Raw genomic sequence first — 63,973 nt, 5'->3', positions numbered from 1 at the left:
ATTTAATCAAGCATGTCCTCACCATTTTTAAACATTAACTACATTAACAACTCAATACGATGTCATAAGGCCCAATGAAATCAATGGGCTTAGAAGCACCAAACTGTACAGGATGAAACTGCCAAAACAGAAAATTGGGTGGGAAAGTGCACAGACTTCTGCCAGCCGTTTAGAATTTAAATATAAATCTATGCTGTGACCACATTTGGAATACTGAAGACAGATTTGGTCACTTCACCTTAAAAACGATATGGGAGACTAGGAAAAGGTGCAGAAAAGGGCAACCAATATGATCGAGAGGAGAAATTTCCCCAAAGCAAGGTTACAGCAACTATGGCTTTTTAGTTTACAAAAAAAGGAAAGTATGAGGCAACATGACAGAAGTTTTTTAAAATCATGCATGGCATAGAAAAGGTTTTCTTCATGCTCTGATAACACTAGAATCCACAGGCGTTCAATGAAACTGAATGGTGGAAGATTCAGGACAGGCAGAAGAAAGCATTTCTTCATCCAGCGCATTAGACAAAGAAGATAAGGCTATCAATGGCTGAACTATGCCTCTGAATATGCACCCAGGTCCTGCCTGTGGGTTTCCCATGTGAGACCAGGATGCTGAACCAGATGGGTCACTGGACTGATCTACCAGGGTTAGATCCTATCAGCTATTTTGCTACTTACCTTTTTCAAGTGACTTCACATTGCGACTTGTCAAAGTGATTCTGATTCGATGAATTGCTACCTCCTGTTCTACAGGTGCTTTCCCAGTATCTTTAAATGCCTGAAAGAAATGGGTTGTAATGATAAGTTCTGGCATTCGTTTGATGCTAGTTTTGAAACCTCAAAAACTAATTCAAATCAATCTTTAAAATCATAAATAAGATCTACCACACATATTGGACTCTTTCCCTCCACCATTACAGTACTAAGCAGAAATGTAGCATTTAGCACTCTGCACATCATAAAACAGTAAACACACATAGGAAGGCATTTTCTGCATCATCTTTACAACAGCAACAACTTGCTCAAGCTCAAGCATTAATTGATATATCTTAGCCTTTTGTGACTAGGAATAAGTATAATTATTTACACTTTCAATGCCAAAGAACAAAACCCCCAGGATACTCAGTAAAGAGTAACTTTGTAGGCGTACTAGTATTTGTCATGAAAGGTGTCCCATGACAGACTTCTCAATATAGGACTGCACAAAAAGCTTTTACTGACCACTTGGGCTCTGTTAAAAGACCCAGGCAATACACCATGTGTCCCTTGAATTTGAAATTAGGATCTAGCAAACCTTATTCACTGACTACAAAACTGCAAGTTTGGTGACTGAGATGAAGAGCTATTTATTTTCATAATGCATATCCTGCTCTTTTAACAAAATGTTCCATGTAGTAAGAAACAATAAAAGTAAAACAGAAGCAAAAACATATATAACAAGAGCCCCAGTGGACAACGAAATCGAAAGTGTTCAAAGTTAAGAATCTTTGTAGTTCTTAAGGGCCTACGAAAACATCTCTCCACCACGCGAGTTAACAGCGAAGAAAGAGGCCTTTTCTCTGCAGCACGTGGACACAGCCGTCCTACTTGGTTATAAACCTCGGTATAACCAAGCAGCCGCAAATCGGTATTTTGCGCAGCCCGATCCTACCTGTGCATATTTATTCGTAAATCCGACTTTGTTCTACGGGGTTTACTTCCCGAGAGCTGCAGCTAAAACGGCATTAAAGCTTGATCTGGTGAACATACCGAGGAACATCAAAACGGGATCTTACGCGTGCCTCTTAACAGCAGAAGCCCCATCTTTCTTGAGACGCGGGAATGGAAACGTATCCTCCCCGCCTATTACCATTATTTATTAAAGTTGTATACCGCCCTTCTTCGTAAGATCGCAGGGCGGTTCACAACATAAAAACTACAAAACGGGGACAGAAAAACACGTAATAAAAACAAGAACGAACCAATAACCCCCTCCCCGAAAGAAGGCATGTCTCTACCCACGGTGGGCTTTTAATGAGGCATAAAGGAAAGAAGAACCGAGAGCCACGACCTCGGAGCAGCTAGCGAGAGCGCACGCGCGAGAAGGTGGCTTGGGTTGGGGGCCTTAGGCGAAACCGTTAAATTCGAACGCCTCCAACATCCATGGCAACCCGTCGGCGCGAGGGCTCTTTCCCGCGCGCCTCCTGAGGCCCAGTCTCCCTCACCATGGCCGCCGCGGAGCCTTCCTGACCGACTTATTCCTGGCCGAAGCGCGCGAGGCCCGGGGAACAGCGGTGAGTCAGGAAACGATCGCCTCGCCGAGACACGGACGCAAAGAGGGCGGCTGGCGAGGCGGCGCGGGCTTTATAGGCTCGCCGAGGCACACACGCCCCGCCCCTTTCTCCCCCCCCCTTCGCCCCGGAACCGATTCGGGTGGGTGGATGGGGAGGAGAAGCAGCGACAGCGAGGGCTGGGCCTGCGAAGCGGGGCAGGGGCGGAAGTTGTTCCTCAGGGCGGCGGATCGGCGGAGGGAGGGTAGCCGCCATGGCTGTGCGATGGGTTTTAGGCTTATGCCGGTAGCAGAGTCCTTTTCCCTGCGAGGGAAAGCGTAGGATCTCCCTGAAACCTCCCTTCTGTCATTTCCCCCTTTATTCCGGCAGGGAGGAAAGGAAACTCTAAAACCTTCCTTCTGAAATGTGGAATTTCCGATTGATCCAGAATAAGACACTCCCCCCCCCCTCCATCGAAGGGTAAACATATAGTGTACTCACAAGGCGTCTTCTGCTGTAGCCTTTGCTGCTCGGAGGCAGTTTATCCAGGATGCCAAGCCTCGTCTGTCAAGTTAGAATTTGGCCCCGGAAGCTCCCTCGCCCCTTTTAAAACTATTTATCTATATCTCTAGCTCTAGGCTGCCTTCCATTTCAGCAGTGATTGACTCCGATCAGCCCCTCGCCCATAGAATCAATATAATTGTACAGATGGAAGGTACCTGTGTTAACCACGTTGCTGGAGTTAGGGGGAAGGAAGCCCCACTGAAGCCGACGAGGGTTAACGCCCAAACAAGCATGCGTGGGATTACTCTATTGAGCGCTGGTTTTACTCCCATAAATGCTCAGAGACCAAAGCTTTGTTTCAGAGATACTCTGGGTCAACCAATCTGTTTTAGAGTGATGGAACCCACAGCATTCTTAGACTTGCAGTCTTAAGACTTCCACTTACTTAGATGTAATCTGCATAGAACTCAAGGGTACTTATTTCTGAGCAACTATGCACATTTGGGTGCAAAGCATGGGGAGGCAATCTACAGTGGCAAAATGGTGCTGGGAGGAGGGGGGGAGAAATAGGATCACTCCCCACTTGCTGCAAACTGACTTCTATTTCCAGACAAAGACAAACATGGGATAGATCGTGATGCAGTCAACGTTTAGTCCTGTTTAGTCCTTAGGGAGACCTATTATGAAGTATTGGAAAGAATAAATCACTTTTCAGTCTTATAATTGACTGGTGCAGCAGTATATGAATATTTACATTTTAAATAGGATGGTTCAAAGGCAGGACACAACCAAGAACACCAATGTTCTGAACATATGCAACTAGGGCAGAATAATTTATCTTTGCAGTATTCCTTGTGTTAAAGATCTGCAAACTTTTAACTTTATTCTTCCTCACAATCAGACACATTTGGGAATTAAATTATACTTTATTTGGAACAACTTCACCCTTACATGTATTAACCCCTTAGTCCTCACCCAAGTTCATTCATGGTGAGCCTGTTTTTAAGGAACAGGCTTAATGGAACATTTTCCATAATAATGAACTGAATGCCTTTAATAAGGTACTATAAAATCCTAGTGGGGACCCAGGTGGCGCTGTGGGTAAAAGCCTCAGCGCCTAGGGCTTGCCGATCGAAAGGTCGGAGGTTCGAATCCCTGCGGCGGGGTGTGCTCCCGTCGTTCGGTCCCAGCGCCTGCCAACCTAGCAGTTCGAAAGCACCCTTGGGTGCAAGTAGATAAATAGGGACCGCTTACTGGCGGGAAGGTAAACGGCGTTTCCGTGTGCTGCGCTGGCTCGCCAGATGCAGCTTTGTCACGCTGGCCACGTGACCCGGAAGTGTCTCCGGATAACGCTGGCCCTTGGCCTCTTAAGTGAGATGGGCGCACAACCCTAGAGTCTGTCAAGACTGGCCCGTACGGGCAGGGGTACCTTTACCTTTATAAAATCCTAGTATGAACACATGTTCTAACAACAAATAAAAGTACCGTAGTAGGTAACTATACGACTGTCTAATCATGTTGTTCTCCAATAGAACCATTCAGATGACCATTTTACCACAATTTTGTACCTGTTGGACAGCAAAAACCCTCTCTTCTGCTTTGTACAATGATATATCCAACCAACAGTGCAATCCTAACTTTACTCCCAGGTAAATGGGAATGAGATGTTGGGGTGTAGGGAGGTGACAACTCACCCTGGAACAATTTGGTCATTATTTTGAACAAAAGTCAGAATGCCTTCAGGAATACAAATGCAAAATAGGCATATCTTACATCGCAGCAATATAGGATTTACCAGTAATTCCTTGCTTCCATTAGCAGGGCTTCAGTAATCATGTTACTACTCTTACCCATCTAGTAGGATAAAACAGCAATGTAACCATTTTTATCAGGCATTTGTTTTTATCTCTTATATAAAAGGTTTTGCCTTATTTTAAAAGACGAAGGTTGTAGATAAATTGAAATGGATAAGTCTATTTCATTTCCACACTCACATTTTTGTTAAGTAGGTTGGGTAAGTGGCTGAAGCTAATATGGATACAAAACAGCTTTGATGGATGACAAAGGAGATTAAATATCATTGGTGGTAGTTTTGCAGTAAGACATGTGGAGAATAGGGAGGAAGAAAAGATGCCATCCATATTGAGCTTGAGAAAACAATTCCTTTTTAGTAGGATCTTAGTATAATAATTATAAAGCATTATTTATGCACAGCAGTGTCAACAGTTGTTATTGGCAATATACATTAGCCTAGCAAACCTAGGAAAACAATGCTGGCAGTGGGAGATAAATCCTTGACCTAAATTTAAAATCTAAATAAATAGAATCAAAATTGCTGGAGTTAAATTCTAGTTCAGTGATGTAACACTTTGAAGCAGATTTGAGATGGGAGTCCTATGCAACTTTGTAATGTGGTGGCAAAAAAAGTGAAATAAAAGTCTGTTGGTGGAATATTTCCCCAAACATGATTTAGGTCTTAAACAAGAAAAGGGCATTCTGTCTCACTACAGGTGTAAAAAGCAACTCAGCAAAGCTAACATGATAACATTGATTCCTGCTGTTGTAAATAATCATTGTGCTTCTATTGTATTGTACTATTGTATTGAAATGTTATGTATCTCTTCCATTCTACAACTCACCACCACCACCACTTTTCTCACACTGTAACCATACATCTGTTTACTGAATAACACTCGATGCGTGAAACCTTTTGTCACAGTAATTTTCTTGGCGTTTAGAGTTCTGCAGCACTCATTTTTTATCCTTTCTTTCTCAACAGAAGGGGATTATCATATATACCTATTCACTTCTTCTCCATTGTAGATAAGAATTTTCTATCTTTTCCCATCTAGAGAGATGCTAAGGAGTTCACATTATGGCAAAAAGGAATAACTTTTTATTGACATTGATTCTGTTAGGAACCAGGTATAGCCCTCCTCTAGCATCTCTTATAAAGTATACTAACTGAACATGTGAACTTCAATTCAGATCAAAGTTCAGTTACATTCTTAAAACAAAACAAAACTGAAACATAAAACTAAGTCTGTAAGATAAGATACACCCAACTGTTACATCAGCAACACAGATGTTTAGGACTAAATCCAGAGGTCTAAGATGCAATAGGAGAGTTGACAAAAGGCAAATATACAACAGATTTTTATATATACATTTATATTAATGTGAGCATCTAATGTGAAGGTTAGTTCTTATTGTTTAAAAAAAATGATAGATAGCAACCCATTTATGTTGACACACAAGCTACTTCTTTGTAAATAATACATTAAAGTATGTTATGTGTGGACTACCTAGCGTATTTCTGTTCCATGATGGTTTCTCATAGTGCAATAATGCATTTGAATACATTCTTAAAAATCCATGGGGTTCTACTAAAATAAAAGTAATGCATTTATAAAGTGGTCTGAGGACTGCTTATGGAAGCAGCTATCTTTTTCTCTGGACAATTCCCCATGAAGGGACCACATGCTTTGTTCCCTAGCTGCATTAAACTTTTTTTTTTTTTTTACTTGCATGACTACAGTGGAGTTATTAGCTGTTCTAAGCTAGCTAGTTTTTACCAGCTTCAGCTAGAACAAGGATACCTAAAATATAATATCACCCCTTTATATGCCTAACCAACAATTACAGTATGCAACATAGAGCATTTTGCAGATATCATATTGCCAGGAAGTCTGTCTGCATGATACTACAATGGGCCCTCTAGTGTGTCAGCACCTGTCTGTTAGACAGGTGCTATATATCCTCTTTTTAGCAAAAAAATCATTTCCTCTTTCAACAAGCCTTCTAAATGGTTATGTATTGTGAAATTGCTTTGAAATACTTCACAGAAAGCAGTTCATAAATTAACTAATAATTAGTATTGTATTGGTGCACATATTGGTTCACAAATTGTGGAGACTAATACACATACCTATGTCCTGATTTGCACATTGTTGCAGGGGACATGGTAAAATAATTTGGCTCATCCCAAAATGTGGAGAGAATAATATTTCTCACGCATCCCTATTGCAGTCTTAGCTCTTAAAAGTGAGTTTGTGTGGACAGGTAGCTCGATCTCCTAATTAGCGCTCATTTAAAGTCTCAAGGCAGCAATCTGCATATGAAAGGGAAATTTCATCTAATAACAGCTATGAATCCTTGTGTTTTGATACCTTCTGGAATTTTTGTTTTATTATAATTGATAGACACTATTCTGGAAAAGCTGTTTCTGGGGTCCAGTAGCTACATACCATGTTTTACAATTTTGGAAACTAGTTTCACAGTGGCAACACAACTGCATAGAGAAATTCTCAGGCCCATGTTTTTGTGCACATACATAGGTTGTAATGAGTGAAGCTGAAGGAAACATGTTAATGTGGGAGATAGAACTTCTTACTTCTGCAACTTGTAGCCATATCCAAGTAAGAGTATTTCTGGACCCCATGATATTTCTTCCATACAAATACAAGCAGGTCTGATCCCAATAATGTTCACTTTCACAGTGGTGAACACAGTGGTGAGCATTCAGTTATACTATATTAAGAACACCACTTCTGTATATTTGTAGTGTATGACACATATCCAGTTGTCAAGTTATAGATGCCTCAGACTTTGCCATATATATATAGTTTTAGATGTCGTAACAGAGTGTCATTCTGTCAGCCAAACAAGAAAGCTAGAGAGTTCTAGGCACGAAGTCAGGAAGCATCAGCAGCTATTCTGTGTTTTTAAAAATACTCTGCTTATTTTGGATTATTGTTTAAATAGATACAATTGAGAGTGCTATTTTAAACTTCCTTATATCTTAATCAAAACAGACTAACTTGGCAAAACTTGATTCTGCTGGAAACAAGATTTTCTTATTGTGAGAACGGGAATTGCATTTGCTCCCAGCTGTGTTCCTAAAACAACCTATCCTCTAAGCTTATGTAACTTAAGCCACAGTCTATTCATATCAACAAATACTGCCATAGTCATAATACAGAAATCAATATGATTTACCCCCCACAAACAGCAGCATATTGTAGCACAGGGTAAGTCTCTTGGAAGTTTGAATGACTGTTTGAAGCAGTTTGAAATACTTGAGGGGAGGAGAAGAGGACGTCCCCACCACCATCATAAGCCAAAGTCCATAGTAAATATGTGACCTAAAAGAGCTCTCTGAACTGTGACCAGAGTATTGGGATGGTAGGGAAACTGTTTTCAGAAGTAGCTTTGATTATTATTATTTTATAATAAACTTAAACTTGCACTTCTTAACATAAAAGAAAATTGAAGGTTTTGTGTGTTTGTGTGTGTGTGTGTGTGTGTGTGTGTGTGTGTTATAAAGAAAATGTGGATATGAGAGCAAGGCTTAAATGTTAAACACAAACATTTAAGAACAAGGTAGCAGAAGACTTGCAACAACCAAAATGGGAACATTGACATTTGCATGGAAGTAAAATTAAACAAATCATTATCCATAATTCAAAGGTCATCTGAGAGGGTGTTGCAATAAAATAGCAAGGATTTCACCATATCTTTTGATTTAGTTAGAAAACTATCGCAGTCCTCCAGTCTCCTGCTTCATTATCAATGGGGCATCTGAAAGCAGTCCTGTTTAGGGAAGCTTTTAATGTTTGATGCATTACTGGAATTTAATATTTTGTTGGAAGTCGCCCAGAGTGGCTGGGGAAGCCTAGCCAGATGGGCGGGGTATAAACAATAAATTGTTGTTGTTGTTGTTAATTAATATACCACGCTTCACCCAAAGATCAGATGATGGCTTGCAGCATAACTCACACACCACATATTAAAAGTACATTGTTATGAATATGTATCCAAATTTTTTTGCAGTACCATTGTTAGAAGTTAACTATTTTGTGTTGTTCTTGGTTTCCCCAAGACCGCAAGTAAGGTTTTATCATTTTCAGAATGCTTGTAATTCACATAGGGGCACAAAGCATGGAAACAATTTAAGATCATTCTTTTTCCTTTCCAAACAATACTAATCTGGGAGAATAATGCTTGAGTATTCATTCTAGGGTGGCTAGATTCAGGACAAGCTACACCTGCTGAAATTCCGACTTCTACATTACTATTAAAGGTGCAGAGTCCTGTTCTCTATTGTGTCTGGACACACTTTAAAAGCAATCACTAGATAGTTAAACTTAACATACTCTTACATTTATGACCTATAAATGACTGCTTGTGAACTGCAGTTGTATTTGCCCATCAAGGATCAGTCTCTGTTTTGTCAACCCTTTTGTTATCTAGGTACAGTTAAGAAAGTATCTTCATAAACTGTACCACCTGGTAATGAACAGCTGGATGGTTTATCTGAACTGGAGACAAAATAGCGAGCCAATCTATTATTCATCATTCTGATCAGTTCCCCCAAAAATGCATGGATATGTTACACATACTGATACCTTGTTTGTGAGCCTATTTTGACCATTGAAATCATGTCACTGTGGCTTAGTAATATTTAAAACAAGGAAAGAAATTATATAACTTATTTGTAGCTCAATCCACACAGATATATCACCATTTTCAAAGAGAATAAAATAACAATCACACTGTTACCCCCCCCCCTTTGTTCAATACTAGTTTGATATATGACACTGGGAGTATGACAATTGTTACATTTTTCTTGGTATGCATTCCTATTAGGAAGCTCCATTATCTTCAATGGACCCAATTCCCACCAAAGTGTGCCTAGGATAGCAACCAAGTCTCAGATCTTGAGCATATTTAACCTATGCAGATGCTTAGGACAAAATAATAAACTGAATACAGTTAATAGCAGTCTCTGAGAACCATCAAATACAGCTAATAGCATTCTCTGAACACCATCAAACCTACTACTAATTTCCTGTAATGAACTTTATTTATAGAAAATTGACCACCAGCAACATATATATTTTTAAACTTCTTTTGCATGCAGAGAAGAATCAGAGCAATAAGATACACAAACTTAGCAAGAGATGATCAACAATAAAAACGAAGGGGGACAAGACAAGGTCTTTTATACTATTAGAGACAGGGACTGAAGATTGTGAAGGAGAAGTTCTGCACTAGGACGCTGTGCTACATCAGCTCTCCAACAGCTTCCAATTATATTTTCAAGCCTTTGGCCAGTGGTTGATTCTCTAAACACAGCTGCAGTCAGAGAAGGGCGCAGGTTATAAGCTACAACAGAGTAGAGTACATACTGGCGCTCACCCGAATAAGGCTCTTGCTGTGTAACCATTTGCCAGAGGGTGATGGCAAAAGAGTAGATGTCTGCCTTGGGGTTGACTCGCTCACCTTTAAGGAGTTCAGGAGCACGGTGGGTGTATGTTCCCCCTTGTTGACAAAGTTGTGGGTCGGATGCAGCATTCTGTAGCTTTTGGGAACATCCAAAGTCTCCAATCTTGCAAACATTGTGTTCAGTGATGAATATGTTGGCAGGTTTCAAATCCAGATGCACAATCAAATGTGAATGGAGAAACACTAAGCCTGCCATAATGTCACAGGAGTAGCCCAGACACTGAGCTATACTCAGCTGATCATCTTTCTTTTTAGCTGTTATACAGCCAGTCCCATAGATAACATGGTCCAGAGTCCGATTTCCTACATACTCCATTATTATGGTGCCCAAACTATCCTCATTGCCAGGGGCACATGTGCTAGCAGCCACTATACGCACCACATTTTTGTGATCAAGGCGTGCTGCATTTAGTTCTGCCCAGAAGCTCTGCCGTGATGCCAAACGGTTCTTACTGCATTTTTTTACCTGCTTTACAGCCACTGTAGCTCCATGGTACGTAGCCTTGTAGACAGAACCAAAGCCACCAGAACCTAGAGGGTGCAGCAGGCACAACTGATCCCAGTCTATGGAACACCAAGCTACACGAGAGGGTAGCCGACGAGCCCTAGGCAAGGGACCTTCCCCCAACAAGAGTTTTTCACGTTTGGCAGGAAACACCAAGGGACTACTACAGGGTCGTGTTTCCACAGATGGAGAAAATTCCAGATGGAGAAGACGACTATGTGGAAGAGGGGATGGCATAATTGTTTCAAAAGAAGGTTAGGCAACACAGTTTCTTCCAAGACAAAGGATTAAGTAGGTTTTCTTGACTTTGTTCTCCTTTTGCCTCCAAGTTCATGTTTCCTTCTCATAAATAGCTGCATTTAATCTCACATGACAAACTCCAGTCAGCTTCAGATGATTCCAATTTTAATAATTACTCTAGTAACTTTAGCCTGTAAAGGGAATTGATATTGCAGTCCTAATCCTAAACATACTTACAGCACAATGCTAAACATCCTAAACACGTTTACTTAGCAGTAAGTCTCACTGAGTTCAGTACAAATTATCCCTACTAAGTTATTTTAGTGACAAGACTTCCATTCATGGAAATCATGAAAGGCTTATTCCTAAGTACACTTGCTAGAAATATTTAATTTGGATCTTATGTTAGGTTCTTATGCTGTTTTGGTCCTGTGTATTGCATTTGAAGGCTGTAGCTAAATAAAGCGACTTCTAGTGGACTTTAACAACTGAATGATAGGTAGAAATTCAATAGGCAGTGTACTCTTGATGCTAGGAAGAGTCATAACTTAAATTTCTGCCTGTTGTTCAGCTCATTAAAGACAGAAGGGCTTTCTCAGAGAAAAGTTGCAACCTTGCGAAGCTATATGGCTCTGAGCATAAAAACCTAAGAGCCTGCTGAATCAGCTAATGGCCCCTCTAATCTAGCATCCTGTTCTCGCAGTGGCCAGCCAGATGCCTGCAAGTCAAAATGAGTGCAACAGCACTCTGCTTACCTGTGGTTTCCAGCAACTGGTATCCAGTAGCAATCAAGGTTGATTCAGTCCCAAAATTGTGCCTGAAATCAGATTGAGGTGGATCTAAATAATCTGTACCCCCCAGGAACTTCTGCAACTGCTCAGCCATTACTTTCTTCACCACCTTGTCCCCAAAAGGGGTACAGTGGTCCCTCTGGTTACATACTTAATTCGTTCCGGAGGTCCGTTCTTAACCTGAAACTGTTCTTAACCTGAAGCACCACTTTAGCTAATGGGGCCTCCCACTGCTGCCGCGCTGCCGTAGCACGATTTCTGTTCTCAACCTGAAGCAAAGTTCTTAACCCGAGGTACTATTTCTGGGTTAGCAGAGTCTGTAACCTGAAGCGTATGTAACCTGAAGCATCTGTACAACTGTACTTACAACTGGGTGGTTCTATAATTATAAATTATAGAAACCGGAATGGGCTTCTTCAGGAGTGAACACACTGCCACTTGTTTAAGAGAAGCAGGCATCATTCCATCACATAAAGATGCACTCACCACAGCCTGGTTGTGCACATGGTTCATGAGAGCAAGAAGCACATCTTTGTAAGAGTCTTGCCCAAATCATTGGGCCATGCAAATTGAATCTGATCCCGCAGAGCATGGGAAGGCATTATATATGACACCTCAGGTGGAACTGCAATGACGGTGACACCCAAGGCACTATGGAGCTGAGTTACTTTATCCTCAAAGTGCTGTGAAAACTGATCACAGCATGCTGCTGAGGGCTCCAGAGGTCCGTCTACCACTTCTGGTAATGAGCAGCCTTTGGACTATCCAAAACAACTCTGCCAGACAGCTCTTTGAGGATGCAACAGAGGCGGCAAAGTAATTCTCTTTTGTCACCTTCACTGCTGCTTGACAGGTAGCCTTCTGTGACTTAATAAGCATTCAGTCAGCTTAGGGTCTTCAGCATGAAGATGGGACTTCGGCATGATCCAATAGGGCTGATATTATGTTTGTAAGTGTATTTAGGATTAGGTTAAGTCATTTGCCCTAGAAAGAGGCTTCTTAAATTAGCTTTTTAAACTTGCCATAGTATTACTATGAACTTGTTAAGATTCATTCCTACAAGGAGCCCTCATTTTTCAACCCCCCCCCGTCTTAAAAAAATTCTTTTCCTTAAGCTGCTTCACTGAAAGTATTTCCCTGCTTTTCAGCAATTGCTTGCAATTATATCAGAATGAGAGAATGCCACATAGAATTCATTATCAATCAGAAATTTTACCTTGCTATCACACTGCAGCCAAGGAAGTGCATTCATATTGGGCTCTTTCACAAAGTGATGTTCCATGCAGATTTCACCACACCATGAGCAACAAATATAATTGTGGGATGATGACACAATTTAGGTGTCATTTTGTGATTTTCTAGATCAGCTGCTACAAAGCTGTGTATATTCAAAATGCTTACTTGGGACTTTTAGATGAGCATGAGCACAAGTTAAACTTGTGTATGATATGACACAGGCATAAGTAAATGCCTGGTCTCTATAGATGAATATAAGTTTCAGTTTCTGATGTTAGTTTTGAAATGACAAGAGATTGTTTGTACAGTACTTTTCAAATTGCTTTCAGCTTTGCTAAGTAACAATTTGTTTTGCTTTATTTTTTCTTAATCACACGAGGCTTCTCTAAGGCCAAAGCAGAATTAGAGCTAGAGAAATGTGTGGCAAAAATTAGTCAAAAAATTGCAGCATTTTAAAGACAATATGCAATTTCAGTAGATCTCCCAGAGTGTTGTACAGCATTCCGTTGTTCTGTTACCAGAGCTGATCTGTGTAGTAGCTAAGCGTGTGAGCTGTGTGCTGTGAAGTCTTTAGGTCATTCTCACTTCTGCAATATGTGGTCTTGGGTGAGTCACATTTCCTCAGTGTCACCCTTCTCCCCTTACACCTGTCATTATAGGATAACAGGGCTGACCTATCTTACAGGGTTCTTGTAAGGATGCTGCAGTCCTGTGCGCACTTACTTGTGAGTTCCTTTGAAATAAGCGGAGTAAACTAAAATCCAACCTGCACCTGAATCTCTTCACCCACCATATATACATATGGTAAGCAAAATGCATGCAATATTAGAAATGTACACATAAATTAGTATTTTGCTGCTTCAAAACCTGCCTTGTTGAATTGTATAAAGGAGGCTGCCTTACCTGGGAATGACACCACGCACCTGATCAGGTCCTTTTGCTGTGCGTTGCCCCATCTTTCTCTTTTTCTCTGCCAATCTTTCTCTATGGGCATATGAAATTAAGGCTAATGGGCTTAATACTGAAAGTACTGGGGTTTGGGTGCCACTATGCTGCTGAAACCCACCTCTCCCCATTCCAGCTAATGTCAAGAAGGCAGTGAAGGTTCCAAAGTTTATGTCTAGGTACAACAATTGACTAGATATGGCAATACAGAGGTGTTATTAGGCATTAGGAAAGCTAATCTGGGATGAGATGTACACTGTACTCTCTTTGAGACATCCTTTTGCCAGTTCAAAGGTACCCCTGGATAAAGTAAAATTGGTTACTATCCTGTATGGTCGAGTTTATCAATAAGTTCTCAAGCCAACCTCACCTCTTTTTATTTTTTGAGAGTTACTAGTTGCCCAGATCATGGCAATGCCATAAACCAGGATTAGCCAATTTGTTGCCCTCCAGAAGTTCTTGGACTAAAACTCCAAAAACATTTGCCAGTAGTTGATAAAGTTATGATTTCCTCATTGACAAGCTGGTAAAATATGGACTGGACACAACTACTGTTGGGTGGATCTGCAGCTGGTTGAAAAACTGACTGCCCCTTAAATTCTGTAGCAGTCTGGTGTTCCACAGGGCTTTCTTAGGTTCTGTGCTATTCAGTATTTTTTATAGACATATAAAATACTTCAACGGTGTTGAGGAGATGCTTTTAAAATGTGTAGATGACACAAAGCTGGGAGGGGTGGCCAACACCATAAAAACCAGAATCAAGATTTAATAATATGTTGACAAGTAGGAACACTGTGCCAAAACCAGCAAGATGAAATTCAACAGAAAGAAAAGCCCTGCATTTAAAGCATCAAGAATTTATGACACATATGTAAGTTGGGGGACAATCTGCTTTAACAATATGTGTGTCTTCACCTTAAGTTTTCAATATTACTTTAAAAACTCTGAATGCTTTTTTTGAGCGCTGTATTTGAGGATTGCCTCTTACCATGTGAACATGCTTGTCTAGTACGTTCATAATCTGAGGCCTTACAACACATCCTGTTACCTTCAGAAGTTTGGCTGGGTGGGTTGCAGCAGAAGGTCTTTACCGTTAAGTCATGGAGGTTGCAGAACTCCCTTTATGAAGAGGTTTGGTTGGTCTCTTGTGTTTTTTTAGGCAGGCTGAAAAAAATTATTCCAATGTATATTGATAGCTTAAAAAAAATTTCTATTTTTGATGTATTTGTAAATATATATTATAGCCAGGGGCACTTTTTATGGATAAAAGGAGAAATATGAATATACACACAATGCTGGTGTTAACCTTTAAAGCTTTAAATGGCTTGTGGTCAGGTTCCTAGAACCCAATCTCCTCACATATGTATCTGCCCTGAGATTATTTTCTGAGGCTGAGGCCCTCCTGTGTGTACCCCACCCCCATATAAGGCAAAATGAGTGGCTGGTAAGCAGCAGATACATTTGAAGGGATACCTCAGTTGTGGAATGTTCTCCCCAGAAAGACTCACCAGACCCTTTCAGTGCCAGGTTTTATTTTCCAGGCTTCCCAGTTAAAACAAGCATGTCCTATTTGTTTCTGGTGCTTTTATACTTATATATGCTTTTTCTGTGCACCAGAGAACTTATTTAATGGGTAGTATTAAAATGTTGTTCATAATATATAAATGTATATAATGAGACTGGATATTTGCTTCCTGAGTCTTCTGAGATCTTGCTGTCATAGTCAAAAGTTAGCTAGGAGAAATTATATAGTTACATTTAATTTCACTTATTAGTGGCAGAAAATGTGTTAGAAAGTAGCTATGAGTTCAGATGTCAAAGATGGCTAATAAAGAACTGGGACTTCAGTTATGGGAACGGATAAAAAAATTAGGAAGTAACACTTCATACAAAAAGTGACATTAACTAATTTGGACTTATTATAAATAAGCTTAAGTTACTGAAAAAAATGTGGCCTATACAGGTAATATGTAGCATGCTGAAAGCATTGTTAGTTAAAAAATGGTATTGAGCAAGTCACTGTAAGACTTCTTATTGCGTGCTTAGTAATGTTAACAAAAAAGACTGATACAATGTATCTACACAAGGGGGCAACCTTGTATTTTGTCTGGCTTGAATTTTTGATGAAACCGATTGATGAAATCAACAATTTAAAAGAACTATATGATTCCCCAGTATTTTAGTACTCTTTTCATCAGACTTGAAAAAATCATGTATAAATTTGTATTCTAGGAACGATAGAATACAACCCCACCCCATCTCAATATGGTTACATCCAAGCATTGGATAATTTTGAGGTTTTATTCAGAAATATTTTAAATGGACTGCTCTGTAGAACTGGTGATGTGAGAACCTCCAAAACAAAAACAAAAGAGAACAAAGTTTATAAGTACGATATTAAACACTTGCTATGGTGAAATACAAGAGAGTTTACTCTGTCTATTAAAATGAAGACATGTTTTAAGTCATTTGCAAACAGCAAAAGGGCTTTGAAACTGCTGCAGATTCCCAAACATCTGACCACTAGCAGCTTGCTGAGCACTTCGAAACCCCTTGCAAGGGCTTTTGATTGGTGGGCAGTGGTACCCACCTGCCAATCATCTGGTGTCATGTGATTAACAGGTGGACAGCCTCACTCACCTTTCCAGCCTGACCTGCGAAACTGATCTTTTAAGGATTGTTATATCCATTTGTTAACATAAATTGCTATATACCATGTCAGATCATTGGTCCATCTGGCAGCAGCTCTCTTTCACTCCAAAAGATGCCACGACTGAATATGGGACCTTCTGCATACGAAGTATGTGTTGTACTACTAAGCTCCGATCTTTCCTGTATCTTCTGCATGTAGCTTCTACAGACATTAACAGATTAGGGCAAATGGTTTTCAGGCTGTGTCCTGGGGAACTGTTTCTTAAAATGAGATGATCAGTTCCTGAAGTAGTCTACCACTACTTCTCTTCCTGTATAATGCATGGCTATATGAGTGTAGAAAGTAAGTTACACAGCAAGCCTCAGCAGACCTGACTTAGTACCACATTATGTACGGAGTGGGTGTTCTACCATAATCTTTGCAAAGAGGAAGTCAATCTGATTTCAATTCAAAAAGTCCATGCTACAAGCCAACATGAACAGTATCTGTGATGGTTAGTTGGAGAAATGCAGTACCGCAAATGGTGGCTACTGGTGTTTCTGCTAGGAGGCAGTGGCATATATATTCCAGTGATAAGGAAAGAAAGTTGAGAAATGGTACCAAGCATGACAAGGAACTTTGTAATGAACTTTGCTGGGTTTCCTCATTCAGCATACCAGATGGATGTTGCTATTAGCAGAAAGAAGACAGACAGGCCTAAATGTTAACTGTTGTCCCATGCTTACTAACTGCAAGAGCAGGTATCTGTAAGCACTATATAGAAAACCTGTGTTTAGGAAGCATTTCTGGCAATGCACTCAGGAAAGAGAGGAAGGCAGCTGTGACTTTGTCACCCAAGGAAACCTATGAGCTACACTGCTGTTATGGCTTTGAAGATTACTATGCACAGCCTAGTTCCATTGCTATAAAATGATTCATAATCTATATTTAAAAGGGTAATGTTTTGTAGCATAATTCTAATGCTGTAAAGTATGTGGGTGACTAATTTGCAACCCTCCAGATTTTTTGGACTCAATTCTCATCAACCTCAGTCATCAAGGCCAATGGTCAGGGATTATGGAAGTTGTAGTATAACAACATCTGAGAGGGCCACAGTTTAGTTACTCATACTATAAAGAATTACTTAAAGCAACAGTAATTTTAACCAATGACTTATGATGAATTAAAAAATGGTGAAAATGGTTCAGATAAACCTGTCAGCTCCAGACACAAAATCTTGATACTGCCTAAATTTGGAATGATGTCACTACTTTGCCAGAGACATTTTTGAGACTTGTAATATAACCACATTTTGAACTGAGGGTACCCATAATCTTCCATTAGCTGTCAATTTACTATCTGCAAATAAGAAAGGTTGTTGGAATATGTTAAGTTCACAGCCTTTTGCATAATCACGCACACAAACACACCATCATACTTAATTCCAGGCATATTTTGTACATAACTAAAACCATTCTGTTTTATTGATATTTTGTGGAGTTCACATATTTTTGTACAGCAAACATAACACTGTAGGCCACAAGAAGCTGCAGCACTATTGTTTAATAGCAGCAAGTTATATTTTTATCAGGGTATGTGGACAATAAATAGTCTGTTTCTTTGGATATGAATGTCTAAAATGAATTTCTGCTGCAGCTTCATAATGTGATAGCTATTTTACAGAGCTTATACACAAAAATATATATGCAATCTTTTGTCTATATTTTATACAAATACAACAGTAGTTTGTGAATACATTTTAAAGTACATATACATGATAAGCAACTCAATTTCCCATATCACAGGATAGTAATTTTAAATGAAATACACAAATTCAGTCTGGAATGCATTTTTCTATTTTGACTCAAAATCTGTATCATTAAACATTTTAGCACACAAGTCCAAACATTTCTCACTATCTAAAAATATAAGTTTCAGCAATCCAAGTCAGGTTCAGGTGTCATTCTTTTTATATTTCCCCCCAGTTTGTTAATATTCAAAGGGCTCTTAAAAACAAGTATGTTCTTCACTTCACACCATATCAAAAGCCCCCCATTTCATCTATCATCTTCTAGTTTTGAGAATAGGTTCATTTGGGTACAAATTTACATGTCCAAGTTTCTCCTTTTGCAAGTGCATATGAATACATGGTGGTGTACAAAATTCATTAATGACAAATTAAGTCACAGTATAAAAATATATCATACATCTATAAATCTAGTATAGGCCTTTCTCTATGGATAAAAATACATCAGTCTGAATGAGACAGGGAGGTCTGTAGCACCATGAGAGGAGTTGTATCCCAAGTTATATTAGCAGCATGATCCACTATAATATATTTGCATGAGTGTTTCTGAGAAAATAAACATTCATTCTGGTTCAACTGTACCACTGAAGCTTATACTGAAAAGTGTTTGCATGCAGTTAGCAATAGTTCTGTGTCAATTTTAGGGTTAAATACATACAAAAAAAACCATGGCCTTCCAGCACATGACCACCCCTTTAAGAGTTAGGGGACTATAAACACTCTTTTTTTATTACTGTGACATCACTTTAAATTGTCTTCCTCTATAGTATCAAATAAGTGGCTGTTTTCATTGTAATATGACAGAATGCAGATAGGCAGCTGAACCTACATGGCATACTTCATAGCAAACAATGTATAGACTTTATTACTAAGAGGCACGTTATTTTAAGCTGCTAAACCAGTGTATGAGACAAATAATTAAGAGCTTAAGTCTTCTCTTTATACTAAAAGGCACAGGATCAACCCTATGTTGAATTCCAGCAGCAGCGTAGCTATGGTAGGACATATCTTTCCAATACTGCATCTTAAATGTTCTGAAGGTTACAATCCTACACGCACTTACTTGGAAGTAAATTCCATTGAATTCAGTGGGTCTTCTGAGTAAAATACACATAGGATTGAGCTATAAGGCTGTGCTCCTGTGCCTAATTTCACACATGTAATTCCCACTGAAATGTATGGGACTTACTTAGCATTAGTGGGCACATGACTGCAACCTCTAAGATTTCAGAGTATACACTTAACTATTGTTGACTATTCAATTTTTGGACTGGTATGAAATGGCAGTAGAAGACTGCAGTAGAAATATGTAAACCTAGGAATCCACTGTAAAACCCTTTAAAAAGACACACTGGTTTTGTGCAATATAGCAAATTGATACAAAAACACTTTTAAGATGTACCTGTTAAAAGTTACAATGTTTACCATTCTGTACCCAAGCATTATACCAAAAGGCCCACGTATGTCATCTAATGGCACTTGAAAAATTATAATAAAAGTTTTTTTTAATAATAGAAAGCATAACCTGTAAGAAATTCTCTTTTATAAGATTTAGGTTTTCTTTTTGAAAGTGCTATATCTTGTATTATGTGTAACACAGAAGTTGATCGAGCTTTAGTTAAAAAACAACAACAAAAACAGCCTACAATACATAGAGCTCACTAGGCAAAAATCCTGAAAATATGTACTCTTAACATTCATTATTAGCTTAATAAAGCAATCAGGTCTGGCTCATGTTTTTAGTCAGTATATGGTTTTTGAAAACCTCTACTGCCAAATGAATAAATCACTCTATTCCACAATTCACTACTAATAAACACAAGCAAATTATATATATAATATTTTTTAAAAATCCATAGCAGAAGTTTAGGAGTTGCACAAAGTGTGGTGCATGATCAGCCAGCACACACCACACTCCACTCTTAAGAATTAACCTGGTAACTACAAAATAGGCTTTAACATTGACAGTTTTAAGTTGCCAATAATGACTTTGCCTAAATGATAGTCATAAAGCACTAACGTGTAAATATTGCCTACGCTGTCATTCTGCTTCCATATACTCCCACACCTTACTTCAGTGACAGAAACACAAGGTGTAGCCATCTGCTGAAGTACTAACTGAATGAGGTTCAATATCTTGTCAGAGGTCCCTACTACTATAATTTGAAGTGCACCTGTGTCTCTAATTAAAACCATCTTACAACCTGAGGGAACTGCCGTAACAACATGGAGCCTTCATATGTATTAAGGAGTACTGGAAAAACTAGTTTTTTATTTTTTAAAAAAACCAAGTTAACCAGCAACTAACACTGAAAACAGATAATATTGTCGTGACATGCTTTGTACATACCATCCCTGTCAAACACCATAAGCAATGTAGTGGTAAGCCTCTATTAGAAAATGAAAGGTTAAAACTAGTTCAACTCACTTCTGAAATGGGCGAACAGCTTTTTCAAATAGTCACCTGCTGGTGTGTCCCCAGTAACACACAAAACTACTGAGTGTGTGAAAAAAATGGGACAGAGAAGGCCAGTCCCTCAGGTACCGATTCTGAAAGGTGTTGAATTCCTTCAACATCTACCAAAACAGCATGGAAGGAGGTATACTTTTCTCATAGGACATGACTCCTTTCAAGAGATAGTATTTCCGTCTTTTCTACTACTACTACTAATCATAATCACAATTAAACAATTTTCTATTTGCTTTGTCATTTGGACATAAAGTAAGTTTGTAATATTTCCAATTTTCTTCTGATGTGTTCCTCTCCCCTCCCTTAAAATGATGGTGCTAAAAGGCTGGAAAGCAATATTGAACAAGTCATTCCACTAAAGCTGTATTTAAGCAACCTGTTTCATAGAAACTAAAGGAAGCAATCATGCAGCAGAGCTAAAGTCTACTTTGAGAAAGTCTTCTCCCAGCATATTGGAGCAGCTTGCAGAATTTTGAAACTGTATTTTCCTTATTAATACACCCCTTTTTAATGCCTTTGGAACATAAACATTTATAAAAAGTTACCGTTCAGTAATAAAATTTAAATACATCAGTATAAAATAGTAAAATCACACCTGCATATTGTTCCTACGATAAAAAAGTAGGAACTAATGATACAAATATTGGGAGCCAAAGCTCCTTAATGGGAGCAACTTTTGTTTCTGTGAAGTATATTTAGGTCAACCACTTAAAACCTTGTATTCGTTTACACAAATGATTGGAGATAATTATGCCAAGGAATATAATGTTACCAAGTTACAGCAAAACTACATTTTGCATTTATATATCACAGTTTTTCCCTCTTTTGGTTATTGGGGTAGGGAATATAAGAGGGCATTTTGAAAAGCAACAGCACTTTGACATACAGAATGAGTAGCCATTTTGTTGTTAGTTTTCCCAAACACCCTTTTATATTAGGTAAAAGTGGCATAAGCAATATGCTTTTACTTCACTCCTAAGAGTCCTGTTATTAATTATTGGCAGTGAGAAAAATCACTAGCCAAATACCCAGGCGTGGTAAGTGTGATTACCATCTGCGTTGTTACTTAGGGTGACATTACACACCATGAAATATAACTCAAGAGATCCGCTCCAATGATAATATGGAAAAATGCATTTGCCAGTTTACATTCATTTTTTGACTGCAAACTAAACATCAAATTGACATCATATAAAAAACTTTCTGTCTTGACTTCACCCCATCTTTCTGATGAGACTGCTAAAAAAGATTATGGAAAAGGTAACGTTAAAATGGATTTTATTTGATGCTTTCTGCTTACTTACTGAAGGAATTAGTAAGCAGAACTGGAAGAAGGCACTTGTTAGCAATTCCTCGTTCCAGTGCAGCTTCCCTGCCCCACAATGGTTGCTGTAAATCTGGTCCGGAGGGTCTGGCACAGATGGTGGGAGGTGCAGGGGAGTTCAGGGGAGAAGGGAAACTGCCACAGATGCCTCCCTCCTCCATTCTGCTGATGGATTTCTTTCATCAGTGAGTGAGCACAAATCATTGGATACTTAGGATACTCACTGGATACCCAGTGAGCAGTATTCAACCATGTTTGACTCAGAATAGTCCTACTGAAATTAATAGACCTAACTTAATCATGTTCTATAATTCCAAAGAGTCTACCCTGAGTAAAAACTTAGTTGAATTCCACCCAATATTTTTATTTGAAGGTCAGCTCTTACATTTTGTCTCTTAAAACTTCCCAATCAGGCATACCTTTCTTACCAAATTATAATACTTTGTAATTGCACTTAAGTGAGAGGTTTCTTCCTCTCTATTCTTGTGAAGTTAAGCGTAAGTGGTAGGTCCTTCAGACCTTTGAAGAAGACTACACATAAAAACTTTCTCATACAAGAGTAACACATTTCCTTATTTATAAATCATGATTTTTAGTTCATGAACAAGGCAAAAATATTCTGAATTTTTCACAGACATCTGTATTAACAGTAATGTTTTGTTCCTAGTCTTGAAAGTATCAAAATAGCCACAATTCCATTGACAAAGTGAATTATCAGATCTTAATGAAATTTTAAACAAGGGATACATAACTTTTAGTGGGAATGGTTTCCTTTTCCTTTTTTAAGTGTGGGTCTATTGGCAGTGAGAATACAGAGACTTAAAAAAACACACAGAGTAAACAACTGTGAATGAACACATTCAAAATATTTTAAAAGTTAATTTGAATTTCATACTGGCTTAATGAGATTGGTACTGTACAAAAGTAGATTTACAAATGACATAGTAGGCACTACATTAATAAAAGTAATCTAAGGCATTTCTACAAATAAACCTGTCACAAGGCAATTTTTCACCCTATTGGAAAGCTTGATGAAAACGTGGTAAGGTTGTGGTTGTGTTTAAACTGCTTGTGAAAGCTGCTGATAATGAATGCAAAGACCCAAGACCTATACCATTACCAGGGTCATGTGGATCTTGTGCCTGTGGAGGAAGCTGCGTCATAGATGAATGTGCTTCCTCTTGCGTGTAACCCATTCCAAGATTTCCTACAGAAACAGAAGGATTAAAAGGAGGTCCATTTACAGGTATAAAATTGAATAACTGAGAGAAGTCCAGTGATGGGGTGCTTAGAGGTTCACTAATAGAAACTGAACTTTTCGAAAGGGAAACATCCCCAGATCCATCATCTAGTGGCCCTACTTGAGGATCCAACCCTAATTTAGATGAAGATGCTTGAGAATCTTGGGATGAAGAAGGCATACCACTTTGCAGTTCCATTAAGTAACTTTCAATTTCCCCTTTCAATGGCTGCTCTTTATCAGTCATAGAAACTGTATATGAGGTAGAACTGAGTGGATATTTTAGAGAGAGCTGGTGAGAAGGATGGACAGATTCCATATCTATTGGACAAGGCATTCCTAAAGGTAATGATGTGGCAACCATTTGGTGTGCAGATGTTGAGCTCTGCATGGACTGAATCTGAGTATTGTAGAGATTTAATTGCAAAGTGTTTGTAAATGGCTTTGATGTCAGTTCACTGGAAGATAAAGACATCACTGGAAGTAACTCGTCCTTTATAGGCACAGAAACATTGCAAGGAAATGGGTCTAGTAGATCCATTGGCTCCGTTTTGACCTTCAGAAGTTCTTGGTTGTGACTTTTCTTCATATGTCGTGTTAGGTGATCCTTCCGGCCAAATCTCTGTGCGCAATACTGACAGAGGAAGTCCTTTCTTCCAGTGTGCACTACCATGTGTCTTCGGACATCCTTTCGGGTGTAAAACCGACGATCACAATGTTCACACTGGTGCTTTTTCTCCTTCACTCCACCTGATGATTTGCCTGCATGAGTTTTTAGGTGCTCCAGCAACACCCCTGTGCTTTCAAATGTCTGCAAACATACTTTACAGGTGAGGTCACCACTTGTTGCAGCATGCAAAGCCAGGTGACGCTTAAACCCAAGCTTCGTGTTGTAGTTCTTTCCACATTCTTCACACTTAAAGGCCTCTTTATTGGGATTATGTGTATGTAGGTGATTCTTTAGGTGATCTTTTCGATGAAACATTTTCTCACAATAATTACACTTGTGGGTTTTCTCAGGAGAATGAGTAGCCATATGCCTTGAAACACAGATATATTCTGTAAGTAATTATTTTGATCAAAAAGTACACGTGTTCATTTAATGGCAGCTAAATACTAAACTATTTTTTTCAAAAAAATATTTTGCAGAAGACATGTCACTATAGACATTAAATGTCATACTTAAATATACCAAATCACACATTACAAGCAATTTCATTTCAATTGACATTTTAGTTTGATGTTTAAGTTATTTTAATAAAATATTTCATTATATATGAATATTTCAATTATGCCCATAGCAAAAACGCTCAATTCATACACTTCTTTGCAACATGTTTATACAACTGAAAAAAGCTTTAAACTCCTCTTTGAAAACACACACAAAGACTGAAAGATATTAGCTTGTAAAACTATGCACTATAGTTTATACTTCTACAATCTGATGTCTAAATTAACTAACATTTCCTCCCTGCAAATCAGCTGAAGTGTACACAGATATATACGTTTACAAAGCTTAAAATGGCCAACAAATGATAATATAATCTGAAAAATAAATAGAGTTTAATACCTTAGTAATTTGTACTTAGAAACAAAGGCCTTGGTGCAGTCTTGTTGTGTGCACTTGTAGGGCCTCTCTCCTGTGTGAGAGTATGAGTGAACCTTTAATTTCTCAACACTGTTAAAGGCCTTGTCACACAGTTGGCAAGGAAAGTTTTTTCTTGGTTTGGATTCACCACGCTTACGTTTCCCTGAAGGGACTTTCTGGGTATCTCTTACTTCTGACAAATCACCAGGAATGACAGTGGCCATCGCAGCCTAAACCAGGCCTTCTTGTTGGACACTTGGGAATTGCCCAACTCCACTAAATGATTTAGCTTTAGATGGCTTCTCAAGTTTCATGTGGTCGTTAAAGAAAGCAAAAGGGGACTGGAAAAAAAAATAAGAAACAACTATTTGTAACTACACTTAATTTTGAAGTTTACTTGCTATGTGATGTTTTTGAATAAAGCTTATATAAAATTAGGTTCAGCTGGTCTAATGTAATATATGTAGGCTCATTTAAGCTATTTATCACAGCTCATAATTCACTGCTCAGGATGGACAGAACCACATATGTGCTGAAACTACATCTTGCCATTCTTTTGAGGCTCTTGAGGCAATGTTGTAGCCTTAAATAAAAGCAACTGTTCCTATATTTCTGCAGAAAACAGTTTCTTATCTTGTATCAAATCAAAGTGATATGGCTAAGTGAGTGCACCTACTGAAGAAAAAATAGCACAATTCAAAAGTCTTAAGTAAACTGGACTAAAAATAATGGTACATGATACAGCACTCTCATGACTATACTACTACATAACTTTGGGGGAAATGCAAGTTTGAATAGCCTTACATATTTTTTTTTATTGCCTGTGAAATACAAAATGCCAAGGAAAAGTCCCTGTGAATAGATAACTATAATGTCTAATCTAACTCAGCATCTTCTGACCTTATAGTTATTTATGCACAGAGACTTCAAAATATGATGATGAAGAAGAAGATGATAATAAATAATAATAAGTGTATTCAATCATGCAAATCCTCAAATTGCATTCCAAAGTGCTATAGTCCTGAATGGTGTGTACCATGGAATTGTTCATCATGTGTAGAAGACCCTAATATTAGCTACATAAGGATCTGACTGACAGCCAAGCTGTGGTGATTTAGTGCTCAGGAATTATATGGGCACAAGTATGTCAACATCTACAAGAGTTATCTAATCCTTGCTTTTAGTAACCATGAGCACTCTGCAATCCTCTATTCCTAACAGTACTGTTTTTCAAATATTAAAACTAAGCTGAGATCATAGATAGCAAGGCCCAAGAAGCTATTAAGGAAACAGATTGGAGGCTAGATATGCAACTGACAGATACTAAAGGTTTATGAGGAAAGACAAGCACAAGCATAGAAGGTACCGTAATAAGATTCACTCAGTGGTGTAGTTTGCATGTCATGGTAAAGCAAACTATGGCTTACTGAAACCAAGTGAATGTGACGGCTCCTGGAGAGAAGCTCACACCTGCTTTGATCTTCCCCAGGCCTTTTAGCAGTATGGAGTGGCATCCCAACCCAAGATCATGATGTCTCCTCAACCACGATCTGTAACCAAAGGACAAATCCCAGGTTCAGAAGACACACTAAGCCGAACCTTGACTTAGCTGTTGCACTGCTCTGTGCTAAAAGGTTGGGGGAAGAGCCAGGCTCTCTTCTGCAGCCAACATGTTCATGCAGTTGCAATAAGCCACAGCTTGGCTTACAGTGATATGCAAACTAGGCCAATTCCGCCTAACTGAACGATTGTCCGTAAAATCTTTGGTGCTTTCAAACAAACCATGTATTCTAATGAGCACCTAGTTACCATCCAAATATTTTATCTGTATATCAACTTTTGAAAAACCTGACGTTGTTTTAAAAACATCCATCAGTGGATAAAAAACTAAGCCTACTTCTTGGGGGACAGGGAATGGCAAAATGTATAGATTAGCCTAGCATGTTTTTTATTGTTTTATTGATTTCTGCACTTCACATTGTAAAAAGAAAAAGATTTTGCTATTCATAACTTGTGCCAATTTCTTTCTAAATGAACTAGATAAATGATATAAGAAAAAAATACCTCCCTTTGGGAAAAGTAATAATTATCTCCAGGATGCTAAAACCTGGTAGTAGCAGATTCAGCTGGTTATTTGGGAAGCAACCCTCTACAGACATTAAATTCTAGATTTTTAGGCTTGGCTACCACTACACTTTAACATAAGGAAGTTTGCAGACAGCAAGTTTCCTGTCCCTTCCACCCCCTTGCAGCCACCTGTCCTTCATGAAAAGCCTTTCTGGAAGTCATAGAAGTGGTGGTGTTCATTTGAATGCCCCTATTGTACAGCAGCCTCATCATGGCTGTATAGTCAGGACCAGAATAAAAATTTGTGTGCCCCTGTCCTTCCGAGTGAGCATCCCTAGCCTCTGATATTTAGGGCTTGCTAAGATTGATTTTATGCCTGCATCAGCAATTTCATTAAGCACACTTAGTATCAACCACAGTTTATAACCATAGTTAAGACCATTTTTTATAAAGTGGCTATTGAATATGTTGATGCAGTTGCAACACCAATAATAGTTAGCCCAAAACTGATAGTGGGAGCCAGACCCACCGGAGAAGCCTCAAACCTCAGGGTTCAAGTTCTTGGGGAACTGCTGATCTCTCCTCCACTCATGGTTAGGCCACTGGGAAAGCCCAAAATAGTTCTAAGAGCTTTTTAACAGCAGAGAGGAAAAGGCAACTATGAAACTCACAACTGACACACTATCTGGGGGTGGGGTTGGGTCTACATTTTTTGATAAAATGGTACATTTTAAAGCATCTGCCACAACAAATTGAATAACATACCCCTATTTGTTGTGCCAGATACTGATACTCTGAGGACGTCCTAAGTGAAAAGGAACTGAAGCTGTTCCAGTGACCAATTGTTGTGTCCCTTAATTAGCAACAAAAGCAAACAAGTGCAAGTCAAACTACAAATGAAAAATAAAGCACATTTAATTATTTGCCTGCCATCTTTCTAACCTTTCCTTATTGGTACCAATAATGTTTAATTAAGAAAATATGATTAAGTAGGAACTGGGAAGCAGAACATGCATTCCCAAAATTCAGTTGTGTGTCCCTATAAAAGTATTAAGTGAATGAACTGCAAAACCTAAGTGAGCACAAAAAAATAATAAACTACAAGAAGTGTTTATGGAAATACTTAATGAATTCGGAAAGAAAGCATAACATCTCATGGTGATTACTGCTTCATCACAATTCCGTAGCCTTATGGCATCTTCAAGCCCTATAAAAGAAGCTACATCTATAGTGAACTGCAATTTTATCTACCCACATAGGTTTAGTGGTAAGATTTTCAAGGATTTGTCTCAATACAGTAATGACATTGAACAAATTGTAAGGCCTTAGAAGTACCTTGGAAAAGAACTAGAACTACTGCCTTTTGCTGTCAGGAAGTTTTGAGTAGGCTCAACCATATATGTTTGTGCATGTGTGTGTAATTGCTATACTTAAAAAAGAAATGGGTGAGACTATCTCAAGACCCTACATATAGCACAATCATCTGCACCGTGGACCACAGGTAGTTGTGTGTCCAGCTGTACAGCAGGAGGGGTATGACTGAAAGAGGAAAAACAGTACGAAAAATGCTGAGCCCTTGCCCCAGCAACAGGTTTTTGTTCTTATTTTTGGCGACCAAAACCAGTCCCCCTAGCCACGTTTCATATTGGTCTATGAGTTCAGCTACATGTAATGGATTGTGGGGCACAAAACCTAGGGACAATGAGTTCAGCAATCCTCTTTCACCACCTCTCTTTCACTTTAAATATACTGTGCTTTAGAGTTGCACTGCAGACCCATGTTTGCTCAACTCTACTGCTACTACATCTAGCTAAGGCCTCAAGAACATTTAATTGAAGGAGTTGAAACTATGTGCTGAATACGAAAGATCTTTATTGCTCTGGAATCTAACCACTGAATTCATTACGATGATGCAAATGCTAATAAATTAAGTGCAGCTATGTCCTCATATAAAAACAGCTTCAGCAGGCAGGATCCAAAGAGGCATGTGCATGCATGTAAAGCACTTCCAAGCGTACCGGGGTGGGGAAGTTGATCTTCCCTTACAACTGCACCCCTTGTGCTCACTGAATTCTCTCCAGAGTGTGCCCTAACCGTTAGAAGCAGCTGGGAGGAGAGAGAGGGAAAGGAGAGGGATGTACGCAAGGAGCTTCAGTAGAAAGGGAGGATCAGTAAAGCCCTAGTGCACACGTAGAACATTGCATATGGTCCTCTGGAGCCCAGCCATTTAAATTTGGTTATGCTAGTCCTGGAATAAATTTCTGATTAAACCACTCACTGGCTTATTATTTCTAGCTATCTAGATAAGCTAATTCAATTGTGGATGTACAGGCTGAGCAATGCAGACAGGATTTTAACATTAATGTTCAAATATTACACTTCTCAAAGACCAGCTGAAAAATTTTTGAGTCACAATGCCTATTTTCAGCTTCAGTATATTATTACTTATTCATATTTGTTCTTTCACAACTATAGGATGGATGATACAGTTACTAGAAACCATTTAAAATCTACGTTAAAAAACAATACTTTTATATATTTTGTACCATTTTAAAAGGTGTTCATACTCAAAACAGATTTATGGTAGCCTCTGTTCAGTGCACACCTGGTGATGGATAACGAAGAAAAACCTTCAGATTTTGGTCTTAACCAGTTCCACTGACATGTCTAGGAGCAAACCAGAATCCAGTGCTTCCCATTTTTGCTGATCTGAAAAACAAAGCAGAAGGGGCTAGACATTAGTGAAGAGGTTGACTTCAGAAAACTAGATTGCAATGGGAAAGAAAAATAGCCTGTGCTCATACTTTTTATGTTATATAACAATAATTAACAGTAATCATGATCCAGATTTTCTGCATGCAAAGAACAACATATCTTGTCTCTAGACAGGACTAGAAGACAGCAAGTCAGAAGAGGAGATAAGCTAGAAAGCTAATATAGTCTTCTCCCACCCTTGGTGCTAAAACAACAGTGTTGCCCAACAGTACACTCCTCTTTCTGGCTGCATGCAATCTTCTAGTCTTCAGCAGACTAACAGCACCAGGAGCAGTTCTGCACATAGGATCCAAGTAACTGAATGTGCCCAGAGGAAGAACGTTCTGTGAGACACTGCCATTACATGAGAACCAAGAGGGATGATAAGTCAGATGTAATCAATCTTCACTACTCTTCTTGTTTGCGTCCTCATTCCCTGTTCTGCTCCTTCCCCTTGATTCACTCACTTGTTTCCAGTCCTTTGCATATGGAATCAACATGCTTTACAATGGTCAATGCATACCAGCTTACCATTACTTTTTAATTTAATGCACGTAACTGTTAATGGTGAATTGCAAAAGGTAGTAATTCCATAAGCAACAGCAATACCATAAACCAAATAACTCCAAAGATGAGAGTACATGTGTTTGAGTTCCACTTTGAGGTGTGGGTGCATGCATGCATTTGATTTGAATCAGTTAGAAGAATGGTTAAGCACTCTTCCCCCATCCTGTCTCTTCACCAATCATACATGTCCCTGAAGTGGGGCTTCCAGTTATGAAACGGGATGATGGGCAACCATTACACGCACTTATACATAACTTGCTCCCTCATCTGCAAGTATGAATTACAATATGGATCAAATTCAAATTCTTTTTAAAAAAATTAAGGATCCGCCTTATTTCTTTAATTTTAAGTAGTGTTAAACTGTTTTAATACTGTTTTTAATTGTTGTAACCTGCCCTGGGACTTTGGGTGAAGGGCTGCTAATAAACTGTAGCAATAATAATACAAACAAAACAATTTCTCAATCCATTTACATTAGAGAGAACAAATTCACAAGACAAACAATGTAACTTTTGATGTGTTGGACAAAGATTAGCTTTAAAATGAAAAGATTACTGTATTAGTTTCAAAGGCCTATTCACACATAACACTAAGCCATGGTTTATATAGGCAAAGTGTGATTTGTTCAACCATCCGAAGAATGCCCAGCAGACTAACTATGGTTTGTTTCCAGACAAGAAATCATGATGTAAAGCCATGGTTGGTTGTTGGCATATGAATCATGATGTGTTTTTAACTATGGGTTGTCATTATGTCTAAATCCTGCAGCCTCACCTAACCATGGTTTGTTTGACAACCCCACCTCAGACTCTCACCAAAAATGGTCATCCCACCATAGATGCAATCATAAAATATAAAACTGTAACATGCAATCTAAACAGTTTTAATAGGAAGTAACACAAAACAGAGCAGACAATGCCTGGGAAATGTTAGAAGTACTAAAAGAAATAACTTATTTATTTCCACTGGGGATGGGCTAGAAAATTTTGGAATACAATCAAGAAAACAAATCAAAAATATAGAGTTACTGTTGAATTCACTATTGTTGTTTACTTTATACAAAAGAGATACTGTTCAACATTTATGCATTGATATTGTGTATGATTGACTCAAGAATAAGTTATGCACAATATTAGAGAGTATTCTCTCTTCCCACAACTTAAAATAGAATGAAAACAGCACCTATCAAAGCGAACACTTCCATTCAGACAGATGTTCCTATTCTAATTGGTTTCATATCAAAATTGTTTAATTAGGGTGAACACATGAAGACCAAAAGGTAATACTTATTCCAGTACATTTTTATTAATTATTTACAAAAAAAAAGTTTCACACATCAAATACAATTTATATGTTCAAGTTAGCAATGTATTATTGTTAATACATTGCACGTATTTAGTGTGCTTAATAATAATGATGATAATAATAATAATTTACATATTTATACCCTGCCCATCTGGTTGGGTTTCCCCACAATGCATCAAAGCCAACATTGAGATAATGGCGAAAGGTCATCAACACGTGTGTCTGTGATAAAAGTCTTGATTTTTTAAAAGATTTTTGCAGGTGTAGTACTACTATCAGGCACCAGCACAGACTGCAAAAAGCAATCTCACTGAAGCTACTATTCAGGAGACATCCCAGTCCTCTGGACAGGCTTTTCAGAGAATCATAGAATTATAGAGTTAGAAGGGACTGTGGTCATTTAGTCCAACTCCTTGCAATGCAGGAATCTTTTGTGACAGAGACCTGGTTGGAGGAAGCAGATGGGCCTGCCCTTGCCGCTGCTTGCCCACCAGGTTTCTCTTACACACAGTAACCCAGGTCATGTGGGCGGGGAGGGAGGGTTGCAGTGATTTTTAGGAAGTCACTAGCTTGCATCAGGCGTCCTACTGGGAAGACCCAGTTTTCTGAGTGCATGTTCTGGAAGTTGGGCAATAGGGGCAGTACAGGATTCCTTTTGGTGTACCGACCTCCCCGCTGCGCCAAGGATTCCCTGTCCGAGCTGCTTCAGGTTGTGGCGGATGTTCTCCTGGAGACACCTAGTTTGGATGTCCTAGGGGATTTTAACATCCATGCAGACACGACCTTACAAGGGGCCGCTCGGGACTTCGTGGAAAGCATGGCCTCCATGGGGCTGTCCCTGAATACGTTTGGCCCAACTCATAGTCATGGACATGCCTTAGACCTGGTGTTCATCTCTAGTGATGTGGGTGATCTGACACTAAGTAAAAGTGAAACGAAAAAGTGCCATGGTCAGATCACTTCCTGGTGCAACTGGACTTCTCCACGACGCTTCCCCTCTGCAGGGAGGTGGGACCAATTCGGATGGTCCGCCCCCGCCACTTAATGGATCCAAATGGTTTCCAGAGAGTGGTAGGGGATGCGTTATCCCATGTTGATGGCCTTTCAGCTGATTCCCTGGTGGCCCACTGGAATGCGGAGTTAACCAGGGCTATCAACTGTCTGGCTCCGAAGCATCCTCTCCGATTGCATGGAGCCCGGACAGCCCCGTGGTTTTCTTCGGAGCTGAGGGCGATGAAACAATCGCTGAGACGGCTAGAGCGTCAGTGGCAGAAAACTCTTTCTGAACCTGACTGGACACAGGTTAGAGCTCAACGTCGAGCCTACCAAGTGGCGATAGCGATGGCGAAGAAGACTTTCTTCACCGCCTCTATTGCATCTGCAGAAAATAGTAGCAGGAGACTCTTTCAGGTGGTCCGCAATTATACGGAACCACCTTTACCACCGGGGCCTTGCAAAGACCCCAAGATCTCCTGCAACGATTTTGCAAAGTTTTTTGCAGATAAAATCACTCATATTCGGAAGGAGCTAGACACCACCGTGGGAGCAGGGCTGGGGCGGGAGAGTGCTGGAGCCCTGTCTGGTCAAGTTGCATGGAATCAATTTCAATCCGTTACCCCCGAGGATGTGGACAGGCTGCTTGGACGAGTGAAACCAACCACCTGTCTCCTTGATCATTGCCCATCCTGGCTAATAAAAGCAAGCCGGGAAGGGCTGGGCGATGGGCTCTGCGGGGTGGTGAATGCTTCCCTCTGTGAGGGAACATTCCCAGATCCGCTGAAAGAGGCGGTCATTAAACCACTTCTTAAAAAACCATCTTTAGACCCGGCCAGTATGGCCAACTATTGCCCAGTCTCAAATCTTCCATTCTTGGGCAAGGTGATTGAGCGAGTGGTTGCTGAACAACTCCAGGCACGCCTGGAAGAAGTGGACCATTTGGATCCCTTCCAATCGGGATTCAGGCCTCATCATGGGACTGAAACTGCCTTGGTCGCGCTGGTTGATGATCTCCGGCGAGCTAGGGACAAAGGTGAGAGCTGTTTCCTAGTTCTGCTGGATCTCTCAGCGGCCTTTGATACAATCGACCATAACTTCCTTCTGGACCGTCTAGAGGGGCTGGGAGCTGGGGGCACTGTTATACAGTGGTTTCGCTCCTTCCTCCTGGGCCGTGTTCAGAAAGTGGTGGTGGGGGATGAGTGTTCAGAGCCCTGGACCCTCACTTGTGGGGTGCCTCAGGGTTCCGTCCTCTCCCCCATGCTTTTTAACATCTATATGAAGCCGCTGGGAGAGATCATCAGGGGGTTTGGACTGGGTGTCCAGGAGTGCTCTGATGGTGTTTCCTGCTTGGCAGGGGGTTGGACTCGATGGCCCTTGTGGTCTCTTCCAACTCTATGATTTTATGATTTATGATTTATGAATACGCAGATGATACCCAGCTCTACCTCTCTTTCAAATCAGAACCAGTGAAGGCGGTGAAGGTCCTGTGTGAGTGCCTGGAGGCGGTTGGAGGATGGATGGCGGCTAATGGAATGAGGTTGAATCCTGACAAGACAGAAGTACTGTTTTTGGGGAACAGGGGGCAGGCTGGTATGGAGGACTCCCTGGTCCTGAATGGGGTAACTGTGCCCCTGAAGGACCATGTGCACAGCCTGGGAGTCATTTTGGACTCACAGCTGTCCATGGAGGCGCAGGTCATTTCTGTATCCAGGGCAGCTGTCTACCAACTCCACCTGGTACGCAGGCTGAGACCCTACCTGCCCGCGGACTGTCTTGCCAGAGTGGTGCATGCTCTAGTTATCTCCCGCTTGGACTACTGCAATGCGTTCTACGTGGGGCTACCTTTGAAGGTGACTTGGAAACTACAACTAATCCAGAATGCGGCAACTAGACTGGTGATAGGGGGCGGCCACCAAGACCACATAACACCGGTCTTGAAAGACCTACATTGGCTCCCAGTACGTTTCCGAGCACAATTCAAAGTGATGGTGTTGACCTTTAAAGCCCTAAACGGCCTTGGCCCAGTATACCTGAAGGTGCGTCTCCAACCCCATCGTTCTGCCCGGACGCTGAGATCCAGCACCGAGGGCCTTCTGGCGGTTCCCTCATTGCGAGAAGCAAAGCTACAGGGAACCAGGCAGAGGGCCTTCTTGGTAGTGGCGCCCGCCCTGTGGAACACCCTCCCATCAGATGTCAAAGCGATAAACAACTACCTGACATTCAGAAGACATCTTAAGGCAGCCCTGTTCAGGGAAGTTTTTAATGTATAATTTTACTGTATTTTTGGTTTCTGTGGAAGCCGCCCAGAGTGGCTCGGGAAACCCAGCCAGATGGGCGGAGTACAAATAATAAATTATTATTATTATTATTATAATTTTGACCAATGTGGTGTTCAAACCCACAACCCTGAGATTAAGAGTCTCCTCTTCTACCAACTAGCTACAGTAAGGAACTACAGTGAGAAGAGGAAAAAGAAAAACTCTGTTTTGTGAGGCTCCTCCCACATTTGTTATCAAGATAAAAACACAGTGCCCTTTTCTCTCTCTCAAAATGATAACATTGTAAAATGAAGTGTATGCTATCAAGTTGTGATTTAATATCTAAATAATCATTTCCATCACTCCCAATGACTCTTGCACTTTGTTTGGATATAACTTTTAAAGTACAAGGGAATCCCCACTTACACGGGGGTTCCGTTCTGGGATGCACACAAGTGGGGATTCACCCATTCTGCCCTGCCCTTTTATATCGCCATTTTTCGCACGTGTGTCAGCAGGAGCACACATGCTGATTGTGCGCAAGTTGGGAGACATCTGTATATTACTGAAGTTGCTTCTTAATCATATATTTCAGTTTAATTTTTTTGGGACATATTTATTAAGGCGTATTTCTGCAGCGGTTTTTTGTTTTGCTTTTAACAGACTGGATCAAATGCCAGTAGGTTTATAGAACCAGAAAGTTTTCCTGTTCAAAATATTCCAAAACAACCCACAACACTGGGCATATAAGAGTATTAACAGACTTGTTAGATCAGATGAAGTCTAGTGCAGCTTTGTTTTCAATGGTGACCAGCCAGATGCTTCTGTTCACAATCAAGACATGAATATGATTATATTTCACACCTGCAAGTGTCCCTACCATCCAGTGTGGAGGGTTATACTGTCTCTGAACATGTGGGTTTAGATATTATGGCTGATAAGAGGTACCTTCAATTCGGAGAGCTGTGGCAGAATACTAAAAAAGATCCATGTAAAGGTGTGGTTAGGGGTAGTTAGACAGGACTGGTAGGGTTTATAGCATTCCCACTTCTGGGAGGCATCAGCCATCCCTGCTTGTAAACGTGGGAATGCACCTATAATTATAAATGTGAATAAAAGTCAATATACAACCTAAGTAAGAGCTCGTCCACTTGTTCTGTGTCTAAAAAAAATGGGGCCGGTCTGAGTGTTATTCTGCTGGTCCTGTGCTTTCTAGGCATGGGTCTGAATGGCTGTGTGTTTGCCCCCCAGCTTTCGCCTGGAAAACACACTCTTGACTGCTGAATTGGAAAAAACAACAATCCACAGAAACCCAATTGCAATTTGGTCTGATTCAGTGGTAAACTGTGGGTTTCCCTGGGGGACAAATGGAGGTGTGGGTGAGACCCTAAAAGGCATCATGATATGATGCGTTATGCTTGGATGAAGGAGACCAGAATACAAATCCTAAATCAGTTCTGTAGTCCATTTAAAGAAAGAAACATTATGCCCATTTTTCGGTCAAACACACCTGACCAGATTTTTGTAAGAATAAAGGAATCATCCTCAGGAATACCGGAATACATATGTAATAAAAGTTTGTTAAAGCAAACACATAAAAAATAAAAAAACCTTCACCCACCTTTCAAGCCAGACATGTAAATAACCACTTGCCTAGATATGTAGCAGCTCACAGGCAAGTGGGAACTCAGAACTCTTGATCTGCTGTACATCCACATCTCGTGTCTAGCCCTTTAAAAATAAAATAAAATTCCATCGCAGAGGGCTGAGGAAACTTTACACTTTCCAGGTAAATGCCTTTTACCAGTTCTGTCTGGTTCATCAGCTACAGCTTTTCTTGCACAGTGATAACTTAATAATTTATTACTTATACCCCTCCCATCTGGCTGGGTTTCCCCAGCTACTCTGGGCAGCTTCCAACAAAATATTTAAAATACAATAAAACATCAGACATTAAAAACTTCCCTAAACAGGGTTGCCTTCAGATGTCTTTTAAAAGTCAGATAGTTGTTTATTTCCTTGACATCTAGTGGGAGGGCATTCCACAGGGCGAGTGCTACTACCAAGAAGGCCCTCTGCCTGGTTCCCTATAACTTCGCAGTGAGGGAACACCCAGAAGGCCCTCGGTGCTGGACCTTAGTGTCCGGGCTGAACGATGGGGGTGGAGATGCTCCTTCAGGTATACTGGGCTGAGGCCATTCAGGGCTTTAAAAGTCAGCACCAACACTTTGAATTGTGATCAGAAACGTACTGGGAGCCAATTTAGATCTTTCAGGACCGGTGTTATGTGGTCTCGGCAGCCACTGCCGTTATATGTTTTGGTAACCTAAAACTACGAACATGAGTTTGACCAAACTGTGGGAGGCAGTGGAAGACAGGAGTGCCTGGAGTGCTCTGGTCCATGGGGTCATGAAGAGTTGGACACGACTAAACAACTAAACAACAACAACCTAAAGGTTGGATTACTGTAATGCATTCTGTATGGGGCTTTGGAAGTTCCTGATTTGGAAGCCCATACAGATAGGGGTGCATGGCCGACACCGTGACACCACTGTTAAAACATTTTCACTAGCTACCCATTTACTACTACGTCATGTTCATTGATTCGCAAAGCCCTGAACAACTTGAGAGATCCAGGGTACCTTATATTTCAGCTCAATCACTGAGTTCATCTGCAAGAGCATTGTTAGTCATCTCCCAAAGTTGGTAAAGCTCACCTGACAGCAATAAAAAATTGCACTGACACAGTTCTAGAATGCTCTGCCAATAAAGATTCAGCAGACATCTTCTATTTTAATTTTTACATTTCCACTGAAAAGCCCCCTGCTTTCTTTTGCAAATAGCACTGCCACTTTATCTTTTTTGTACCTAATGGAGACCTGGTAATTGACCACAAAAATGCAACAACATGTACGCTAAAGCTCACAACTTACACACTTTTAATTTGTGTGCATTCAGCTTTCCATACTTGGCAAAAAAAATAAAGAATAAATACCAAGGGGGTGGATATCCAGAAAAGACTTTGGCAATGCCACCTGTCATTGAATGTGATGTGTTCTGACTATACAGGCAGTGACCATTTTAGGAATGTCGAATATGTGTGTGACTGCGGATGAACACATCATGCCAAACTCAAAGTGACCCAAAAATCACAAAAAGGGGTAACATGGGGAGTTTGCAGGCTTTTTAAATGGGTGTTCTGACTATACACAATTTCACGTAAACGTGCAGTACCTCGGAACATAACCCCTGCACAGGTCACTGCCTGTATTTAAAATGTAACTGAACTTAAAGGAATGCAATGTTGTAAATTAAGATGTATAAGCAAAAGTAATAAACTGGTTTGAGAAATATAACTGATTGATTGATAAGAATGATTGTTAGGTGCTTCAAAGCCTATTTAGTTAGCTTGCCAGCTATAAAGTTTCAGCATAGCTGATCACAGATAAAAATTACCTTAACAATCTAGTGTTAGGAAATATAGGAAGTTAACATGTGAGAAACCTGCTTAGGAACTGTAGGAAAAGGTCTGGTACATGTGGGACATCTGTGTGCAGATCGGTGTCCCTATGGGCCAAATATTAACCACTTTTAAACGTCAATCTCTGTAGAAAAACACATTCTGAGTACTCGTATTAGTCAGTGCCTGTAATGCTGGGATAATATGCCATAGGTTAAAAGAATTCTAACATCAACTAGTACATTGCAACAATGAGCATGCTATATATACCTCATTCTAAATAAGTATTTGGTCGTGCCAGTTCTGGACTTCTTGCTATGCCCATGCCACCTCCTTTCTTAAGGTGTTGTGAGTAAAGGGGGAGTGTCTAAGTTTTAGATGGGTTTGGTTACTGAAGAAGCAGGCAAATTTCCTTGGGGCTAGGAATTTGGGCAGGTCTACTGTGACACTGGGTTCTTTGGGGTCTGCAACTGGTAGTGGCAATATGCTTGCCCACTGGTGGGTGGAGGGAGTCCTGCCCTTTTTGCAGTGAACATAACAATTTGTGCACCCAGATGCTCCCCCAAGTTGCTGTATGGCTAAAAGAGCGCGGCTAGAAGGGGGCCAGTTATGAGAATCATAGAGGAAGCAGCATTGTTATTTGCATGTCAGGGTCCAGCAAGGAGACCTTATAGAAGGGGACCTGATGAAGAGTGTATGTAGCAAGTAAGCACATATCCACAGGTGACACTTTTGGGGCAAGGTAGGTACAGTGCACTTAAGTACTCAGGATGCTGAGTCATAATGTGAGTGGAGTTCATGGGTAGAGGTGGCACAGTTCATTCAATTTCCATGGGAGAACTCTTCATACAGACTTCAGAGCAGGGCATCTGTTACTTGCAAAGTCATATTCTTTGCAAAGTGTCACACTCCTCCATGCTTTGGGCCATCTCAGGTATTTGCATGTTCCCTGCTTCTTTCTTCCAGAGCTCACATGCTCACTTTGCCCTACTCTGCACATGCAAACCTCATGAAGACTCTCAGAGGACACCGCTACCACCGGTCTACATGTAGCTGGTCGTTGGATCAGAAGAGGGAAACCCACTTAAAGAATTGAAAAACTGACCCTGAAGAAGGCAAATTGCTGAAAACAGAACCCTGGATGACCGCAACGGAAAGCAGAGGGGTAAGTGATAACAGAAAAGAAGTACAGAAATAAATAGTACTCAGGTGGGTGGGTGAAAAAAGAGAATGGTGGTCAATAGCATCAGAGGCTAGTTATAAATCAATAATGGGGAAAGGTGTCAAATGTCATAGGGAGCACTCACCCTCATGGCATAGCTATCTTAATTTCCCTGGCTTTACCACTGTGTGTGAAATAATTTCCTCTGATTTAGAATGCAAACTCTTGTCTCTTTGTTTTAGCACAGAGCAGAAATCTCCACTTGTCACTGCCACCAGTCTCTGTGATTACTAACTCAGATCAGGCATACCCTGGGTCAATACTTCAGACCAATTCCTATACAGAAAACCAAGATCCTTTTACATGAGATGGAATATAAAGTCAAATGACTGAACCAGCACCACACTTAAAAGTTTTATACCATTAGATACTATTACATCTTCATGATCCCAAATAATCTTTCTGACTGCTTACTGTCCCCACAGAGCTTCAGCATAAAGTAACTGGACAATATAATGTGATCTCCAGCTGTGCTTTTAGTTGGCCAACCAAATGACAAATATAGTGGTTTAGTGTGAAATTCCTTTTGATGGATGAGTTTTGGCAGGTAAGCTGTTCCATTCAATAGGCTTCCTCTCAAAAAACCCACAATGCGTTTAATTTGCAGGGGAATTGTACAGCTCTATTTTAAAAACTGGTGCACATAAAAGTGAATATGGTATCAAGCCCATATTTTCTATGGATGTGTCGTCACAACTGTCAAATAATTTGCAATTAGTAGAAAGGTATGTGATTTTATTTTACCCCTGATGTTTTATATATGCCCTGCAGAATGCAAGTTCAAATACATTTTAAAAAGATACTGATGCTTACTTAATATTTGCATCCATAGTTCAGAATCAGTTATGCTAGGATGGTATAGCCTTCAGTTTCAGGAAAGAGCCATGGTGCTTATACATTCACTCAAGCATGGAAATAGATATGACACCTGATGAGCGCCATACCCCATAGTTGCTTTTGTCTGGACTTAACCATCCAGGGGTCCTTTACCTTAATTCCATACTACGTAAGTACTACACTTTCCTACAGTCTCATATTGTGCTTACATACAGCTCAGTATTTATGCATCCACATTTTCCCTTGATCTGTGAGCAGACTAGATCTGCAGGTCAAAGTAACCTAATGAACTAATCCAGAGGCTGAAAATCAACTAAAATTATGGCAGCTGCTATCCTATATACCCCGGGCTCTCACTTTTTCACACAAGCACAATACCACACTAAAATAATGTGGTATAAGTTTATTGAAAGAAGCTTGTGGGAGTTAGATTTTAAGAACTCCTAAAATGTACATGTGTGCTAATAATCTAAAAAGGAGTACCACAGATAATACAGAAAACTGCAGTGCTTTTCTTTCAGAAGACTCAATAACAGGGCCAGGAGAATTGTCAAAAGTGGTATTTCATTCAACTTGTAATTTTAATTATATAATCCTCACAAGTTATACTATTGCTAGGGAAGTGGCAAAGAAATCTTAAAAGTTTAGAAATTCATGCCAATAACATCCAAACTTAGGACTGAACTTAACTAACAGTTCCTACTTTTAAAAACATTGGGTGGCATGCAGCTAGTGTCTCAGAAGGCATCCTTTAATGGTTTAATTAAAGCAAGAAACTGCTAGGAGCTCCAAAATGTTCTCTCCAATCTGGAAGAATGGGAATTGAAATGGCAAGTGCAATTCAGTTTAAGTGTAAGGTGATACAAAATTCCTAACTTATATATGCTAATGACATCTGAATTGGTGGCAACTGATCAGGAATGAGACTTTGGAATGAAGTTGCCAAACCAGTGTTCAGTAGTTATGAAAAAGGGTGAATTCCACCTTGGAGATAATTAGGAAAGGGACTGCTAATATCACAGTCTATGGTACAACTACACTTGGAATACTATATACAGTTCACCTCAAAATAGATATTGTAGAGTTGGAAAGGTTACAGATAGGAGTAATCAAAATGATCAAGGATCTAGAACTACTAACAAAAGGTATAAAGGTGAGTAAATGGGGACATAATAGAAGTATACATATTTATGTATGATGTGGAGAAAGCGGACAGGGAGAAATACCCTCTCTTTCATAGTATCTAAGGCCATCCAATGAAGGTGAATGTTAGAAGATTCTGGACAGATGAAACAATGCATGCACTTCTTCACACAGCGCACAAGATGCAGTGATGTCTTTTAAATATTAAGCAAATTCATGGAGTATCAACAGCTACTAGCCCTGATGGCTATATACTGCCTCCAGAGGCAGAGGAAACATGCCCTGAATACCTGTTGGTAGGGAGCTTATGTGGTGAGTCCTACTGCACTCAGGTCATGCTTGCAGGCTGCCCTTGGCATCTCATTGACCACTACAAGAACAGGATGTTGGATCTGATATGCCTCAGGTCTCTTACATTCTTCTATTTAATCACTATTGGTATTATCAGACTAAGTCACAGTCGGAGTAGAGCTATTGAAAACAACTAAAGTTATGATGAACTTAAATCCATTCATTTCAACAGGTCTATTTTAAGTATGACTTATTCTTATATCCCCTATTTCTCAAAACTTACACATGGGAAGCAACACCACTTACCATTCCATAAGCAATCCTGAGATCTCAGATCATTTCAGCTCCTCCTTTTCTGGAACTGCTTCCATCCCAGCCAGGTTGGGTTTTAATTTAAGTTTTTTTGTGGGGAGGGGGAACTCTTAAGATGAAGGCATCCTTCGGTTTGCTTTTTTTACCCTCTCTCTCATCCCCCTTCTGTGCTACATTTTTAAGACTGTAAGCCTGATTTTTTTATTGATCTGTAAGCTCTTTTGGCTGAATATCTGGTTTTAAAGATGCTTTAAATAAGAAATAAATATTAGAGAACAACACTAGGGAGGATGACAACCAGCAGCTATCCAGGCACAAAGCATGGCAAGCATCAGATGTTGACACCCCCCCCCCAAAGAAGCAATTATGGGAAGTAATGCACAAAGTATTGCCATAAATAAGTTGACTATAATTTGTTTATTTAGCTAACTACAGTATCTACAGTAGATACTTCTGTAAGATGTTATAAATCTAGAGATTTATAAACATCACTAGTCAAAGAATAAATCTACATTTCACCACTCCCCACCCCCATCCCATTGTTGTTACTTTTCAAGGTAAGTGGTGAACTGTAAGCAATAAGAAAAAACTTGGCTTTTGTTAACATGCCCACATTTGTTGTAGCCTCTAAAAATACAGCAAAGTGGTACACAGTCATAAATAAAAATAAAGCCATCTTTAAAAAAAAGAGAGATTTAAAAATAAACAGAACTAGGCAAGATTCCATACAAAATCAAGGATACATAGCAGTTTTCAGACATCAGTAAGCACTCTCAATAAAAATTTAGCCCACCAAGAGAAATCTAACAGAGATGAGGACAGGTATACCTTAGCTGGCAAAGTGTTCCACTACGTGGGCATCACTGTGGAGAAGGTGCAGCCTCATGCCCTTGCAGCACTCACATCTGTAAAAGACAGGGCATGGAGGTGCTTTTAGCACTTGCTATTCATACCAGCAAGTTCCAAGTGTGCATTTTGCTTAAATGGTACAAGCTTATCAAAGCAACAAAATAGGCAACTGTCTTGGCAGCTGTTTTAGAAGTCTGAGCATATGCTTAGTTGGCAGACACTATTTTGCAAGTTATGTTAATCACAGACTTTTGTAATCAAGTACCAACCCAGTCAGATACTAGCCCACAAAATATTTAAATATTATCAGATTGCAAACTAATAGAACCATCTGAACATTCTGTGAGCTAGTTTATTCCATTATTGAGATGTCAATGGCAAACATTATCTGACTTGAATTGGTCCATCAACAAACTATGAAGCACAAATTAAATTCCTGTATATTTTGTATGTGTAAGACAGGATGGTGATCAAATGGTAAAACTTAAGCTGGACTTCAGCTGCTCTGCAAAACTCCAATCAACTATCTTATTTGAACCATATAATCTCAGTAGCACTTGGCAAATTCACAGTGCTTGGCAAATTCAGAGACAGAGCTATGAAATATTCTGTAAGTTTTATAACCAAGTCTGTAACTCAGGAGAGTTCATCTGTAAGGCTTGAGAATGTGGACAAGGGGCTTGGAACAGTCAGTGCAACCATTTGCACTCTGGATGATGCTCTTCGGCCCCATGAAACTTTCAATGTGGATTTCATCAGGATTCAATCCCCACCCTTAAGCTACTGAAAACCACTGAGTAGGATTATCCAGAAGTTTGGAGTACATTGTCAGCAATTTGCTGATGACACACAGCTTTACTTCTCCTTTACATCTGAAGGTGTGACTGTGGATGTGCTGGACTGCCTTGATAAGGGACTGGGTGAGAGCCAATTCACTGAAGCTCAATCTAGATAAGACCAAGGCAATGTTAGTGGGTGGTTCCCTAGACCAGATGGAAGCAGTGGACACACCGCTGTCACTTGAGGCTCAGGTGGTCTTAGTGGCATGGAGTGCCTTCCATCAGTTTCAGCTAGTGGCCCAGTGCACCTCTATTTGGACAGGAATGGCCAAACTTCTGTTGTCTATGCTCTGGTAAACTCTAGGTTAGATTACAATGGGCTGCCTTTGTAGGTGAATTGGGAATTTCAGCTGGGGCAGAATTTGGTGGCTAGGTTGTTCACCAGGGTAAGAAGGTTTGAGCATGTTACAACAATCCTGGCCCAACTGCACTGGCTGCCAGTTGGTTTCCCAGCCCATTTCAAAGTGCTGGTTTTTACCTATACAGTCACCTCGGGCTGAAGTAGTTTCAGGCTAAGTATTTTCAGGCTGCACGCTGCGGCGACCTGGAAGTAACAGAGTGTGTTACTTCTGGGTTTTGCCGCTCGTGCAGACAGTCAAAATATCACACGCATGCGCAGAAGCGGCAAATCGCGACCCGCGGGTTGCGTCTGCTTCTGGATGTGAACGGGGCTCCGGAACGGATCCCATTTGCATCCAGAGGTACCACTGTAAAGCCTTAAATGGATCAGGACTGCAATACCTCAAAGACCACCCTCTCCCCATATGAACTGGCATGGACCCTGAGATCATCCTCTGATGCCCTTCTTCATGAGCCTCCTCCACGCAAGGTCTGGAGAGTGGCAACACGTGAACAGGCCTTTTCTGTGATGGCATCCCATTTGTGGAATGCTCTTCCCAGAGAACCTGGCACCTTCAATACATTTCTTTGGACACCGGGCAAAAATGTTTCTCTATAACCAGTCCTTTGGCTGATTAAATGTGTTTGTGGAAGGCAGAGTTATTGGGTTTTTAAAATTATGTATTGTTGTCATTTTGTATTTTTATGTTATGAACCACCATGTGTTCTTCAGATGAAGGGCTGTATACTAATAAAATAAAAACATTAAAAATAATATCTCACACTAGTCAGAATTAGCATGTATACCTTTTCTGTGAACAGGCTCACTATTCAACTAACATTAGTTCTGGCATTAAAATCTAGTAATTGAAGATGGAAACATCTGAGCAGGTAACCACACGGAAAAGGTTGCATGGATATTTGATCACTCTCTTATCTAACACTTAGAATAGTACAAAATTACAGTGTATTTCTACAAATGCATAGACACATGTATACTTTTAGAAGGGCTATAAGTACCAGATTCCTTTAAATTCTTACTGAGGCATGTGTTTGATGAAACTTGGATAAAAACATTTGTTTCTGTTGAAGTAGCAGGTTTCAGTTTATTTAGTGAATCTGGTGGTGAATGTTGAACTATTTTCTTAAACGCAAGTCCCATTCCTGCTGAAAGACATCTAGGATTTCAGGTTTTTGTATGCATACATGATGTTATCACTGTCCTTGATTAAAAAGCATACAAGTTAGAAAGCACTTGGAATAGTGTGGCATAGCTGAATAATCTAACAATAAAAATGCTCTGTAATGAGCTTCTTGATAAGTGGGAATGTCAACCCAATTCAGATTTGTCACTTAATTTCAGGATGCTGGGCCCCAAATTCATTTATCCTCAACAGAAACATTTGACACAGGTTGAGAGGAAAAACTTGCCTAAGTTAACTTAAACAAGCTTCATGACTTTGCAGGACTTCAAGCCTTGGAAAACTCACTTTATTCATTTATTACACAATACCAGTCAAAATTATACACATTTCTTTGATCATAATGAACACATCAAAATTATTTGCCCTAAGACCGTGTACTATTGTAGACAATCTTTCATCAGGCAAAACAGGGACTCTTTCATCATCAAGTGAAAGGGAGGGGCACCAACTGGATTCCAATTCATGGCTTCAACCCAACTAAATCACTGCAAAAATGAAACAACTTCTGTTAGTGCAATGACAGTTCCCTTCCCTTTCATCCAAATACCTCCCAGATCTGCTCTGTGGGGTTCCCTCAGCCCTCTGGAGCAGATTAGAGGGTGTTGTAGGGGGAGGAGAGTGAGAAGTACCGTTGCACTTGTGGAAACCATTTCACCTGCACAATGATTTAGTTGGTTTTTATGACCTATAAAATGTAAGTGATCATATTGCAAAACGGAGTTATTGTGCACCAAAATAAACCAATTCCAATGGAATTTGGGACTGAATTCACTGGATTGTAACAAATATTTATAGACCATCCAATCAATATAATTGTGAAAAAGAATAGGGCACCTGTTCGATCTCAACTAGAAGGGAGTTCTACAAAATTGGCTTTACAATACTGAATGCACAGTTCATGGTAGATAAAAACCATGCATTTGGGGACTCATTGGGCTGAGGTACCTCTAGTTGCACCATCTTAATGGGGTTCCCATCGTTGAAGGGGGAACTGGTAATATAAGATCAAAGCTTACCAAGAAATGGTCTGACCATAACAATGGGGTTATCAGGACACCTTTCTCCATTTCCAGACTCTCACTCCCACCTGCCCTGAATCAAACACAAGATTGAGGGTGTGATCATCTCTGTTTGCCAATGACAAACAGACAGTCATGGAGGTTATAAAGCCAGCATGGATGTTTAGTCCTCAGAATAACAGTTCTTCAACACCACCTTAGCAAACTCAGTCCAGAAGGGTTAGGGGTACACAAGCAACACTCCCAGTCTTTCCTGATGGCCAAATAGTAGGCTCTCAAAGCCCATTCCAGATCAGGGAGGTTTATTAGCCAGATAAATGAATTATATGGACTATAACAACTCCAACTCGCACATGTGTGTTTATCTGATTCAGCTTATGCTGTAGAAAGTACATAGGTGAACACAGTTTCTTGGTATCTAGCCCACATGTCTCAGAAACGCATCCCAGAATGGCTCCCTCGTGAGTATGGTGTTATTGCGAACTGAACTGGTGTTAAACAGCTTCATTGTCGGAGCAGAAGGCCCAACAACCAAGCTACTAGCAGACAAGAGATAAGGGAAAGATCAGAAAGGGACACAGTCTGTACATGGCTGTGTCCCTTTTTCTGCAAATGGTATGTCTGCTCTCCAGTGTCATAACTTCTTCTGCCTGTAACCAATAGAATCAAGGAAAGCCTACTGACCTCCCCAGGCACATCCCAGAAAACTATCATAACTCTGCTCCATCCACCCTTACAATATTAATTCTCAGTATCCAGTTAAACACATACAGGATTACCGTACCAACATAAAAACACTCAACACAATCTCATCCAACCACTACCAGCCCATAATCCCCAAGAATATCTATACAAGCCAACTTTTCATCAATCACTTACTACCACCACCTAGCAGTCAATGCATCAAACCTATTCCTATCCCATTCTGTTTCCACAACCGCCACACATACTCTCAAGCCACCCAGCACTCATACTGTAAACAGATCCCAGTTGAATCCTCCACCCTAGCTGAAGGATTCCATTACCAAGCTTTCACCTGGTCATAGGTGTAGGTCCTATCCCAACACTCAGAAGATTTGTATTCCAACTCAGGAATCCTTCAAATGGGCACATGCAGCCACTAAAACCAAAAGAATAGTGCCCTTGCACCTTCCTAAAGCAGAACCCTTGCTTTGGTGTCATACCATTTGGGGTTGCCTCTGCTGCAGTACCCCACCACTGCAACTCACTGTTTTATGGAAGTGCCGCTTATATCTCCATGGGTCCAATATTCACCACTGCCACCTCTGCTTGGTAGTTCTCTGGCAAGCGTTGCTATTTGGCAGATGGTCTCAATCAAGAAAGCAATGACGGTTATCAGGAGCTAGGGTGGTTAGGTGTTTAAACAAAATTAGGTTACTGAAACAAATCAGTAAGCATATTGGATACAGTTGACCTTTTTATTAAAGTAATTTATTTTCTTGTTTCAAACTAATCTTTACTTGGTAATGGATCTGGACTTTAGTAGCAATCAGCCCAGCCACAGACTCCTTGAGTAACTGTGGAAAATCATTTAGCCTTCTGTAGGTTTGAGAATTAAAAATATTTCTTCTCCACTCCAAGTCTCAGGATCAGAGCATGCTATAAAATCACAGTTTTTATTAATGATAACATTAAAAGGCAACTATCAAGCTATATGTATCTAATTACTATTAAAGTTGCTTGTTTGCTTGCTTGCTTGCTCAAACAACAACAGTATCCTCTCTCAATGGATTAAAATGCATTTTCTATCTGTTTATGGGAAAGTTCTTATACTTCAGTCTATACATATTTCTAATGTTGACACTGAAAAAAATACACGATCCAACTGAACTGGCATTTTCAATAAGCATGCAATGCTGCATCTGCTCTTTAGATGCATGGTTCATAGTTTCTTAAAAGTCCCCTAGAGGAAAGCGATTAAACCTGCATCAACTACACTCTCTTCCAACAAGCACAATCAGCTTTAACAATATCTGTTTGACTTGACAGAAAAGTTTAGTTCCAGAAAGTTTTTAAAATTGTTTGTACTTAGTAATGTTACTGTTACTATGACTAATCTATTCTGAACATGCAAATAATAGTTTTGTGCTAGTTAAGAATACTAAATGATTTGCTGTGTAACCTCAATCAAAAATGTCAGCATTTTAAAGAAAACTTTTAGTATCAAAATATATACAACTATTTAATACCCAAAGAATATTTTAAACAATTATTTACACTCCAAATAATATTTAGAACATGATTTACCAGTTGTAAAGTTAACTGACATTTAATATTAAGTATAAAAATATTCCTACTCTTTTAGAACAAAAATGTTTTGTATGATTTTCTATCTATCTACACACACAAACACATATGAATGAGGTTCTCTTGGCTGAACAAATCTTGATCACCAGTACGTAACTAAAATATCTTTAAGAGCCTTATGATAACAGTAGCATAGTATATTCAGGATACGTTATATGCTATCATACAATACATATAACTTTATAACATATAATATATATCTCATACGCTAACATAACAAAACAAGTTTCTTTCACTTCTCAAAATGTAATTGCAGAACATTGCAGCCATCTCTCATTAAGGAAACACATTGAAGAAAGAAACAACTATTCAAGAACATATTTAAATAAGCTTGGAGTATCCCTATTGCACTTGTCAAATGGAAAAATACATTTTGTAACACAGTACTTTATTAGTTACTTGACCAGCACTTCGCAAAATTAACATAGTAGCTACTTGCTTTTGTAATTAAAATCAGAGATCCATGCTTAAAAACTGCTTAAATTGCAGAAATTCAATGTAACCATAGTAATTTTGAGTTTGATGTTATTGTGGGAGGGACATTATCACAGTATTCTAGATTAAAGATATGTTAAAAATTAATGAATCCAGTTCACCTTGTCAACATATGAATCAGATCTTAGCTTTTATAAAAGTAGTATTTGTCCATAAAAAAGCTGATAACTAATTCCCATTAAACACTTTCTAATCTGATTTCTAGGGATATTCTCCACAAAGCGACACTTTTGGCTCAACAAGTGCAAATAAGATTATAACAGCTTATTGGCAGACACTTTCTCCCCATGCTGAATTTCCTAATTTTTCTTTAAAAGTATATTTTTCTTAATTCTCTTTTTGTTTTCTTGTTAAGTTCTTAATACTTCATTTATTTAATGCAAGATGTATGAATTCCATTTTGAATATTATAGCTTAGTCTTAGAACACATTCAATTTAAAAAGAGCTGAATTAAGAAATTATGCTGTCTTGCAAATAACCTGCTTCATTTTCTTCTTGGAAATTATACCAGTTATTACTATACTCACACATTTTAACATTTAATGGGATATAGATCTGGCAAGAGATATGCATACATATGAAACATTCTGCTACTATGTACATTCTTTAATACAGCAAGTTCAGAGAATATATATTTAAACATACTGAGATAGGTAAAAAAACCCTGTTTTTATAAACTAACTAATGTTAATATGACTGCATCATCTTTCCTACTTGTTGAATTCAGCTTACATATAAAAAAATCCCAGCACTCACATTAACTTTGATAACAATTTTGAAGCAAATTAAAGCACAATCCATAGAGTATATGAATTCTAACAATTGTTCTGATCAAAGAACATGGCACTTTCAACTGATATAAACACTTTTTGGAAACCAAATTCTTAGGTATGAGATTCCAAAAGTTATTTTTTCCAAGTCCTAAGACATACTGAAAAATATATATGCAAAGATAGGTAGCCAGTAGATAAGATACCAATCAAACAATTATGTATAAAAACAAACATTAATATTTTAAAGGCTGACTTAGTGCTGGGTAAGACAGTGCACAGAATATTCTAATTGCTACTTATGCAATAGCAAATAAAATCTTTGCAATAGCAAAAAAAAATACTAAAATTTCCAATAAAGAAGCAACATATTCAGTCTACTGATTCTAGTCACAAATCCACGACATTTCCAAATCAAGAACTGAACTACAATTATATATATGTTTTCTTCCTAATATATTATCTATTACTGAAATGTTTTACTTGTTTAATGCAGCCACCATCCATCATGTGTTAGATTTCAAACACATATTGTATGTCAGATCAGTACAAAATATTACGTTGTTCACATATTGGAATTATTTTACATTGTTCTGAAAGGCTTTCTAAATAGTTAGAAATTGGTTAAAGATGGTCAACAGCTCATTTGGACAGCTATTAAATCTTTCTACTAAAACAAATGAATGGTATCTGCAGATATTTGCTTTCAGAAGCATACCATCAGCATATATTCAGATTTTCCTTTTAGCACTACAGTATAGTGAACCACAAAAGGGGGTTTGAAGACTATACCTCAAAATATAAGTTTCTTATAATCAAAGTAATGTTTCAGTATGCTTTTATGGTATATCATTAAGTGCATAAAATTATTAAATTGTCACTATTAGTGGCAGAGGATTTTACCACTACAAGGTGCTTTTCTAAGAGTACTCCAACTCCATAGCAAACTCTCAACATGAATAAATCAGCTGAATGCACTGAAGTGAGCAACTTCAAATATATGTATTACAGAGTAAAATTGTGGTGGTGAGTCACCATTTTGACAAAAAAAATGCTTAATAAGAAGATAACAATTAATTACAATTATATTTATATGCACCAACATTTAAAACTTACAGTGAAAAGCTCAAAAACTACTTTAGACTTCAAAGGTTTTGCTTAAGACAAGTAGTGTCACAAAGTAGTTTGGCCAATAAGATTCACTCAAGACACCTTGGAATCTGTCTGCAGAATCTATAGTATATAATAATGGATCTACATTATATGAATTATAAGAAATTCAACTAATTTCATACAACATTGTTTTAACCAATCAACTAAAATTATATGCAAGTGCTCCATAGTTTTAACAAAATAGTTCTCAAAGATAAATACAGCTTTATCAGCATCCATAAATTCAATGTTTCAGGCTATTTTTCTACTAACAGTTACTTTTATCAGGCTCCTTACTGTTAAATGTATTACTGGAATGAGTATTCAAACTTAAAGGCATTAAATTTGCATATGATGGAGAACTTTCATGACAGAGGAAGAAAGCAAAATTGTAATTTGTGCTTTCAGAAAAATGTATTTCTTCCACAATGCTTTTACCATGATATTTAATAATTGTACAGCAGATCTGTATATACATCTAAAGATCCAAATGCAAGTTTTGTACTTCTGTATATCTACAAAATAGCTTTAAAATTTAGATTAGGAAAAGCCACCAGACTTCATGTGTTCTGACTTCTGAGCTTAACAATTCATGCCACAAACTTATTGTTATGGTTAATGCCTGTGATAAAAACATGCATGCTGTATCAAATGTATTTAGGATAAGAACTGACTACAAGCTAAATTTCTGCTTATTATGCTAGGTGCACTTATGAACCTAGTATCTTAACTGGTAGATGAAAATGATCTACAAACACTAGTAATTCATGTGACATTCTTAAACCATATGGCATGCATCAGCCATTTGCCAAGTTTGCTTTCAGATATTTTCTATTTTGATTTAAATGATAACGTTTATGCCAAAAATAGAGTTGTTTTCAATAAAAAATAAATGTGTATACAACTCCATGTTAACAGATCAATGTTCCCCTTATGAGCTGATTATTATTATTATTTATTAAACCTGTATACTGCCCTTCACCCAAAGATCACAGGTGATTCACAACATAAAAATACAAAATGAGAACACAAAATACAATAAAAACAAACCAATAACCCCCTCCCACAGACACATTATTATTACCACACAATTTGTATAAATCCATTCTCTAAGAATAAATGACACAGTTTAATTTTGGGGACTGTGACACTGGAAAACAAGGTGCTTTCACCTGAAGCCACAGGATTATCCAGGACAATAGTCCACTACATAATGCAATAAAGGTACAAGACATCTATGATAACAAATGATGAAATCTTATGTACACTGGAGAATCAAGCCCCTCAACACAGTGAGACTTATATAAAAGTGAATAGAAACAGGTTACACATTGAGCAGAAAATTGATTTGGTATATAAAGAACAAAAGAAAGTATAACTGATGGAGTTTCTCTCAAGATTTGGTCCATCTCTTTGAGCAGAATATGTGCTAGCAAGAGTTTAATTTAGATTTAAATCAAGACAGTGAAAGAGCAAATCACTTGAAATGAAAATGTAATTGTGCATAAGAAACACAAGATCTGAGACAATAGATTTCCGAAATACCATTCTACTACTCAGCAGCATTTTAAACATTTAAGCCAAGTCTTTATAGATAACATTTCTTATCATGGAAGTCACACATTTATAAGTCAAAGATACAGCAACATCTATCATAGATGCTTTCTTGGAATCTGTTTCAATTAACAAAAATTTACTGTCCAACAAATAATAAAAGCACAACTATGTAAGATTTAACCTAAAATTAGAATGTATTTCAATAAAACCAAATCTAGAGACATTACACAAATCTGTAATAGCGCAATTTAGAACACTGCATGTATTCTAACCCCTTGAACATTGCAGGTTTGAAATTCAGATCCTTTGAACACTACTTGCAGGTTTGAAATATGAACAGGTTTGTATTTTAAATCAATGGAATGAAACAGAAGATATCCAAACAAGTTGTCAATGTCTGCAAAATGGCTTTAAAATTATACCATAAAGTCCACTATATGTCTTGTGTTCTTCCAGCGACTTGAAAACTAGCAGAACATTATTATAATTTAGGCTATCTCTAAACACACCATTCTGAATCCAAGACACAACAATGGAATTAAAAATCAGCCACCATACCAAAATCTTGAGTTGCATCACAGATAATAAATGCTAGGTCCAAACAATATCCACCAATTTCTCCTACAAAAGGGGTAAGCCAATCACTGTTTACACCTCAACAGCCCCCTTGGATTTAATGCAATCCACCAGGATAAGTAGCCACTGGCTTGCCTTCAGAGTTTGATTTATGACTTTACACTTTAACAAATCCAAGCCAACTTTAGCCAGAACTTCTGCATAGGTGAGCATAGCTAGAAGAAAAGAGGAGCTGTCTCTTTAAGATACCATGCTCTGTCCCTGATCCCACGTGGAAACCAACATCAGCAGCACTTTCGCGTTTAGTTCTATGTGATGCAAGTTGAGGCATCATTTTTTAATAAACATGAGAAAATTGCAGAATACATTCTTCCCCGGAATACAAAATAGGTGAAAAAGCATGCTAAAGTAAGCCCCGGTTCTCCTCCAAAAGTGTGGTCTCACTATGTATATTTTTCTTTTTTTTCTCTACGGCACGTTGCTTCCAATCCATACTACTCTAACAGAAAGCACTTCACAGACAGTGGACACAAACACCGGGATCCTTAGGCAACGAAAAGGTACTCCATAAATCGGAAATATTTGCTCTTTTTGCATTACATATCATAATTGGGTCGGGAGAAAAGCAATGCATAGGTATTACATTTCGCGCCACCTCCCCCCTTTCCCCCCACATGTGCCCCCCCACAAACAAACAAAGGGCACGAAAACGAAGGTACAAAGTTGGCAAATGCAGCATTTATCTCCTGTGCAATCGCTCCTCGTTGCCCCAAAGTTGTGCAGCTCGTGCATTCCCACCTCCCACCACCATTCAAGGGAGAAAGGGGATTTTCACGTTCTCGCATTGTCGGGAACGAGCTGTAAAAGAGCTTTTGCCTTTCCAAAGCAGTCATCAACAACAAAAATAGGCATCAGTTTTAACTCCTTGCTCTCTGAGAGCTGAAACCCCGACGTGAGGGGACGCGGGGTTCAACCTGATCTCTTAGGGGAGAAATCGGGGGACGGAGACGATTTGGGGCATTTTTTAGGATTTTTTGGGGCTATTTTTTATTTTGTTATATGCCTCGGTTCTCCCTCCATTTTGGTTGTTTATGATACTGACAACAAGCTGTCCCTGCTCTCTCTCCAGATCTCTCCTGCTTCCAGTTAGAGGAACCCCCCCCCACCTCCCCAATACTACCCACTCTCCAAACGCCTTCCCCAAACTCCTCTCTCGTACCCACGCAAGAAGGGAAAGAAAAGCCTCCGCGACCGGTCCAAGTCAGGCGGGAGGCAATCTAGTCTCTTGATGGGGTGGGGTGGGGGGGAAAGGAGAGAAAAAAACTTTTGTCCAATAAAAAGCGGGAGGAGAAGGGCGCTGCACGCCCCAAAGCGACTCGGGAGCCCCCTAAAGCTTTGGCCGCGGGGTCCCCGCCGCCCCGTCCCGAGAGTGCAACCCGCCCGCGACATTTCTGCGCAAAATGTGGCCGCTTTGGTGCTACGGCTGAATTTATATTAATTTTCTCTCATTTTTTGGGCACCGCGGGCTCTTAATGTCTTCCGCTCCCTCCTCGCTGCTGCTGCTGCTGCTACTGCTGCTGTCACTATATTCAAAGCACAAGCTCCGGAGCTCGGGGGGGGGGGGGGGAGAGATAGAGAAGAGAGAGACTCTGAGCGAGGAAAGCGGGCTGGGGGGGCTGGGGGCTTCTCAAAAAAGTTTCTGCAAAACCGCCTCCCCGTTTGTATAACAAGAAACGAGGGGGAAGAAGGAGGGGGGGGTGCGATCCTCTCAGTGAAAACCTCACTGAAGGAGTTGGGGGGGGCGGAGGAGAGGAGAAACTCTAAGTCCGAAAGCTGAGGAAAGCGAGGCTTTCTTTCGAGGGGCTGCTCCTGGGGACCCCGCGAGAAGCGCGACGCAGCCCAGGAGTGCAGGGGAAGGAGATGGAGCCGCACAAACTTTCCCTCATCGCTGCCGCTCCGCTCTCCCCCCTTCTCCTCCTCCTCCCCCTTCAGAATTTAAATAACCCTAATATTTCCCTGCTGAACCCCGGCTCCTGACCCCCAAACCCGCAGCAGACTCACCGCGGGAGCCTCAGCATCCCCTCAGCGCCCTCTTCCCGCCTTTTACAGGGTTCTCCGATTTTTCTGTAATTTTTTCCCCATATTTCGGGCTGGACGCGGCGGGCCTGGAAATTGTTTGCTTTCCCCTCTTTCCAGCAGCCATTGTAGTGTATGCGCTGCGGTGCAGCTCAGCCTGCCGCACACGCCGCGCCCACACCGCCAGCCGCCCACACGCGCCGCGGGTTGGACACCTCCCCCTGTCACTCAGCCCTTTGGCCGCACCCTGGAGGCGGCCACTTCGGGGCTAGCGGCTCGTCCCGTTGGTAGGACGGGACGCCGCTCCGGGAAGGGAGAGGAGGAACCGCGCGCGGATTGGCCCGGCGGCGGCGGGCTCGGAGCTGTCTTTCAGAGCGCCTCAGCGAGAGCGATTGGGCGCCGGGCCTGTCAGTTTCGGCAGGGCTGCGGGGCAGTAACGGGGTAGGCTGCGCCGCTTATAAGGTGGCTGCCCAAGCCGCTGACGTCTTTCGAATTGGAAGCGAGTCCCGAGCCCGCGAGTCGGTTTCCCTCACGGCGGGTGAGGTGAGTGTCTCCTCCCGAGGAGCCGCCTGGTCGCCGGGCGCCCGGTCCGGCCTCGCCGTGGCAGCGCCAACCTCCCGCCCGCTCTAAAGGGCAGCGCCAAACTCCCGCCCGCTCCCTCCGGCGCCTGGCTTCGTTGCCGGGCGTGCGAGTTGGGAACGGAGCGCGGCGGCGTCAGGCCCCGCGGCTCCACACGGAGCAACCCCCGAGAGCTGTCGCTAGGCTAGAGGCTCGTGGAGGGCGGGCCGCGGCGGCGGCTGCAGGCCCGTGCAAGGCGCCCGTGGGTGCGCCCAGGTGCGCCTCCTGAGACTGCTCCGCCCATCGCTGCCCTTTCTGTGGCTGGGCCAGGAAGCGCTTCCTTCTCCTTTTTGCCCTCGGTGGCTCCCGACATGGCAGCTGAAGTGGGTGCGCGGAGTATGGGTGTGTAAGAGACACGCGGCGTGTTGTAGCTCCCATCCCTTATAGCTAGCTGCTGCTCCAGGGCTCGGGGTGGGTTGGGCGCTGCAGCATCCACACCCTCCAGCCCATCCGCCGGGTGAGACAGGAACTAAAGAGATAAGGGTGGGGGGCTTCGACGTCAAATCTAAAGCGGTTTGGCTCCCCCGCCCCTTCATTCATTCATTCATTCATTTTTCTTTTTGCACCATTCTTATGTTGCATCGACTCTTTTCTATTCCAACTCTGGCATCTGTAGAGACTGCCTTGAGTTTTACTGTTTCAGTAAATGGTAGGGAAAGCAGCTTTGCTGGGCCTCCCTGAAATCACTTGGTTGGAAAGGGACAGTATGTTAGACTGGAGGGGGGGATCCTCCAGATTGGCAGTCTTCTGTGCATTAAGGTAAAGGTAAAGGGACCCCTGACCATTAGGTCCAGTAGCGGACCTCAATTTGTTGGCCGAGGGAGCCGGCGTACAGCTTCCGGGTCGGGACCAGCATGACTAAGCCGCTTCTGGTGAAACCAGAGCAGCTCATGCAAAGGCCGTGTACCTTCCCACCAGAGCGGTACCTATTTATCTATTTGCACTTTGATGTGCTTTCAAACTGCTAGGTTGACAGGAGCTGGGACCTTCTGATAGGCAAGCCCTAGGCTCTGTGGTTTAACCCACAGCTCCACCCACGTCCCGGTAATAGTGCATTAGTGATCGCTTTATTCTGTGATGTTTCTCCAATGCTACTGTATTATTGTTGTCCAGAGGGGTTATTATAGTGCAACAACAGCAACCCAAATTATGAATAAATGTTATAATTGTTAGTGTCTTGGATTTTATCGTGTTAATTCTTCTTCTTAGTGGGTTGTGAAAAATTCTATTCTGAACAATTTTTTTGTAGGGTAGAGGGCACTGTGAATGAGGTTAAGAATCAAGAGGGTGGTATCCCCAAAAAATTGGGAACCACTGTTCTAGATGAACATCTAGGCTACTTAAGCTATCGGTACCTTGGGTTGTGTGTGGCCTTTCACTTTCAGGAAACAATCTATTGGTGTTAAAGTGTGGCAAGTTCTTTTCTCCAACCTTCTATATAAGACAAACCTGTCAAAACCACATTGAGTTGTGTTTTTTAATTGACATGGTTTTGTACTTAGCACATTATTTTTAGGCTTTCCCCCATCCGTATGAGAGACAGACACCTTCATTGTAATCTAACTTGGGACTGTTATCCAACAGTTGAAAAAGTTCCTTGTGAGAGAGAACTAGACAGATAGCATCATTTCAATGCAATGATAAACTAGAGTTTCACACTCCAGGAATGAGCCTTTGCCAGCTTTGGACTTAAGCACACTCCTATCTGTTCTCTTCTCCATTGCAGCCACAAGGAAGAGATCAAAAGCATTTGCTTCCTGTCATAAACTAACCAAGATTTGTCAGTGTGCACTGGGATACACTGGGATTCATTTTAACTTCAAATTGAGGCTTTACAATCCTGGCTTGTTTGGATTTGGATAGAACACAGTTAAAACTAGCTTCAGTTCTTTGTATGGATATAACAATGCACAACAATTGAAAATGAAAGCAAATTCTTCTGAACTGGGTGAGATACAAGTCTGAGGCTCATCAAGGTCTGTTTCCATAGCACTGAACTATGGTTTAGGCCTTTCATCCAAATAAGGGCAGGGTCATGTACCTTGCCCCTTCTGTGGGAAAACTGCAATTTATTGGGATTTGAAACTGGATTTCAAGTGCTAGTTTAAGAGCTGCCTTTTGAGGGATGCAGTTTTCAATTTAGAGGTGTGGTTGGCAGATGTTTTTGCTGAAAAGAGGAACTTGCTGAATGACTACTTTAGGGAGCTGGTATAGTAGAGGATCCACTCCTCATTCCTAAAGTGTGCCAAGAGGGATAGGACTATATGTAGTGTTTAGCCTCCATAGACAAGGTTATCCAGTTGAGGAAGCTGTTTAATCTTTTGTGATGACTGCACGAAAAAAAAAGCCTTGTGGGTTCCAAAGCTTTCATCTTTACTGATAATACTCTACTAATAATTATAGTTAATGACTGCCACCCGAGAGAAGCAAAAAATATTTAGGCGTTTCAAAACAAAAAAGACCTGAGGTGTAGAACAAATGTAAGAACAAATATATGTTGTCAGCACATTAGTATGAATGGCTGTGTTAAGAATTTAAATTAAAATGCTTAAGGAATTGTAAGAAGGTAGATTTGTTCCCATATATCTAGACTTGCATGCTTTTAAAAAATGAAACCAAAGCTTAGAAGGTCAACCAGGGTTAGAGAGCACCATTGATGAGAAAGTGGTTTACAAATTTAACAAATATTCAGATTAGCTGGTGAACAATGTATGTATTTTAACCAAAAGTTTGGAATTGTACTCATCAGAATACAAGCCTCCTTGGATGTGTGACTTGGTCTAGTCATACTGGCCAAAAAATTAAATCTAAATTCTCTCTGCGACCGTACTGTTTCTTGGATGCCTTGCAGATGTTAGTAGTATCTTGCCAATATTATTTCTGGTAAGATTATAAAAGTAAGCAGGTTTTTAAAAGTGCTGTTCAGAGTGTTTTATGAAAGTGTATTTAGTTCTCTCATAAAGCATACTGAGTCATGGATTTTTAGATGATGCTGTGATAATGATGGGAAAATCTGAAGTGATGATGTATTGTAAAATATGCTGCTGGCACCTAGAATCTGAAGTATTTTTCCTTTTTTCTAAAACATGATTTCTATTAAATATTTTCCATAATACAAAAAAATAGCAGCTACAAAAGATACAAATAGCACAAATAAAATACAGAGTCCTCTCTTCAAAGTAATTCTTAGCTCTTACCACTCACAGAAGCGCCTCCCAGCTGTTGTCTAGGATCTTTGCTTTCTCCTCCCAGCCTCTCGCCCTGAGAGACCAACATTTTTCTTATTTGAAGTATTCTTCCAGCTCTACTTTGAGGAATCATTTCTAGCCAAACTGAAGCCTATATGTTTCTAATTACAAATATCTACATTCTCTTCAAATAATAGTTCGGTCTTACGTTAGTAATATGTTTGGGGCAGGGGTGAGGAGCCTATAACTCACCTGATGTTGCTGCACTACATTTTCAAATTTCACTGGTTTTCCATTGAATGCAGTAAAGAGAAATGTGAAATCTATGAGAAGTAAGAGGAATGAATCTTCTGTTATATCAAAATCTTGCCACCATATTGCGTGAGGGATATGGTTTGCACTCTCCCTGATTACATTTTTTAAGAATTTGAAAGCACTTTACTTACATAAGTCCTAAAAGTATTGCTCATTCAGTACAGCATCACAGTCATAATTTTCATAAAGACATGGTTTGTAAAAACTTGTGTTGGGTCACATACCAGCTGCAAGGGGCCACCAAGTAAGGATATCGTTCAGACCATGGCTTTAAGCTGGTTAACTTAACAAACCACAGTTCTAGCACAGTTATAGTTGTTGCTCCATCTCAGAAAGCTGTTAGACCTTGACGATTGGAATGAATTTATGAATGCTAAGCAGATGGAAAATGAAAGCAGACTGACAGCTTTAAACTATGGTTATGAATCTTAATCCTATAAATTCTAACAATAAAGTAAAAATAGTGGATTTCCTATTGTACATTTGTAAGTGCAAGCCATGGTTAGCACAAAACCTGTGATAACATATCTGCATTGAGCCAGGAGCAGCACTTTAATCTCTAGCCTTACTGTTGTTAAATTATAAGAGATTTGCAGAAGTATGAATTGGCTGTGGAACAGTAATTTAAAACATTGATTTAAAACATTAATTCAACTTACTGAAAGACAAAATAATTAATAATGGGCTATTCAGTTCTGCTTTCTAATTTTTCAGTTTCAAACCATGGAAAAATGGGATTTCGCCCCAGTTTGAGAGTACCCTCATGACTCTACATAGAGGTGACTTGGCTGGAACTTGTATTTTCCTGCTCACCTTAGCAACCCATTTAGCTGCTAGCATTGGTCTGCATTAACACATAGGATGGCTTTTGGAAATTTGATCTCTGGATTAAATCTATAGTTTTGGTGGTGGTATATGAAGATAATATTCAAATGTTAAATTTTGGGGTGAGAACCTATGTGCTTCCCCCCACCTGCAAAAAAGTACTGCTGATAATATGCACCGCTCCTTGGAAAATGCCTTAAATCCTAATTAAGAGAAAGCCAGTTTTGCTTTTTAAAACCTCCTCCTTTCTTCTAGGTGTTATCTTTAAAGTACCACCACAAACCAATATCTTTATGCCTAGAAAACTGCAACGTCTTCGAGATCATGACATAAATCCCTGCCTTGTGGTAAGAATGTGAATTGTAGTAAACAGATTCTTTTTGTTAGTATTATTATGTAGTTTGAAGCTTGAAAGTTATTTCAGTTGGCTATACACTATTAGGCATTTTAAAACATTGGAATAGTTTTTGTATTCTTGTAAAGTTCCATAAATAGAACCAATTTGTTGCCATCTGTCAAAAATGCAAATGTACACCAGGATGCCTTCTTAAGTACAAACTAGTACAGAATTGTTTGTCACTATAAATATTTTGCTTTTCATTAATAAGGTATTTAAAATTTGTTATCAAAAATACCAGCCAGCTGGAGAACAAAGGATACATACGTAAAGAATCAAGATTTTTTTTTTGTTCAAGCCACACAGTCTTGATATTTTTCTGTCTTGTAGTTTGAGGTACTGATTTCATCTGACAACAGTGAATCATTAAATAGTTCACCAGAGAATAGGATTTATTGTATTTAACAAGTACATATGTCCTAATTGTACATTTTTGAGACAAGTCAAAGGGAGAAAGAAAGATAATCACATCTGTGGTCCTTAAAAAACCACACCCCAAACACCTATTAGTCCTAGGAAGGAACATAGTGATCCTTCATCATTCATTGCAAATGAGTGAAACAGAGCCATTTTTCTCCTACCCCACAATCTGTACTTATTTCTTTGTTTTGTACAGTTGTTTTCTACAAACTTTAATGTGAGGGATAGGACCCCATTAAATTATATAATCCGTTAGTTTAAGGCATTTTTAGTATTATATGGTCTGAAATACAGAATGATTTGATTTCTTGTGTGCCTGGTAGGCAGATTGGATGATCCCCTGGGTTAATAAGTTTTGGTGGTTTTTTGTTTTTTTTAAACAACCATCACTCTTGCATTTGCACATTAGTTGAAATGTATTTCTTGGCACAGATTGTTGGGGTTTTTTCCATTTGGGAAGTAACTTAGAGGCATCCTGACTGCTGTTAATGACCTTCATCTAGATGGCTGAGCACCAATCTATTTGAACTTAAAACTGCAAAGCAGTTGAGAGTCCTTTCTTCATAAGCTTCTCAATTTCAGGGTAATCCTAATGGGCATTTCTCTCTTAGGTACTCAGTGTAGCATGACTTGCTTTCTTCTAAATATGCTTAGGATTGCAGTTTTGAACCAATCTTCTGAGGAAGCAAAATGAGTACCACTTAGTTCGAACATACAGAATTTCAGCTTTGTTGTTCAGCAGCATTTCAACCAGTATGTGTGGCATTTAAAACATGTGGGAAGTTAATATTTGTCCCCTATTGGCTTTTTAAGTGTATCTTGTTTCATATTCAAGGAAGCAGATGCCTCTAGCAAATGTATGGATAAGAATAACTACAATAGAGATGCATGCACCCTGTACTTTTTAAAATACAAGAGCTGCAAAAAGTTTTGGGTAAGTAGGCTAATCTCACTGTAATCAGAATGTTTGTGGTTATCCATGGTATTTTTTATATCTGAACTTGCAAGATCATGGAAATGGGTTTAGCACTTTAATTAGCCATTGATCCTGGAAAAGCTGGCAATTTTAACGAGGCAAGATATTTTAAACACAATTATGATGGTGATACTCACACAATCCAATTTCTAGAATTTAGATGCAGACCCCAGTCCCAATAAGAGTACAAGAGTTGCCTTACCCTAGGCCTGCAGGAGCATATGCTTTTGCAGCCAACTTGAGAAATAGATCAAAACTAGATAGCATTGACTTCATGTGAGACAGTGGACTCACAAAGTAGAGCTAGCCGGATGCTGTTATTCATTACAGCAACAACACTATTTCCATCTTTGCCCAGGTAGTAGCTCCTCAAGCTGACATCCTTGCTAAAGCTGCTAGCACATCTCTAGCTCTTCCTTGGTAGTAAACTAAATGCCCATGTATGGCTAAAGAGGGAAAGTTAAGGCACAGTGCTCTCCAGGCAGTTCTAGGAAGTGCAAACAGTCCAGTTCAGATTTGTACAAGAAATCATTTCAGGACCACGTTCCATTTCCAAACTGCTCGATCGTTGCTAGTGTGGATCATTAACAGTTCACTTGATTGAATTTCACTTTAGATATCTGATATCATTCTCCTTTAACCTGCTTCGCTTTGAATCAGTCTTTGCCATCTTAATGGGCATAGCTATGCAGGAAGTTCACGACTATTTTGAGTTAACATGACTTCTCCAACTTTAGACTCTAATTAAGCGGAATATTTTTAGCAGAGAAAATGCTGCTTTTAAATTAGCAAATACATTGCATTTTATGTGCAAACTGGTTTTGGTAGGTTGTCCCCTTGTACCTTTGTATTGCAGCATAATTCTTGTAACCCAGTGAAACAAGTAGGAGAAAGTTGCCAATATATCAACTTTGAAGACAGCTAGACTTCCAGTTATCTAAATATTTTGCTAATAATGAAGATAATTTAATTCACTGCCACACTGATTCTCTGTATTTCTAGAATGGGATCGTGATGCAGAGAAGAAAAGATGGAATCAAACCAGATATGCCTACGGCAGAAGAGAGAGAAAAGATCCTGGCATCAATTGGAAGAATACCGTACTGATTGTGCAGTGTTACAGTGGTGTTGTTGCAAGCAAGGCATTCTGGAAAGAATGCTGAAAAACACCTTTAGACTAGGTGGCTATTGTTGCCACCTTCTTAAACACCTCTGTACAATACCCTTCTGAATAATAATTTAGGCTATTGCCTCTATAAGCTGGTTTTTATTGAAACGAATGCAGAAACCTGAAGCCTTGATGACTATCGGAAAGTAACTTACATGGCATGTAAGAGAAACGTTTAGTAATAAATCAGCCTTTTTAATAATGAAACTATGGTTTTTATTTTTTATGCTATTAAAAAGCAAAAAGTTGAATCTCATAAGATTACAAACAGTGGCAAATAAGAATTTAATTTGAAAGAAAAACCCTAGGTTATACCATATTAGGAGAAAGAGTGAATATTGTTCTGAAAGAAGGAGCACCACTTTTAGTTAGATTTGCTTTACATAATTGGGGGATTCTCTAATTTGTCTATAGTAAATCAGTTTTGCAATTCTATCAATATTGCACATCCTGAAAAATGAAACACTTAATTGGTGTTATGCTATTCTTCATTTCAATACTATATTCTCACCACAGTAACAGATCTAGTTACAACTTCAGTATCTCCTTTCACCCAAAGATTGATTCAAATAATTCAGTAGTATAGCAACTGAGTCTTCTGATAAACTATCACAGAACTTCCTATAAACCAACACTATTTCCCACCAATTAGTACATCACAATTCTGGAATTGTGTAGAAGTTGAGGTACGATTCAGCATATCTCAAACTGTCATCAGTTTGCAAATTGTGATGCATCTTTAGCATGTTTCCTATTGAGTTCATAGAATCATAGAATTGTGGAGTAGGAAGGAACCCCAATTCCTTCAGTGCAGGAATCTCAACTGAAGC

At 39.8% G+C, this 63,973-nt stretch overlaps 4 protein-coding genes and 1 long non-coding RNA gene across 34 annotated transcripts in view; 2 read left to right on the top strand and 3 right to left on the bottom strand.

Moving 5' to 3' along the window:
- RPS20 (ribosomal protein S20) overlaps positions 1–2,357 on the bottom strand; it is a 4,000-nt gene extending 1,643 nt beyond the window's left edge. The window contains exons 1-2 of the mRNA XM_083451470.1: positions 2,205–2,357; positions 679–778 (exon numbers count right to left, since the gene is read on the bottom strand). Of these exons, the coding sequence (XP_083307596.1) occupies positions 679–778; positions 2,205–2,207 (103 nt within the window). The 5' untranslated portion in view covers positions 2,208–2,357. The remainder of the gene's footprint in view (positions 1–678; positions 779–2,204) is intronic.
- Positions 2,358–2,394: 37 nt separating this feature from the next.
- On the top strand, positions 2,395–5,459 carry LOC310682584. Its single transcript, XR_014514023.1, has 2 exons — positions 2,395–3,830; positions 4,205–5,459. It is a non-coding gene; the product is annotated as an uncharacterized lncRNA (long non-coding RNA).
- Positions 5,460–9,706: 4,247 nt separating this feature from the next.
- MOS (MOS proto-oncogene, serine/threonine kinase) lies at positions 9,707–11,138 on the bottom strand. Its single transcript, XM_083451311.1, has one exon. It carries the CDS (start codon positions 10,780–10,782, stop codon positions 9,757–9,759), a length of 1,026 nt encoding a protein of 341 aa, XP_083307437.1. The 5' UTR covers positions 10,783–11,138; the 3' UTR covers positions 9,707–9,756.
- A 6,704-nt stretch (positions 11,139–17,842) lies between these two features.
- Positions 17,843–55,444, bottom strand: PLAG1 (PLAG1 zinc finger). Of its 29 annotated transcripts, XM_083451210.1 has the most exons (10): positions 55,222–55,438; positions 47,511–47,644; positions 46,279–46,354; positions 45,099–45,747; positions 42,859–42,935; positions 42,025–42,278; positions 36,387–36,496; positions 29,491–29,594; positions 24,801–25,159; positions 17,843–24,270 (listed from the first exon to the last, which is right to left on the bottom strand). In XM_083451210.1, exons 9-10 carry the CDS (start codon positions 25,040–25,042, stop codon positions 23,007–23,009), a joined length of 1,506 nt encoding a protein of 501 aa, XP_083307336.1. In that variant the 5' UTR covers positions 25,043–25,159; positions 29,491–29,594; positions 36,387–36,496; positions 42,025–42,278; positions 42,859–42,935; positions 45,099–45,747; positions 46,279–46,354; positions 47,511–47,644; positions 55,222–55,438; the 3' UTR covers positions 17,843–23,006. The 29 variants fall into 29 exon arrangements, with proteins under 29 accessions (XP_083307336.1, XP_083307320.1, XP_083307331.1 ...); XM_083451194.1 differs by lacking the exon at positions 42,025–42,278 and having other exon boundaries at positions 45,099–45,224; XM_083451205.1 differs by lacking the exon at positions 42,025–42,278 and having other exon boundaries at positions 45,099–45,221.
- CHCHD7 (coiled-coil-helix-coiled-coil-helix domain containing 7) lies at positions 37,207–63,350 on the top strand. 2 transcript variants are annotated; one of them, XM_083451489.1, is made up of 6 exons: positions 37,207–39,390; positions 39,873–39,994; positions 53,667–53,720; positions 60,438–60,529; positions 61,835–61,933; positions 62,978–63,350. In XM_083451489.1, the coding sequence occupies exons 4-6, from the start codon at positions 60,476–60,478 to the stop codon at positions 63,080–63,082; spliced, it is 258 nt and encodes an 85-aa protein (XP_083307615.1). In that variant the 5' UTR covers positions 37,207–39,390; positions 39,873–39,994; positions 53,667–53,720; positions 60,438–60,475; the 3' UTR covers positions 63,083–63,350. The 2 variants fall into 2 exon arrangements, with proteins under 2 accessions (XP_083307615.1, XP_083307614.1); XM_083451488.1 differs by lacking the exons at positions 37,207–39,390; positions 39,873–39,994; positions 53,667–53,720 and adding an exon at positions 55,626–55,779.
- The last annotated feature ends 623 nt before the right edge of the window (positions 63,351–63,973 follow it).

Source organism: Podarcis tiliguerta, assembly GCF_965153285.1.
Source record: "Podarcis tiliguerta genome assembly, chromosome: 7".
Classification (NCBI taxonomy): Eukaryota; Metazoa; Chordata; class Lepidosauria; order Squamata; family Lacertidae; genus Podarcis; species Podarcis tiliguerta.
This window is presented reverse-complemented; position numbering and strand designations above follow the sequence as displayed.

Bases quoted from the DNA above. Each gene is read 5' to 3' on its own strand.
- MOS (XM_083451311.1), bottom strand. From the start codon at position 10,782: ATGCCATCCCCTCTTCCACATAGTCGTCTTCTCCATCTGGAATTTTCT.
- PLAG1 (XM_083451210.1), bottom strand. From the start codon at position 25,042: ATGGCCACTGTCATTCCTGGTGATTTGTCAGAAGTAAGAGATACCCAG. The intron at 24,271-24,800 runs GTATTAAACTCT...CTGTGTTTCAAG, and splicing joins TCTAAGTACAAATTACTAAG to GCATATGGCTACTCATTCTC.
- CHCHD7 (XM_083451489.1), top strand. From the start codon at position 60,476: ATGCCTAGAAAACTGCAACGTCTTCGAGATCATGACATAAATCCCTGC. The intron at 60,530-61,834 runs GTAAGAATGTGA...TTCATATTCAAG, and splicing joins ACATAAATCCCTGCCTTGTG to GAAGCAGATGCCTCTAGCAA. The intron at 61,934-62,977 runs GTAAGTAGGCTA...CTGTATTTCTAG, and splicing joins AGAGCTGCAAAAAGTTTTGG to AATGGGATCGTGATGCAGAG.